This window comes from Leptosomus discolor, chromosome 4, assembly GCF_034619465.1.
Source record: "Leptosomus discolor isolate bLepDis1 chromosome 4, bLepDis1.hap2, whole genome shotgun sequence".
NCBI classification, from domain to species: domain Eukaryota; kingdom Metazoa; phylum Chordata; class Aves; order Leptosomiformes; family Leptosomidae; genus Leptosomus; species Leptosomus discolor.
The window spans coordinates 55,757,356-55,829,444 of record NC_141394.1 but is presented as its reverse complement, the minus strand read 5'-3'; the positions used below and the strand labels follow the sequence as shown (position 1 = coordinate 55,829,444).

The following is a 72,089-nucleotide window of genomic DNA, read 5'->3' as shown; positions in this document are numbered from 1 at the left end:
CCAATATTGTGTTTGTTTGCTTACACCTTGCAACGACAGATCAAAACCAAGATCATATCCTAAAGTTAGAAAATCACCTTAGTCACATATGCTATGGGCTTTATTTCCTAACCCAGAGGAGTTAAATTTGCAACGGTTCACATATTCTATTCAGAATGCCCAAATTATATCTAGTGAAAACTGCTTTACTAAAAATAGATGCTGTTCTGCATAAGTATTAGATTGGTTCCTGCTATGCCACTTCCTCAGTAGGAAAAAAAAAAAAAAAAAAAGATAAAAGAAAAAGCAATTTTGGTATGTATTCTGCTTTGCTAATATCCAAAAATTAATTTGTCCATTTTTTTTAGCACCAGTAATTCATGACTTGGAGCAACACGCTGAACAAACCGGGGGTTATGTAAAACCTGACAGTTACAACATCACAATACCAAAGCATTACCTATTATGTAGTTATGGTGACACATGCTATTCTTGTGATACACACCACAAATTATATAGGATTTTTGAGTGACTCCATTTTGCTCTGTTGAACAAAATGAAACGACTACACAAATTACTGCTTTTTGCCTTTTGTTATATTTTTTGTTAATCCCCTGCAAGATAAGTGTGTGCCTTCATAGGCTTTGCATTAAAAAACAATTGTGAAAGCAACAACAGCAGAGCAGCATTCAATACTCAGATTATACTGGAGGAAAGAATAGATAGCAAAATAAATTTGAATTGAAAAAACACTTATGTTTTGTAAACAAATTTTCTCTCCTTGAACTAGCTTTTAATTGTTTATTTGGTCCTGCCTTAAGCATTGTTTTTTGTATCAGCTTGTCATTTATTTCATGTAATTACTGCAAAGATTAAAAAAATCACTCAAGATATTTAAAATGGCAAATTAATCTAATTATCCACATTAAATGTACTTTCCATCAGTTTCCACTACAAAAGAGTATAAACCAGCTGCTACGTGCTACTGCTGTTGCAACTTCATATGAATAATTATGTATATATGCCATTTTTTATATTTCTGAACCTGACTCTTTTTACCTGGCAGTGAAAGGAGACAGAGTAACTGCAGATGCAAGTAATGTCTTTAAAATAGTTCTGTAAAGAGTTATTGTAACAATGACATTCCTCACATTATATACTGTCTGCAAAATTATCCTACAGTAGATTATCATTTTCCAGACATGGGTTTTGGTGAGAGAGACTGAGTTTTAGTGATTGATTTCAATGTTTGCTTTTATGAAATGAGCCATGTTCAAATATTATCAGCATAAATATGCTTACAAAAAAAAGAACTTAATCTTCTCACTAAGAACCACATCTCAGCAGAGGTGATCATTATTGTTTGGGTTTGTTTTTCTTTAAAATAATATTATTAAATATTATACTTTTATTAAATATTATGCTTGATTTTTTCTCAACTTTTTCCTAAAATAATGAAGTATTTATGAGCTTTTTGTCTACAGAAATAGATGATTATTTAACATGTATTTTCCACTAAAAACCAAGCAAACAAGCTGTTAAATCAAGAAAACAAAGAGACCCAAGCTATTGATCAAATCTTTTGGCAACTTAGAATCAAACCAATCAAAATCATGTAATAAATTTTCCACTGTCAGCCAGATAACATTCCTTAGTTCCTTCCCCCTGCATGGGACAACATCTTCCTTCCCTCTGAGGGAATGCTACGTTGTCCCAGCTGACAAAGAGATGGGGGGTGTTTTTATAGAAAAACCGGTTCAGCAATCCACAGCTATTTGATGTTACAGGCTCTTCGGAATAGGAAGGGGGCATTCATATACTGAAATGCTTTGCTGGAAGGGAGCGCAGAAATGGGAGGGAAACATCTATTCAGCCTTCAGGTCAGATGACCCTGATGTGCCATTGAGATCCCTGATGGTTCGGTCAGGCACCCAGCAGGGCACTTGGCAACTCCCTCCTGGCCGACCCCCGACAGAAATCAAGGTATGCCAATGCAGGGGACATATGCTGAGGTTCCATCCTGATGTGGAATCAGAAAGCCTGGGGTTGTCTCTTACAGTGCAAGGACTGGGCAGGGTTCCCATATGCCACAATGCAGATATAGCCTGAGATATCCACTTGATTCTTCCTTCTTCTGAACCTGCTTCTCTTTGCTAACCAAGGGCTGGATTGTGTTATACTATAAACATGTATGTCCCTTGATAAAAAGTGATGAGAAGCAAAATCATCCCGATGGAAATTAATATGATATTTAGAGTATCACAGTAAGAGGGAGCAAGCTCATTACCCTGTGCCCACCCATTGCAGGAAGAACCAGCATGGAGATGAAGTCTTTGCAGAGGACTGCATCATGACTTACACCTCTCACTGTCTTCTTTTAGTGATGGTGTGGTGCTACAGCTTGATAGAGCTTTTGAGTGCCTGAAAGAACTAAATCATATGTACCAGTGGTTTTATTTACTTTTAATTCAAGTGATTTGATGTGTCAGGGTTAGATGGTTCCTTTATGTTCTTACTACAAGTGACGCAATATATAATGTTGGAATGATCATAAATGCAGGCACTTCAATTCATAACTTATAATCTGTATAACTCTTACTTTTATGCATACACTATTTACTGAACTGTATTTATACAGTTAATTAATATTAAAATACACTGTATGACAATTTCACATAAGCTCTTAGAATAGTGTACATTACATCCATTCTTCCTCTAGTCACTTAGTGGAATCCCTTCCCTTCCCCATTAAACATTATGGTTCAGCAACTAAAGTAATGTCCAGACAGGTCAGCTAATATCTATAGTCATACAGACAATGTTAACAATTGCTGGTTTAAATACCTATTTTAATTATAAATTTTATAACTGATATTTTTACTTATAAATACTGAATATAGAACTTGAAAATCCAAGATTAAAAGATATTGGGGATTTTTATTGTTTTTTGATAATTCAGCAGGTCTCAGGCAGATCGGCTGGTTTCAGGGCCCACAGTTTCTCAAGATGATGCAGATCCTGAGGAATAAATGTAAATCTGCTAGTTTCACCTCAAAACAAGTAGACCTAGTTCATTGGGGCATTTAGGCTCCCTTCCTACTATTGAAGATCTTTAGTCGTAAGTTCATCTTCATAGGAAAGTTCATCTAATTTTATTATTATTATTCATCTTATTTTATTTTTTACAATTTCTTCATCCATTTTGTATCATGTCATCTATAAAAAAATGTCAGATTTTTCTATTGGAGCAAATCAAATACAACAAAAGAGCATTCACAATTTCCGACCCGTCCCTCCCCCTCCCCAACTGGTTTATTCACTTTGGCTACGTCTGTGCTTCAATTTTTATCCATAAAAGTAGTTGTCCTTCAAGAGCACATGAAATGGGCATGTAGACATAATGAGAGGCACTGCAGACTTGTAATTTACTGGAACAGTACTATTCATTCATCTGCTCATTCAGTTATTCATGGTGTTGTGATTTTTACACTCATCATGAATAATGTAGTCACAGAAAACTGCAGTTCAGTGAAAGTATGTCAACATTTAAGCATATGAGTTGTCACTTTCAAGTCACATATATTAGAGGTCAGAGTGAACAATTTGGAAGCTCGGTCATGAGCCTAAGAAAACCTAATAAATTTTTCACGTAACATATTTGCAGCAGATTCATCAACAAATGTTACTTAATAGCAACACATATCTTAGCATACTCAATATACTGTACAAAGAATGGAAAACCAGAATTTCTAGTCTTACAAAAAAGAATGTATCCAAATATTTTATGTACCTTCTCCATGACAAAATTACACAAGAGAGTGGACAAGTAAATGACAAACACTCAGTTTCCTGCTGTGGTTCAGCTAGTTGAACACACCGCTGCTCATTCTGCTAATCAGATGTTAAAACCCTTAAATTATGTTCTATAAAAACACTTCTAAGACATAATTTGTCTAATTATCTACTGCTTTTCTACAGGGGAAGAGAGACAGCTCAAACCACAAGGTAGTACAAGCTGTCTCCGGGAGGACTTTAACACTGGTAGGGCTTGCTTGAAATGTCTTGGCAGATCTTTCAGTCAACCTGTTTGTGACAGGACAGTAAAAAGCTGATGTGACATGTTTGATATAATTTCTTTTGACAAATAATAGAAACTCTTTGAACATGAATTGATTTCCATTGTCATGTACAATCTGTTCAGAAGCTCTCTGTCCTTGAAGACAAGAGTCTTAAGAATTCACCATCTGGGCTGAATTAGCTGAATTCATATCGAATAATGCAAGCCATTTACATTAGTCATCTGCTACAGAAAAATATGTGTGTATGTATATGTATGATAGATATATATATATATTCTACCAGTGATCCATGTAATTTAAGTGGAGTCCTCATCATGGAGCTAGGCATCAGGAATGACTTCTGAAGGACATTCCAACATTCAAGGAAGATGTTTTAGGGTGACAGAGACCAAGGCTTGAATGAATGTAAACATGCAGTCAATTAAGAGAAGTCAAAGCCAGCAACATTTTCCAAACAGAGACAGTTCAGTAAGGACAGTGACAGCTACTAATCTTTTTATATTATTATTAAAATTATTAAAAAAAAAAAACAACAAGAAACATTATTTGCAGCCAAATACAGGTCTCAGTTAATTTTTTTAACTCCCCAGGCTAATCTAAGAGCTTTTTTGTCAACCTGGGCAAATCTGGAAGAGATTTAGAAGCAAAGACAATGGGTCTTTGAATACGATCTTCTGCCATTTATTGATTATTACTCTGTATCCATATGGACAATCAGCTTAAAGTAACTTTAACTTCATTTCAATGTATCACGGCAGCCTGGGATTCCTTTCTCCATCAGAAATTTTCTGAAGGTGTGTGCACCAACATCTCATGTCTAAAAAATAGTATGAAGGAGGTAATATTCCTTATGTGCTAACCAACAAGAGACAGTAACTGAGCGCTCCCAGAGTACTGCTCATGCAATAGGGATCAATCTTCCACTGCAGTAAGGAATGTACGTAAGATGAACTACATTCACAACCAGACACACCTAGCACTCTTGCTCGGTTGGCCAGCCCTGGCATGCAGCTAAACTAACAAAATAACATGAGAATTTATAAGACATTACAAAGAGGAAAAAGGGGGTTACATATATGCAGGCATCTAATCCTTACTTGTGGCTACGCTAACAAGATAGCGACATAAGAAGCAGTAGAAATGAGAACTATTATTGATAACAAAAAGGTTCACTAACTTAAAGGAATTGCTGATGGAGGTAGAAATTACCAGTGCATCCATATCACAGATACTGAAGAGTCATAAAGTACACAATTAGGGACAACAAGAAAGAGTAAGTAGGGACAGACTGTTCATCTGAGAGTGGGTGAGGGTGGTAAGGGGAAGAACTTGGGAAGAAAAGGGAGAAAAAGGGAATATAAGCAGAATTGTATCATTTAACTAGCTGTTCAGGGGTACATGTTGGGCAATCTTCTGTTGATCCTGCTTGGAGAAGAAAATAAATCCATTATTGCTCTGATAATATGTGTCTCACTTTTTTCTATTGTAAGTGGGTATACATGAGGTGTTTTCCCTAAAACTGGTGAGGGAATACATGAAGGGGGTGGACTAATCCTGAAAACTGTGGTATTTCACTTTTAGCAGAATCCATATTCAGACTTAGGCATCTAAGCTTGCAATAAATAGGCTCATGAAGGCCAGCAAGATAAACAAGGCATTCGTAAATGCTGAGAAACATTCAGTCCCTTACACTAAGCTGAATTCAGTATCCAGTGTGGTCGTTAGCTGTCAGAACTGCTTGTCACTTAGCCATGCTCAGAGTATTAGCATGGGAGTAGTAATGCCACTTTTTTACTCATTCCTGTAATGGTTATATGGGAGGGGGAAACTCAGGGGAAGTTCTGTTCTTTACCTGAATTAGACCCACATCTCCCACAGCATAAGAAATTATATCACGTGGAAGGCTTTTGATCTCTTCCAACAAATTTTGTTCAAAATACTTCTATATTTACTGGATCAGAATTAATGTTTCTCTTTCTGAATAGAGTCACTTAGATAGCCTCACCAGGGTTATATGGAAATTTGGGGTATATAAGTTTTGAAATGTGCAAGCTTCATTGTCAAAAAAGTTACAAAAGTTACTACAAATAAGTGCCTAGTTTTTGTATGTTTTAAAGTTCCAGTTCAAATGTGAATGACCCCAGATGCCTTGTCTTGAGCATAGGTAACTTTTGGGTTGGTTTCATAATTTTTTGGAAACTACATGATTTTTATACCTTGCTGATTACAGCTGAACTTCTTACAGCCGTTTTGTGAAACAGAAGAGACTCACACTTTGTTGCACAATACAGAAGCTTAGCATATGCTGTTTACAGTTTTATGTTACCTTCAGTACGATAAGGCCCCAGCGAGTGATATGTGCTTCAGAAATGCTGAGTTTTTCCACAACGTCATGGTTTTAAGTGGTCTCTGATTGTCCTGCTGTGAAATTACAGAAACAGCATACTTTGTAGCAAGCTCCGTTTTAAGTTTTCCTCCTTCAACTTGTAAAGGGAACCAAATAACACTTCATTTATTGTCTGCTAAATTAAACAGTTGTAGAATTGCTATAATGTTCCCAGTGGCTTCCACATTGCTATCTACAAGCTGATAAAAATGATCTTCTCATAATGTCCTCCTGGGATAGCGGCTTGCTTCTTGTCTTGATCTAACCCTTTTCTACATCTGCCATAGTTTCCTTCTCGCTTTTTGTTCAAACAACAATCTTTCATGTTGTCCATCCACTTCCCATAATAAAAGCGGACAATCTAATTTTAAGTGTTCACCAAAATGTGGTAAGGCTAGATTCATTAAATTACACCTCTCTGGATATTTCAGTACACTGTACAGGCCCTGACATTAAACTTGTATGGCTCTTCTCAAATGTTTACTGTAGTCAAGTTATTGGCAGTTTTGGTAATAACAAAATGTTCTTAACAAAATGTTGAGAATTACCTTGCTAGAAGACAGAAGATGTATTCACAAGCTTACAGCCCATGTCCCATGAAAAGAGGTGAAGGCAGCATGGCTGTTTAGTCTGATGAAGAGAAAGTTAAGGAGCAACTTAATAGCAGCCTACAGCTTTCTGAAGATAACAAAAATGCAGAGCCAAACTCTCTGGAGCTGTGAACATGAATCGTGGGTTGGGATGTTCAGGTTGGACATCAGGAAAAGCTTCACCAGGAGCGTGGTGCAGCACTGGAACAGGTTGCCCATGCACGATTTGGACACACTTGGAAGTTTTCAAGACCTGGCTAGACGAATCCATGGCTGACATAAACCAGTGCTGGGGATAGTAACATTTTGAGGCGGAGGCTGGGGAACACGCTCTGCTGGTGTCCCTTCCAAACATTTCTATGACTCTGTAGTATGATTCTGTCATTCTCCCTTCTTAAGTCAGTGGAAATGCTTGTGGCAAACTGTTTTTTTTTCTAAAAATGGAATATTTTGCTCATTGTCAAAATAGTTTAAGAGAACTCTTTTTTTTTCCACAAAAAATGAGCACATATATGAAGAGCAACAAGGACTTTGATTGTACAGTAAAGCTCCGATCCATTCTTCCATTTTGCATGTGAAAAACATGGTGATGATGGAAAGGCAGAGACTGTGAATTAGCTTAGGTCCTAAAGGGTATACAGACTGAAACCCTAAGAGTCTTGGATGTATATGAGGGATGTTTTATTCTTTATTCAAAATCCTGTTTTGCCTCTTACCCTGACATTATTCAAGAAGCGTGACTTACTTATTAGTCAATGATCATATTTCCTTTCTTAACTAAAACTGAAATATTTATGCCCTCTATTAAAGGGTAGAGACAGAAAATATCAGTAAAGGAGCATTCAATGAAATCCTTTCATCCACATTCACACCTAATACAAACTATTGCAGCAGACAAACAGAATACTGCAATGAAAATGTGTTCTCAGTCTCCTTCCTTTCTTTCATCTACTTCCTCCAATTATATAATGTAATATTTTATTGTTTCCATAGAGGAGCTACCTGCAACTACGCAGCCAAGGGTAGCCAGCACATAATGGCCAGTCTCTGAGCCCACACTGCTGGGAGCAGTGTGTGTTTGCTGCCGTATGCACAGCAGTGCAGAGAAGGTGCACATATGGTGCATTATTGTTAAATTTCATGTGAAGAAGAAAATAAAACCTACAGGAAGAAATCGAGGCTGGCATTCACCGAGACAGCACAAATCATCATGTTAAATAATTAATTTTTCCTTGGAATAAACATACGTACTTTGTATATTAAACTTTGCTTAGGGAAGGGATTTTACAGGCATGATTTATGGGATCAGTAAGCAGACTTTACCTGCTATGCTAGTAAATCATTGCATTGCATTGATAGTTTACAAAAATAACTTTAAAAGTAAATAAGGGCACACTTCATGATTCCCTGAAGGATACATATGGACTTCTATGCAGAGACCTTTCAGAGCTTTAGCAAGCAAAAGCTTTTGGATCCAAGTAGAGTTCTTTGGTGGATAAAAATATAGCTGCTGAACTAAACATGCATCTCATGAAAAGAAAGTTGGGTACTGAATAATGAATTCTGCCCAAGCCTCAAGCTCTGTTGGACTATTCCCTATAAATTTCTGATGAATTGGTAGTACTGCACTAAAGAAATAGATTAGGAACTAACCGATCCCCTTCACAATAGTGACCTCAATTTTGTAGATGCTGAGAATCACAAACCAACCAAACAATCTCCCTCTTTTCATTAGAGACAAGCATTTTATTTTACTTCTGATTTGTATTTATTTCTTCCCCAGGACCTCTTTAGATTCTAATGCCAAAAAAGAACATTTTCCCTGAGGTATATTGTGATTTCTCTGATCATGAAGAGAAAAAGGTGTAGAGGAGACTACAGCATCAGTTAATTTATTTACAAGTACCTGCTTCTACTGATTAATGTTTGTCTGAACCAGAAGGAATCTGCTTTCAAGTTTTTTCATTAAAAATGTGAAAGCAATTTTGCTAACACAAACTATTATTTGTCAGGTATGTGACAGCTATTTTACACTCCACAGAAAGTTGAAAACTGGCCTTTTTTCTATCCTTAAACCTAAACCCTGCTGTTGCCCAGCAATGTGATGTTGGCCAGACATGTCAGGTCTTGGTATTGCAAAGATCCACCCACTGATATTTAATAACCCTACTCCAAATTTGCTGCACTGTAACTCAGAGTAAAATCTGATCTTCTTTGCACTAGCTTCTCACCCTGAGCAGTAGAAAAGGTGTTTAGTATAATTCTTGGACTTGGAGGGAAAAGTAATTCCCCTTACTGCAGGAGCCTGCAGATGGAATTGTACATTCTGCACCAGCTTGGAGGTCAGCCTACATCATCAGTGCTCCCTGTTACTTTAAAATGATGAGCCAGTTGACACACAGTGTAGATGGTGTGGCTTCACCAGAGTTACCACAATACACTGATTGACATATAATGAGAACGCAGCTGTAAGAGTGTATGGTGAGAGAGGCATTGCTACCACAGTAGTATTTCTGTTGTAAATGCATATGGTGCTGAACAATATCAAATGAGCTGGTATCTGGGGACACAGCCTAGCCATGCATGGTACCGCCAGACTCCCTGTACTTCTGTCTCTGTTTCGACTTCTGTCCACCTTATCCTTTTCACCAGAGCTGGGATGGTGCTGCCTAAATATCTACCCGGTGCCACCCAGCAGTGGTGTGGAGAAGAGATAGGAGGTGGCCAGCATGCTTTCTTCCTTCTCTGTCTGCTGGCACATCTTTCCCCAGTGTAATGCAGAACCCTGCTAAGAACTTCTTTCTGGTTGGAAGCTGAGGGGAAGGGAACCAGTGGGCCTAGGGAGGACAGTGGATAACGGCAGTGTATTGACAGAGTGGGGGGATAAAGGGCTGCAGAAGGAGAGGGAAAAGAAGAACGATGAAAAAATGGTCAAATTTCCTTTGCATCCAGCAGTATCTTGTGGTTTCAACTCCAGCATACCCATCTCCATAGCAGTTCATCTGAATGGCCCAGTGCTCAGCTCTGACCTTCCAAGCTGCAAAACTGGCTCAGACAGACGAGGAAATTCACTGTTGCAAGAAAGCTGTGAGGAAGTCTACGACAGAGTCATAAGGATGAACACAGAAGGACATAAATTCCTAAAGGGAAACACAAGGAGCTGGAGGACAGCGACTGGAGACTGAGAAAAACTCTGGCCAGCAGAGACTCTTCGAGTGTCTTCTTGGGGTAGTGAGCGTGCATAGCTCAGCAGCTCACTGAATCACCTAGAGATCTCTTAGATCTATTAGACAACAAATGATTGCTTTATAAGTTGAAACCAGATGTATCCTGATCACAACATCTCTTTGTGCATGCTTAGTGGTGCCTGAACCAAATGATCCAGTACAGCAGGGTTACAAGAGTATCACCAGCATAAAAATCCTAAGACTGGCCCATTTCAGCTGTTCGTAAACTGGGGTACAGTTTATGAACAGCTGAAATGGTGTCCACTGTCACTACCAGGAATGTATATATTCTCAGTTTACATAACAAACAATAAAAGCTCTACCGTAATGCCAGTGAAAGGATTTCTATCGACTTGGATGGGCGATGGATAGAGTTTTAAATGAGATAGAAAATTATTTTCTCTGCTTGCTGTTTATCAGAAATTGATCTAAAGAACAGCTGACTTAAAAAGAATATAATGAAAATAATTTATTCAGTCTAATTGCTCTGATGTTATAGAAATATTTGTCTAGGATCAGATTAATTGGTATGAAAGAAACATTTTGGACTGACAAACAATCTTAACTTTCCTTTTCCTTGTTATTTGATTTCAGTTCAAATTACTTAATAACTGAATGCAACTTTATAAAATGCCCACTGTATGAGAAAAGGGATAAGCAAAATATTACAAGCACTCCTGTGATTAAGGCATTGACCCAGTTCTTTGTGTTTGTATTCAAAAATATAAAGAATAGCACAATTTCCTCTTCTCTTTACTTCTAAGTACACAAAGCTGTGCAATGCTTTTTCAGTAATCCAAGTCAACAGAAATCTGAGACACAGAAGCTTAAGTCAGCTTTGTATTTCTGAAATTGAAAACCGACCAGGCTAGTCATTTTGTTCTTTCTGGTCATCTTATGGACTTGTGCTATGCCTACACTAAAACTGCTGTCCAGCAGTGGGGGTTTTTTTTGGTTGTTTTTTTTTTTTTTTGTAAATAGGATCCAGTTAAGCACATTCTAGGACATACTGAGGTAAAACAGGAAAGATTTTCCAGTTCTTCAAAAGTTTTTATGATAGTGGAAAGCCTAATTCTCCCTCAAACTTCCAGCACTTAGATTGTATTGCTGTTTGTTCAGATGGAATGGGGATTTGTATCTCTGCTTTGAACAAATAGGCAGACTTGACAGAAAAAATTATATCAGCTGAAAACTTTCCACCATGTCTACCAAAAAAATCACACATGCACCTATTTGCTAAAATGGAGCATGCCCTATCAAGCACAAAGAAGTTACTATAAGTAGTCAGTAATAAATAGAATATGAACAGCGTATGATAGATTAACCATTGTGAAGAGTTATTGCTGACCATGCACAATGTCTTGGCACACTGGACTGCAGAATAAAAAGTAATAGTGGGTTTTACCAGAAAAATATTTCTGGAACTCATTGAACTAATTACTACCTGCAGAAAGAGACTGAGTTACAGATATTTGATTATTAAAAAAATCACAGTCTATTTATAAAATAAAGCCCTTCATTGGGTTAGCTTATAACTACTGAAATACCTTGTTGAGGTCACTTGAGCAATTGACTAGGCTCCATCTAACAGGGAGCAGTGTGCAGGATCCAGCTCTGCCAGCCAGGCTGATGCGGCATAGCTGGGACCCAGGGCTGCGGGCAGCGATTGTGAACCAAAAAGTCAGAAGATCTGCAGGACATACTGAATTTCCGACAAGAAACCAGGACCCATCACATGTTGGGGATGCTGAATGTCTGGGTAGCCCAGACTTGAAGTCTGGATTTCAGCAGTATTGAGTTTTGGTAGAGTCCATTTCCTAACACTTAGTTGTTGTATGACAGACAGATGTCTTCCTGCGATTCACCTACCTGCCATTACACTGGACAATGTACACAGGTGTGAGTGCTGGGTTTAGATCTGGCATAAACACTCCTAGTGCTCTCAGCTGCCCCATATAGGATGCATCCTTCATGTCAAAAAATTGTGTAACCCTGTCCCAGTGCTGCTGTGGTTTACGTCCCCCGTAGTTTAAAATCAAGGTCCCTAAGCAAGGAATGCGAGGTGTCACATTTGTTCGTAACCATCTTGACCTCGGGCCATCTATGTTTTCCACTCCTCAGGTTTCTCCCTGGAGGTTTTAATGAGAAACATTAAAGGCAGAGAGAGAGGGGCTCCATCTCTGAGGTCTTTTTTTTGTCTTCCCTGCACTAGGGAGATATGGCCACTGGGAAGAAGTGAGGTGTTGTACAGTGACAGGGAAAAGGCAGAGGAGAAGAAGAACACGGCAAGGCAGGACAGCATCTTGCTGGCTGGAGGCTGCCCATCTGTCTCCACCAGGTTAGAATGGAAATATTTAATTTGTGATTAGGGACATCCCGTCTGATATGCAGTTCATTTGGTTTAAAAGTTGGTGGCCATGCGTGAGGTGAACTTGCGTCTCAGTGAAAAGATAACTTGCTAATCTGGGAAGTGGCACTTCTCTTGACTATTTTGTGAGAGTTGATTTTAAGCTCCATTTCTCAAGTGCCTGGTAATCTTTAAGGAGCAAAGCTATCCTCATTAGCATGTTTGTGAAATGTGAAAGTATCGTTATCCTTGCTGATGAGCCATGGGGCTAGATCCTAAGAGAAGCCTCTCTCTCAAGGAAATCAGTGGGATACATCACTAAATGCCTTTGGCATTCAAGGCCCAAATCACTGGCCAGGGTCCTATAAAAAAACACAGCAAAGTGCCTGAGTTGAACCCATGTGGACCAAGTCTCAATTCAGTGTGTTAACCACAATCTCTTTTTTCTTATAGACAAAACCTTCTTCCCTTAACTCCTTGAGCCATTTAAAAAATGTTGGTAAACATGTGTATACAGAATTTATGTATAAACTGATGCCTGTAGCTTCACATTGTCCAGTTCATTCACATCTGAATGCATGACATTGTGTGCATTGGGATTTGTAGGCATGCAGGATATTATTATTGTTGCCATGCGTTCTGTTTGCATTATGACCTTCCTTAAATGTGTATCATTGTTTTGTTAAGCAATCAGAATGCAAATACCACTGGCACAGCTAGAAAACATTGAAGTATCCCAAGTACACAAAGTATGCAAACTGTGCAGTAAAGCACACAAAGCCTAACAAGCTCATTAGTACCATCCTGCAGTGATTACAAAGCAAAATGCCTTCTGTGGTGCACCAGTCAAGCTATACAGAGGGAAAGCTTTGCAATGTTTTAATGCAATGTTGACATCAATTGTGTACTGCTACAGCAGTCGTATTTTATTGGCATAAGCTGTTCTGGAAAAGAGGTGCTGTTCTCTGCTTGTACCTTGCCTAGGTATCATTCTTGATTGGCCTTTAGGCACTACATAATAATCGTGAGAATGAGGATAATAATTATAAACCTATGAATTATGGTCTTTGATCAGATCAAAGCCCCATCTAGCTCAGTATCCTTTTTCTGACAGTGGCCATAAGTGTATTTTTAAGCAAAAAACATGAGAAACTGGGCATATATAAAATGACTTTTTCTGATGCAGCCTATACAGCCTTTGAGTTTCCAGCAATCAGCATTATGTATGTGAAATCTGAAACCCTGTAGGTGTCCTCTAGCAGTTTGATTTGCATCGTCATCTCTGAAACCAGACAACCAACAGCCTATTGTTAGTGTACCTTTAACATCCCTGCCAGTACATACATATATATATATATGTATATATATATATATACACAAAACAACCATACACTGTGCAGTCTATGCCACCTACCACTAAAAGAAAGGCACGGATCTTCAGTATAGTCATTTGAAAGGTCTACTGACAAAATTGTCTACTGATAAAAATTTAAAGTTTTAAAGGAAAGTAACCCCGTCATATCATGGTGTCAGAAATCATGTCAATCCTTCTTTGAGGATTGGACTAGATGGCCTCTCAGCATTCTTTCCTACACTGATTTTTTTAGGAATCTATGATTATTCAGCTCCTATAACAGTTAGAAAGTTCAGTTTTAATTAGCCTGAAATAGGAAAATGTCTTTCATTCTGCTTGATTGTGTAACACACATGTAATATTTCAGCTGGTGGAACCAGACGAAGGACTTGTAAGGGCTGTAGTTACGTGGGCACCATAGCCCTTTGGCAAGCCATAGCCATAGCACAGGAGCTGAACTGCTGTACATACATATATCTTCTGGCCAAGAGCAGCAGAGAGAAAGACATGAGCAACATAGGTTTGATCTATCTTAGCAAAAACTTCTCTACATTATTCACCGAACACAGGTTGTGGCTCTGGTGGACACTTATGAGGAGACTTGCTGCACTTCAGGGTATTCTTGGCAACTGACTTCAGCAACTGATCTGAGCCTCCTCCTTTGCAGCAGGACCCAATCAATAATCAGAGTGGTGTTCTGGAAAGAGAGAATAAAAGTATATAGGCAGCAATGGTGGTGAAGCAAACTGCAAAGTGGTCCATTAAACACATCGCCTCAATGTCTGCCCTCAGAAATTCATGTCTCCAGGGTGGATTTCTCTTTTGAGAAGTGGTCCTTTTTACAAGGCAGGAAGCATTAGGTATGCTCGTATCTCAGGCGAAGGGTTTCCTATGCAGTGCCAACAGTTATTCAGCAGTACTCATTATGCAGGTGAGATATATCGCAGTGCTGCTACTCTGCAACACTCTGCAGATCTCTATGCGCCATGTGCACAATGTCTGAAATATAAGCAAATTTATGCTGCACTCATCCTTTTTGTGGTTATTAGTGTCATTTAATATCATCTTCCTCCAGCAAATTGACTCACCAAGCAAAATGCACAAGTGCATTTTAAAGTGGATCACATTATCACGCCTACTTCTTCTGAAGAGCAAAGTGCCATTACTACTTTTCACAAGGAATAACTGCGTAAACTATTTCACATTCTGCAATGCATCAACAGTGTACTTCCTCCCTTCAGTTAGCAATTCAGAAGAGTGATTGAACAGTAATGCATGACTATCATATGGTTCTACAATGGAGAGATAAAATCTAGTGCATCACTTTATGCCTCTTTAAATGTTAGGGTATTTTTTTCCAGAGATTTTCACTGAGATATGCAGTTGTGTCAGTCCTAAGGCCCTGATCCTATTTGGGGTTTCAACAAGGTGTTCGCATTAAAAATACTACTTTTACTCGTAAAACTTATTAGAGGTTTCTCTTTCAACACTACTGTTCGGATGGCATATAATCCTAACTGCATGTTAATTTCACAGTCAGCTGTAGACCAAAAGGACTAATGATAGACAAGTGCTCATATTATTTTATTTCAGATATATTTTCATATTGTTCACTAGCATTCCTTTTTCCTCTGTGTGCTTTATTTTCTAAAAAGTAGGTAAAGTATCGAAGAAATACAACAAGGATGCAGACTGTTAAATGATTAAGATTATAACTAAAACTACAAACTTGGAACCAGAAACCAGCAAACCAAAAATAAGAAACAAGAAGAAATTTTGGCTAAGAAGCATAATCAGGAGAGGGGTTAAGGGTCGGAACCAAGAGCAGCCAACAATCTATCAAGCTGACGAGAAAAGCCAGAGCCCAGCTAAACTCCAGTATCATACATTTAGAGCTGAGATAAGAAGCAGCTAGTGCTTGAGTTAGATAAGTTGTGGTCAGTCAGCATCCAGGGATGAGGGTTAAATAAACTGTAAAAAACCAAAGGATAATGTTGTAGCCAGGAACCACATTTTGCAACCACACATTGGGATAGCTTCTTATGCTTGATTGCTACAGTTGTCTCTGCCCAGAATTGTATGTGGGTCATCAGTCTCCTGGGAAACTGTCTGTGGTAGCCTGGTGGCTCATTGCACTTTGATTGCTCAGGAGTGCTTGTCAAAAGGCTGTCAGGAAAATCACCAAAGTACACACTTGAGCTCAGATCTCAGTGACTTTTGATAGGACTGACCTTTGTGCGTTTGAAAGTCTACCCCTTGTTCTCCGCAAAGCAGTGGCTTCCCATGTGGTCTTTATGTTTACAGCTATGAGTGTTTGGTGTTTCTGTGACCTCTTTTCACTCATTACCACTACGCTCAATATCATGGCAAAAGAAGGGTAATGATTCTTTTTTTTTTTTGCAATTCTAACTAAAATGCTACCATAGCAGAGGGTGTGTGTTGGCCAAGGTCTTTATTATGCAACTGTATGCAGATCACTGTGAATTGCATTGTTCATCTAGTTCAGTGATGCAGCACCAAGGTCACTGGGCATTTTTAAGCTAATGATGAGACCATAAGTCTAATAAATGTGCTTGGTAAATCACAGCAAACATATTGTCATTGTCACAGATGTCATTCTTTCAAAATCACTTGGCAAACACAACTAAAACACAGTCCTTGTTCATGCTTTGACCTGTCCTAAGAATGCACCATCAGGAACATTGAGGAGCCAAGATTTTTTAAGCAGAAAAGTTATGGCCTACAGCTACAAAATCTGTACTTCTAACGGTGCTGTTGCAGTTTACTTAGACTAAACATGCAAGGGGCTAAATGAACATGGAATCAGTGAAGGGCAAACTTTGATGGAGAGCAGATTTTGAAAAGGAACATATCCATTAGTAATGCCAACACAGGCAGAGATCAATTTCATATTACAATGATCTAGGCAGGTTGACATCAATTATCCAGTTTATTTGTGTAGCCATTATGCTGCAGTAACCCATTAGTTGCTGATCCAGCAGCCTTTTATTATCTGTCAGAAAATAATAAACCACCAAACGCATCATGTCACTGTGAGCTTTGCAGTGGTTCTCCACAAGGCTGGGTCACCACATTGCTAATGTTATGCCCTCAAAAAGTGGCGATGTAGTGTCCATAACTTGTTGCAGCTTCAGTGTCTTGCGACCTATTGTATATTTGTATATTTTTATTTTTACATATGTATATCATATATATGTATATTTTTGGCTACCAGGCATGAAACAAACCACAACACCCTGACCACTAAATATGCTTCTGACAATACAGGAGGCAAAGGAAATTTAAAACAGACACAATTTATTAAATTCTTGCTTGACTTATACCAATTATTGATATGAATAAGGGCCAGTAATTCAACATTACTGCAAAAGTCACTTAAGACGTTCAGTGGACAGAAAATGCCAACATGTGAAGGTGGCTGTTTAGCAAGGAGCTGAAATAAGCGTGGTGGCAAGAGAGGCCTAAGACAAGACAGAGCTGAGAGCTGTCATGTCTTATTCTCAAATGACATAAACCAATGCAGGATTGAAACCAGTTTCATTGTATATAAGCTTTCTGTGGCTTCCATGCTAAAAAAAGGAAAAATATTACCCTTTGCTAATGGATCTATTTCACCGGGAAGCACAGCATGCATCCCATTCAACGTGTCAGCAGCTTTCAATCCTCAATTCAGTTTACCAACAGTTAAACTATTCAAGGCCTGTATAACAACCTTTTAAAGATGTGACAAGAAGATTTTTGATAAATAGTAGAACCTTGGTACTACAAAAGTGGCCCTTGGCTGGCTAAGGAGAGCAGGTCTCTGGATGCAACCTGACGTTTTGTCAGCAGCTGCTGTTCAGATAACCATTTTATTGTCACTGTGTACTCTGACCCACACTATAGTCTCCTTTCACTCAGAATATGTTTACTTTCATACTATCCTGCATTTTTGTTGCAACAGAACAGCAAAATGTTTAGCCTACAGAAGAATGCTGCAAGCTGGTTTCCAAGGGTGACCTTGAGTACGGCTGGCACACAAGAAGCGCAGTGGAAAGCACGTAGTCTCCTATACCACTCCTATACTGCCTGTGTCCAACACTGGTGTTACCTTCTGAAATAACACAAAGGAACTAAATAAGTACCCATTTTTGTGTGTGAACGCACATTCAGAATTGCACTTTCATGTGCATGCTATGAAAATCAAGAAAACAGATTAGAACTTTCACCCTTCAAAACCGTAATTTTTTCCCTGCCCTTTTGCTCTGAAGCTTATGTTTAAGTCTTGTGATTTTTTTAACTCTTTGGGGTGGGAAACATAAATTAAAAAACAGTCTGTGACCCATTACTATTTTATAACCTGCTCTTTAGCAAATTGAAAGTAATAGCTTGCCAGGCTTGTATTTAAACTTTCATGGAATGATGTGAGGGAGTGAAATACAATGACTCAGACAAGAGAAAAGACAGGAAAGCTAGGTGGTGTTGGGAAGTCCTGTCCAGAGAGGTAGAACGAGTATATTACCAAATATTCATGCTTTGAACCAATCCCAGACCAAAATAACTTTTTTTTTTTTTTTTTTTTTTTTTTTTTAGGTAGTGACTGCTTATAATGGTGAACATAATATTTTTAGATTCAGGAAGCATACAGGAATAACAGGGACGAAAGCACCATGGCCGTGCCAACCTACAGAAATGAAAGCTATGTAAAAATGCAGAAATTTGTTTAAAAGAAGTTGAAGAAGGATGGCTAAGAGCTTTAAATCCTCACAGGCAGCACAGAGACCCCGGAAGGGCACCACAGCGGGAGCACAACATCAGTGCATACCGCTTGCTGGAAATCCCTTGGGAACAGGTAAAAGGAAATCAGCGTGGCTAAACAGTAAAGCAAGGGAAGTTATTGAAATTAAGAAGTTAGCATTCAAAATGATGAAGCTGCATCTCAGTGAAGAAAAGTTGTAAATTCAGAGAGAATAAACATAAAACTATAATTAGACTAGCATTTGCTTTGTATATGTTGCGGCAAAATTTCAAGGTGTTAATTTTATCCGTAAGTAATTTGACTCATCTATGACATCAAAAGAGAAATTGATGGCTTGATTCACTGGTTTCCCTGCCATTCATATCATGCAGATCAGGATGAAAATGAATATAAAGTGCTGCGGAATGGAGCCATTTTATATTTGTTTTAGTCAGTATGAATGATAATAGGAAGTATAGGCCAAAAATGGATCTAAGTGTTTTTAAACCTTCTTTTCTGAACTTCAGAAGTGCAACCATATGAATCTTCCCCCATTCATACATGAGAATGCCATTAATACATGGTAAATCAAACTGCCCAATTTTATAACCACACCCTGGAGTCACTTGACAGGTTTATCTGTGCCTCATTAGTGGAAAATTTACTCTCTGATACAGCACGGCCAAATCTGTCATGCTCACAAATGCTGATCTTACAAATGCACATGCTTCCCACTTATGTGCAACGAGATCCTGCCTAGCTGTATCCTCAATTTGCTCCAGGGTCATACCTCCCACTTTCCCCTCTTGTTCCTGTGTCCATAGGCTTGCAACAAAGAAATGAATAAACGCAGCAAGTTTTCTTCCATAAATGAGTTGTGTTTTTTTAAGGAATTGGCGAAGTACATATTACCTTTTGTTTACTTCTCAGGACCCCCTGTCTGAACTAGTTCTACTGGAGTTCAGTAAAATGAATTCCAGAATGGTTTGCACAAGAGTTCTTAAAAAACCAAATATGCCAGCAATGGAAAATATTTTTGCCAAAGGCTCTTTCAATTCAGATACAGAATCACTAGCTTGAGGACAAACTGATTATCTAATTTATCTCTGATCTGAAAAGGATTAGAGCACAATTCATTTTATATATTCTTGAGCAGTTTTGCCATACTAAGCTTCTGCATAACTGCTTACAGTATCAGGACCCTCTCTCACAGAACCATTGGTTCTGTCTAGAGACAGAAATATTTTCTAGGCATTTCACCAAAGAGTTCAAAATAATGAAAATATTGGTGGATAATCAAGATCATAAAAATACTCATCAAGAAGAAAGACAGTTTAAAACACTGATGAAATAATCTGCTGCCATTTATTTCCTTCACATTTCCCTTTATTTCATCTATTTCTTTCCTTAGCCCTTTCTACAGCTACGTTCATTTTCTCTACCACTACTTACTGGATTTTGCTCTTGTTATGACTGCACACACATTTCCATTCCCTCTTGATGGCTTAATACTACTAATATTATATTTTGAAACATCATCTTGTGCATTCTGTGCTTCATTGTTATTACAAAAATGTTAGGTTCCTGTAAAACTAAAAGCAGCAAATAGATTTTTTGGGGGCAGATAAAATTGTGGAGATTTGTATTTTGCTTGTTCAAATACAGTTCTGCCTTTCAAGAGACGTTTTTAGTAGTTGCCTTTGCTTTGTGTGGTGCTTTTCTGCAGTGACAGCAGGCAGTGGTTTAGTGGCAATTTTAAAATATAACATTACCGTACATTACAAACAGTACAATAGTGTTTTGGACAGCAACGCCTCTTAAAAAAAGCAAAACCGAGATGACTTTCCTCGTTTCCTCTCTCAGCTGTAGAAACCTGTTCTTGGACAATTCTTCAACATCACAAACTTATTCTTCTGTTAAAAAAAACCCAAACCCACACACATAAATTCTGGATATTAATTAGTAATCATATAAGATGGCAAGCTGGGTTTTTTTTTGTAACAAATAAATCTGTATTTTCACTTGATTTACTAGATCTATTAAATATTTACATTATTGCTTTCCAGTTACTCTCTAGTATATATATTATATATCAAACACTCAGAACAGGATTTTTTTAAAATTATCGTTTATTTCATATTTTTTCATTTTTACCTCCTTCTGAACACAAATGTTTTTCTTTATTACATTATTACAGTCATCTACCTGTTAGCTTGAATTTTTATTTCATTATCAGCCATTAGGCAAATAAAAGGTAAGTCATATAATCTAATTTTGTTAATGGAACTTAATGCAGCTCAGCAATCTAAAAATAAGTCAATAACTCCTTGCGCATCAAGCAACCACAACCAGACTGTAATAAGGCTACCAGAAAATACATCTCAGAAAACTGTTAGGAGTGCAAAAAGTCCATAAAGTAGAGCACACGGATACGCAATAAGAAGCTGCTGTCCTTCCATAGCCAACGCAGAGGTAAAAATTTTGGAGGCTGACAAACTGCACCACCCGATAATAAACAGAGCTAACAAAGTTCCCAGGATCCCCCTACGAGAAAAAAAAAATAAAAGAAACATGACAGAGTCCACTTGTTAGTAAATGTAACATCAAATCTCATCAAACTCGAGCTTGTGTCTAGCAGCTTGTTATTGATAAGGTAACAGCCACTGGAAGAACCAACGACTGACTAACAATGAAAGTCAAGCCTGAGAAACAAATTAAAATAGTTATGGGATACAAAAAGGTAATTTCTTCAGCATGGATAAAAGCAGCAGCTTCATCAAAAGTACTGCTAAAAAGGACAATGCACTTCCAAATAAATCTGTGCCTCCAGCAGATGCAGCAGCTAAAGTTTAATTTTAAAGTCAGCAAAGGTCCTATTGCAGCCAAGATCACCTTGTAGAAGTTGTTAGGATCTAAAATGACACTACAGACTTACTCTTCCATCAGGCAGCCTGACAACCTGGAGGGGCTGCATTTTTTGGTGACATATGGCACAGGTTTTAAGTGTGCCTCTGACCCTGAGGAGAGGCAATGAGGCTCTTAAAGAATCACACCTCAGCTGACCAGGCAGAAAGGTGGTGACTGCCTCCCAGGAGAAAGCTCAACCGGTCCTTTAAAAAAGGGTCACACTGAGTAGAAAGTAAGGGATGGGAAAAGAACTGCTGAGGAAAAATATTTTGCTCATCCTGGCATCCTTCTCTGCACACTGAAAGGACAGCAGCTTTCCACACTGCCCCTTGGTGACAGCTTGGCCCTTCTGAAATCACATTCTGCCACCTCTCAAGCACAGCGTGGCCTGTAGAACTGATGATTATGGGACTACAGTCAAAAGCCCATTGAAATATTCCTACAGATTACAGAGAGCTAACTATTAAACCCTGTAGGAACAAAATCTTGCCAATAAATAATGTTTCATATGTGCTTTATTTGCACTCTGTATTTGCAGCCTGCTTCTGTAAAATGCATGAGATCACACGCGTAATATGCTGCTGAAGTACATAATGAGATCGGCTGCCTTACACACTTTTGCTGTGTCAGTCTCAAGGACTTTGAGAATGAATGAACCTCTGCCACCTGCTAAAGGACTTCCTGGTGCCCCACTCTTCCCAAGTGTCAGCAAAACACAACCAGAAGTGAGAATAGACTACGTATACTTACCTAGGTCCATTTATTAGAAATAATCTCCACTAACAATATTTTTGCAATTAAACCATGGTGAGTAAAGCTCTCCGTATTTAACTGACTTAGTTTACTTAATGCAATCCTATCACATAAAAGAGTTAATTTCTTGGCAATCCAGTCTCCAGGCCAATAAGGTATGTGGTGTGATCAGCTCTCTGGACTTTGGGAGAGGAAGGAGAGTATTGATTTTATGATGACTCAGCACCTCATTGCAACTTCAACCCGTTAAAAATGTAACATTAAAGACCATGTGATTTAACATCCTCAGTTCAAGTGTTCTTTAAACCTATACAGGGAATGCACTGGGCTCCGTGAACCAAGTTCCTGGCTGCTGTGCCAAGTGGTGATGATAAGATGCTCACCTAAACAGTCAGCCAGAAATTCAGAACTGGTGTGGATGGCAATTTGAGCTGATACCCATGCTGGCACAGGGATAGGATGCAACAGGAACATACTGTGTGATGACAATTTTCAGCTAGTCTAATGACTCTTTCGGGGGCTACTACAAGGTAGTACAATTTGGAGCTGTGACTGCTCTGCCTTGCACTGAAGTCCAATGGCCTCTCATGGTTTTTTCCAGGACTGCTAGTGAGCAGGATGGAATGGTGACATAAAATCATACTGGAGCCAAGAGATACCTCTGTGCACTTATAAATTCAGTCCTCGATCTAACAGCATGTTACTGCCAAATGGAATGGTTTGGCTTTAGCAGAGAGCTTGTATCTGGCATGTCCACGAGGGCCAAATCCTCAAGCATGAGAGAAGCGCAAAAGGCAGATATCATGCTCACAGTTACCAAGAGGACTCAGGGTGTGCTGGCATGAGATTGAGTTGAGGGGACAGACATGAGTGGACTGTCTCCACACCTCTCTCTCACAACCTGCAGATGCCAATAGGGTCCTTTGCATCGACTGGGTCTAAGAATCTCTTCCTCCACTCTTACACTAATTTCCTTCACCATTTAGTTAATTCCTGTTCAGGACCTTGATATTAAAGAATTGTTGTCGCATTTTCCAAGAAAAAAGTCTGCTGATTCTTCTTCCAGAAAGATGGCCTAATAAACTTGGACTCAGACATGATATCAGCATAGATGGGCACAAACAAATCTGTTTCCATGCAAGTTTGCATAAAATAACTGGTTTTCTCTTCAGTACTATTCAGCACTCAAAATGTTCCATATTTTGCTTTATTCAGTTGCAGTGAAATAGCTAATCATGAAAATTGTTGGATTAGTATGTATCTTTGCAATAGATGTATGCATTATCTCACCTGTATTTTCTGTGAAAACAAACATTGAAGTTATTTCTGTCTATTTCAAAGTGTAAAGAGCTAACATTTTTACAGATATTTTACAAAAATCATGAATGTATTGCTGTCTTTTCTTTGCCTTTTTAAATTAAAAATAATAAAATGTATGTTGGATTCAAAAGTTGCCACTTAGTTTTAATAGTATGTTCATAGTAGTTAACCTTGGTACTTGCTGCATTCAAGCAGTTTCACATAGCAGATAAGAAAGGACTGCAGAATCCTGTAGACAGGCACTGAACATTATCTATTAATTTCAGAAATAATGGTTTAATTTTGTAAAGGCTATTGCAGTATAGTATTTATAGATTTTCAAAATTTCTGTAAATTCACAGCATTTTACAAATGTGCGGTGTATGCTTGGGGATTCCTTGTACAGACAACAGTACCCCGTGCAGTTTTAACAGCTGGTCTGGAGATCACCTCGTCTGTCCTACAATTATGTATCTGCACCTCTTATTAGGGTGGATTATTAAACAGGTTAATCAAGAAAATAAGGGAAGAGTAGGAGAACAGAGAATAAACGGCTTCCTCAGTGTCACTACTGTTCATCTCATCAAGGACAGCTCAGAAACACTTTAATACATGGAATATGGTCAGGTTAACCCATCATAGCTCCACAGAAACACATAACAAGGATTGTGCCAAAATCTTCATCCCACTATATAATTTCCTTAAAAAATAATACATATATACATAAAATTGCTGCTTTTCCAAAGAAAACAAAGAGGGGCACTGTCTTATTCATCAGCTGCCAAGTCCCATAAGTAACAGATTGGAGAGTTAAAAATGTGAGTGAACAACAAAGACTAAGGAGGGGAACCCTTATTAATAACGTGTTAACGACAGATAAAAGTACTGCTCAAGGCCTTCAGGAAAGACCTAGAGCTTCCTTGTACTTTTCTTTAGGTGAACAGAGAGGTAAACACAGTTTGTATCTCAAAAGGCTTACCGAATGAGGGGGAAAGAGAGGCTTGCACATAAATTTCCTGTTCATAGGCTTATTGCTGAACACCCACACACACATGCACAGATACATACGCCACCACAGATTTGGTTTTCCAAAGTTTTCAGTTATTCTCAGGTTTGCAATTACACCACAACTATACCTCAGAGTATATGACTCTACCACATCTTAAACACTTGTTCTAATAATCCATATCATTAAGGGTTTCTTGGTTATTTCATTCTGTCACACAGAAGCTGATCTACAAAAAGAAAGGAAGAGTAAGGATGGGAGCCTGATACTATGAACAAAAAAGGAACAGGAGTGCCAGCTATATAAAACCAAAGTCTAGCAGTCACTTTTAAAATTGACACCTGAGTTTGGCCACTGTTGACTCTGCAAAAGAAAAATCACACCCAAGGCTGCTGCAAAAATCAAAGGCACTCTCAGTCCAAGCAGGAAATAGTGGAGTTAAGGACTCAAATTAAGATGAATATGTATCACCTCACTCAAACACAGTCAAGTTTTGTCCATTTCCACCTATATGCACAAACAAAATGGTGGTTTTCCTCACAGTTTCAGAAGCCAAAATTCACTGCTAACCATTTACAAAACGTTCTGCATAACACCAGCGTTCTGACTTACTGTCCTCCATATGATTTCTGTTGCCATAGACAGCTACTTACTGTAGCGAGAAGATGACTGCAGAAGAGGACAGGATCACCATGGGCAGCAGGCAATAGCCCAAGACACTTGCAACACAGCCATGTGAGACTCCTGGGACACTCATCAAGTTCAGCAGGGTATGCATAGCAAGGCACCCAATGGCGCTCATGCCATACACGTAGCCAAAATGAACTTTTCCTGCCTGGAATAAACACGAGTAAGCATGAAGCATTAGTAGTGAGCAAGTGATAGCAAAGTGGTGGGAGAAGACAGAAGGCAAGCACTAAGTTTGTTACTTTTTCTTGTTGACACTCTCTCTCTGCTTCGCCTACATCAGTTCAATTGTAAACCACAGTCAATAATTTTGGGTGATTTTTGCATCAAAAAATTCCAAGGTACAATTGTGAGAATATGCTTGTCACTGACTTAAAGTTATAAATAAGGCTGATTCTCAGTCTTGGGCTCTGAACAGGACAGGAATTGGTTGGGGAGACTTGGGAAGGTCTAACTGGTAACCAACTGCAAAGAAATTATGGAAAGCACATTTCAGTGTATATATTTATAGGTGTATATGGGGCTGTGGAAAAGTGTCCTAAGCAAAATGGTGAACTGACTTGCTTGATTTTACATCATCATTTGTATGAAATCAGACTTCCCCATCCAAACCTCCAGCTTTAAGCAGGCCTGCAAAAAAACTAGTAAAACTTTGCTGAAAGTATGCTGGTTTTCAGGATGAATGTGTTCACTCTTCCTCTTGACTACCATGAGAAAGACACATCTCTGTGGTTAGATCAATACAACATGTTTATTTCAATATAAACCTGAGCACTGTCAGCTCGTGTTCTCTTTTGTTCCAATGAATGAAAAAAAAACCCCAGGTGTTGGATTTTTCCTAGGTTTTACTCCTTTGTGTGAGCTTAGTGTCTGCAAAAAGTACCAGTCTGACAGCCTGGAGCCTGATGTTTTCTAATTTACACACGAAGCTAGTACAACAGGCAACAGTGGCCACATCACCACCAATTTCTTCATCTCCTGCCATCTTTTTGAATTATCACCTCCAGGCATGAGGGTGTTGTTCACTCCCCAAAATGAACACTCACAAAAGACTGTTAAATATTTTTCCTCTCTCTTCAAGCTTCTAACAAATGAAATACTTAATGTCAGCTCTGCAATACTGTCATTTTCACATCTGTACATCAGAAATAAACATTCATACATCAGAAATAAACAGTGATTGGGATGAAGATGGTTTTGCCTACTTTGTCTTGGTACTTTGTATCCTAATGATAACATGCATTTGTGAAGGAGAAAGCTCAAACCTGGGACTCAATTCTTAACTCAGGACCATGAAATAAACTTCTGAAATGAAGGGCCACAATGCATCACCTTCCTAACATATAACAATATGTATATACATATTTAATACACAGGTGTGTTTGTGCATACACACACACATTATATATTGCATATGATAAAACACATGAGAATCAAAACTAACTAGGTCTCAGTCTTCTAATAATTTTGTAGTTTATGTTTGGACTCTTTTGTGATGGATAAGACAGAAACATCATTGAAGCATTTTTCATGGTTTGCAATATTTACAAGTATCTCTTCCATGATAGTTAAGGAGGATTGAGAAGCCCTCCCACTTTACTTACCCATATGTTTTAATAAAACCTGGGGTAAACCAACTTTGAGGACCTTCCTTCTCTGCCCCTTCTTCCTGTATGCATTTGAGTGGAAACAGATCACTGGATGCCAGCAGTATTTGAGCTGGACAGGTATCAAGCAACACAGTGGAGAGAGCCTAACCTGGTACAGCCAGGTTGCTATATATCCTCGCAATGTCCAAAGTGTTGGCCTTTTCCCTGCCACTGCGCTCCACCATAAAGGAATAATCTGTTCCTGAAATCTTCCTATTTAGGTACAGAGTCCTTTGCTGGCATTTGCATACTACTGGTATAAAATAGTCATGAAAAATTGCTTCACCAAATAAAATTAATGATAGCTAGACATTATGTGGGACAGCAATACTAGCTTATTATCAATTATAATTTCAGCCATCAAAGATTTGTAGTGAGTTTAACAACTGCAAAGGTTTGGGGCAGCCTTTACTGCAGACCAACTAAGAAAAACTCTGTTTAAACAGATGTAACAACAACTACAGGCTCATATTTTAGACTGTTTCAGTGTATTTAATTATTCTACACAGCACTATTTAGCAGATTAGTTTAAGACTAAGAAATTATGTAGACAGAGATGAAGGGAGCTCTAGCATTAGCAGCTTACTGAAATCTCCACTTGGTGAAATGCTTGATTTGTGGTGCAGGGGAACAAGAGAGAAAAAAAAAAAAAAAAGCAGCTGAATATGTTGGTTCCAATTCGTCTTTCTTAACATATGTAAATATATTGACTCACACATGCGGGAATACTCCCAGTTCACAGTGATGTAAGCAAAACCAGAATCAGGCTTGATTAGTCTGGCAGGCTTTGATGAATGGAAAGAGCTAAATTTGTCCTGCGGAAGGAACAAGGTTAGAAGAAAGTCAGACTTTGTGCGCTTGTTTGCATCTGCCTAGGGTGGGTACTACTATCCTTAGTTTAAGTGGATGGGGAAGTCTGATTTCATACAAATGATTATGTAAAATGCAAAGCAGCTGAGAGTCGGGCTTCTGCTAACTTTCGCACTGCTGTTGTTTCTCTATCTGCAATGGAGCTGTCCTGTTTTACGCCAGCATGAAGAAGATAAGTCCTGATGCCAGGCTAACAACCCTTTCCTCTTTTTCTCCATGCTCTGAAAGAACTGCTACCTTTTGAAGAATATCTTTGCATATTTTTCCATAGTTAAAAAGCTGAAACGAAATAAAATTTATAAATTATTTTTGGAAACAAGTTCTCAACCAAATTATGTTCCTGGTTCTATTAGAAGAGAATTATTCAAGTACAGAAGGATATCATAGCTTACACAGCTGAAGAGCCACTTTAGTATTCAAATGCATCTGAGATAAAATGAGCAGCCTGAATTTATAAGATGGCCCGTGGAAATCCCATAGACTTATTGCTGTGAAGTTGTGGCACAAAAACACTAGGTTGCATCAAAGGAGTTCCACTGGCCTAAAACTGAAGCATTGAAAATAGTTGGTTTTCTAATGACACTTAAAACTCTTAATATCCCAGAATAAATATGGTAATTAAAGTACTTTATTTCAATAATACTGGTTTAATATTATTTATAATTGTTGGCTATGCAGGGAGCAACATCAACAGCAAATTTTTTTTTTCCCATGCTTGCTTTCTTTTAGGTTTCCTTCTATTTTTCTGATTATAATAAATTCAACACTTTCTTCTTTTATTCCCCTCATAATTTTATTTCTCTAGGTGGAAAACAGCCTGTCTTCTCTAGCTTCCCACCTTCTTTTGCTTTTATTCCCTTTCCTCCTGCCTTTTCTACCCTTTTAGAAGATTTTTACTTTTATAAGGACATAAATAATAATACTTGCTATTTCTATTGCAGTTTGCAGATTTAAGGTACTGCACTGACACCACAAATTGAATAAAAACTTGCAAGAGTCTTCTGATTCAGCACTATTTATCACAGAGGAAATAGAGAATTAGAGCCCCATTTCTCTCACCTCAGTCACAGAGCAGTAAAGCCCTTCCCAGAACGCTCCCACCTTATCCCTGTCTGACAAATTGCTGCCAACAATCAGAGGTGTACTTCAGCAGCACTGGAGAGCCCCTGTTGTCAGTGATAAATAGATGAATTTGGAGAACTGTACAATCCCTGTTCAACTTTCTTCCTGTAGGAAAGCTATATTCATAATAAGGAAAGAGGTTAAACACAGGCTAGCATATTTTGTTTAGCAGATGATGTAGAAAAAGAATATAAACTAAGAAAGGACTAGCAAAATTTATAGAAAGGCATTGCAAATTTGAGGTGGGAAGGAAAAGGCTGTTTCCATTTCCTTTTTCAAATTATTCTAGTTACATAATTTTTTTTTTTTTTTTAATATCTTTGCACTCCCCAAAATAACATTAAGACAAGATAATTTCCAAACAGTTGCAAGAGTGTTAGAAAAACCTGAGCTGGTCTGCTATGCCTTTTTATTGCCTCCTTTAAAACCTCCTTGTTAGGTCCTTACCTAGTGCACACTGCTATGCTTTGGGTGTTCAGAGCCTCTCCAGAATATACACTGCACAGATCTGTACTTTGTTCATATTAAATCCCACCCCAAAAAATGGTGTGGTCTTTTCTTTCTGCTGGAAGTAATACATCACTTCACATGTATTACAATTACATTATATTTAAACTTTATGCTGGTACTTTCAAAGCAAGGAGAATTTTTAATATATAATCTCAGAATAAACAGCAGGAAATGACTCATTTCATGCCAGTACTACATCTTATGTAACTTCACATGCATTATCACCTAGGTATTAGCTTGTTAGGAAAGAAATCCCATAAGATTTCTACCACAGCCTACCAGCAGCAATGTTGCTCCAAGGGCCAAACAGAAAATCATAGGTCCGGTGAGGTCTGTCTCATTCATAATGCTGCCATCTGCAGGCTTCATTGGATTTAGAACCGTTAATGTTTTTTGCCATATATGCTCAAAATTGATCCCAAGTTCTACAACGAGAAATTCCAGGATTGTTAACTGCTCACAAGAAAACAACACTTTTCCAGAAACCCACTGGATACCACAAGACTTCAAAAAATAAAACAGATTAATTGCTTTCATGAAGGTAATATTGTAGGATGATGTATTCTGTACTAGGAACGTGATATCCCTGCCATATCTAAGAGTCAGCTCTGACTCTAAATGGGAATATTAATTTATTAACTCCAATTTTAGGCAGCGAACTAAAAAAATGCCCTCAGCATTTTTGAGTTAATATTTGTTTTTTCTGTATTTAAAACACATATATCTAATGCCGCAGTAACTCAGATTTTGAAAAATGTGTTAATTAATAGCAACCACAGAATTCAAGATACTCTAGAATACCGAGGACAGAGATATATGCTTCAATTCTGGCAAATCTGACAAGAGATGTGTCTTAAGTCTGAACTGCCAGAGGCACTTAAAAATGACATTCTTCCCTTCAAGGCAAGTTAGTAATACTGTACAGTGCTTTATAAGTTTGTTTTTTTTTTTCATTTAAAAAGTAATTACTGAGGACTCCTAGAAACAGAACAAAATTCTTCCCCATTAAAGTCGATGGGAATTCTGCCGTTAACTTTGCTGGGGCAAAGTTTTCTTTTGTAACTTCTGCAGAAGCACTTCAGCATGCAAGAGCAACCCTCTTCCCCAAGATGCTCCAGTAAGGGAAAAGTTACATTCAGAACTGAGTGCCAGAATTACTGATTGTCAACGTTAGATCTGTTTGGAAAGCAAAGTCTTTACCTTATTCCACCAATCCATCACCTCAAGCTGAGCTAAAACATTATATAAACAAAGTTATTCTTTATTAAAATGTGTGTCTTTGGTCAGATTTATGTGGCACACAGACAGGAGTATCTCTGAAGGAGTTGTATTTCAACATCATTTTCACAGGGTGAGCTGCATGTGGAGTTAAATGCTTGGAGGTCTGAGAGATAGAGATCTATAAGTTATCTATATCAGAGTGATCTTGCTGTTTTTAAGGTGGTAGTAGTATCTTTTAAGTAGTAAAAACTCCTCTTGCCTTCTAGCATGTAAAAGCAGGCTGAATATACCCTTTTTACATTAGGCTGAAATAACCACAAACAAATACTCTGATTTTTTTTAATGTAGCACAAGTATTTTGTAAACTGCAAAATCAGCCACTAGTGTTAGGACGGTTCAATCACCATAAACAATAATATTGTTCGTGTAGTCAAATGATGAACCAGTCAAAGCTGAAAGCAGCTTTCTCAATTTCCTTCCTGCTAACAACCTATTTAGCATCTTCAACTATTAAATTTATTACAAGATATGTAAAAAGGATTATTATCAGTATTTATTAATTATAGATGTTCCAATCTCTATGCAGGATAAACACAGAGTGGAAAAAAATATTTGGAAATGTGAACGCAAAACTTATTGTTATGCTGTCATCTAGTGGTAATAAAATATGTGCTATACATGCCATAAGGCTGAATGAATCCATGGTGAATTCGTGTAAGAAAATGTAGGTTTGGGGGCCAGGGGCTGTTGGGTAAAGCTCACACAGCCAGGCTTGGCAGCTCTGCCACAGTTTCTCTAGTGACTGCCACTAGCGGGCAAAGAAAAGTATAGGCAACTCCAGGAACTACATATATTGACCCTGGTTTTATTTTTACCTTCTAGTAAAGGAGGTTCCTCATCAAATCCATCAGCATAACTAAGATGAGAGAGAGCGTCAGGACTGTATGTTGGCTGCAAAATCTGACCCATGTAACTCTGAGAGGACAGAAGCATTTCTGAAGGGGCAAAAGCACTGGCTGGAGGTTGCTCTCCTGTCAGGCTCCTAGGACAAGAAGCAAATCACAGCAAAACAAGTAACTGCAATGAGCAACTCCACAACAGCTTATAGGTGCTCACCATCTATCACGGTTTAAATTTTCACCTATTTTCAATTTGGGGAACCTGGAAATTTTCTGGGCACAGCATCCACTGTGTGTAGTGAATGCTGAGCTGCTGACCATGGCTTTGCTTCCCTTCACTGAAAACCCCTCTGAAACCAGGCAGGGCTCCTTGCGCACCTGCCAGCATGTTACAGCCCATCACACCCATTTCTGCCCCCATTCAGCTCAGCCTATGGCAGAGCCCAGGCCCCTAGGCTGGGGGTGAGGGGAAAGCGAATTTAGCATCTCTGAGGGCACACACAAATTTAGGCACTCCTAACTTTTCCACCAAAGGGCCTGGTGACATTCCTCAGATAAGTCCATACTGCTAGAAAGAGACATATATTTAGATTTTTTTTTTTTTTTTCTTGAATCTGGGAAGGAGCTTAAAGCATTTCCAGCAATATGTGCTCTAAAAGCCACATTAATAACATGATACTCAGTCACTCCAATTAGGTAAACAACTTGTAACATCTGTATGTATAAGAGTAGCACAAAAGCAAATCCTTTATAAAGAAAGGTTCAATTTTAAGTAATTCTGCCTTGGAAAAAGTCTAGATGAACTCCTGAAGCTCTTTCCTGGTCCTGCAAGCCCCGAAACCAGACGGATTCATCAGCTGCTCAATAGCGAAGCTGCAGCAACACCCAGCTTCCTATTGCAGTTGCGTCGAAATCTCAAGCAGGAAACTCTCAGAACTTCTTTCCCTCAGTGTCCCTCTTCCATCATCAGAAGTCACCAATAAGTTTAAAAAATAAGAAAAAAAAAACAATAGGATTTTTCCTATCTTTATACTGCTGTGGCTTGTATTTCTCCACTAAAACTTCCACTGTATTGATTATGCAGTCCTTTTTTGGCAATTGCATGCTGGTTTTTGTCATTAATTTCATTTGAGCTTTGAGATATATCACCTTTTCTCTCTTTGTTTTGTTTTGGGTTTTTTTTTTTTTTTTTTTTTGGTAGCATACTTACTTTCTACTTCCACAGAGGTTTTCGTTAGATCCATAACTGTTGTAACCTTCTTCCTGGTCATCTATGGTATAATTGGAGTGGTAAAAGTCAAAGTGAAACTGCTCGAAATTTGACATTCTGGTTGGAAAAATGATTGTAAATATCAATAAAATAGCCTTTGCAACAAGCCAATATCTGTTTTGAATTGTCCTAACCTTAAATTAAAATAGCAAACTTTAAACGCACAAACTCGGGAGTGTCTTTCTGTAGAAACTCATAGAAATTTAGAAGTAACAAAAAAGGACTCTTTACTTTCTTTTGCTGTAATTAATCTTCTTTCACTGTTAATTACTGTATATCAATTTATAAGTGGTATACAAGATTTCCTGTCTTGTTACTGTTACCAAAAATAACCTAGAGTAATTTTCAAAGAAGACATATATCAAGTAAACTATTGTTTTAAACAGTTCATTTCCCTATTTAAAAAAAAAAAAAAAAAAAAAAAAAAAATTGTGGCCACATCTGAATGCTTAGAAATTAATGTTTTTAAAGAGGTATTTTGCTGGGAGGACAGAGGGCTCAGGGGGATCCCATCAATGAATATAACCATTTGATGAGAGGGAGTAAAGATGACAAAGCCAGAGTTTTCAAACCATGACTGGACAAGCCCCTGAGCAGCCTGCTGTCAGGCTCTTTTCAGCTATTCATGTTTTGCAATATTATATATGACTATCATAAAACAACAGAAAAATACAAATATATTATCAGAATTTGTGATTTCTGATTAAGGACACTGTAGTTGGTATATTAGGAGTACCAGAGAAACATTCTCACTGGTTAGCTGCATGCCTTTGAAAAGGACAGCTCACTGAATTACCAAATAGTAAAGAAAACGCGTTAAAATGTGTCTTTCATTCCTGTTGACCCATAGTTCAGCTCTGTAGCTATGGACTGATTAGACTAAGAAAGGAACAACTTGTCTGTTTTCCCTTCTACATTGTGACTAACTGTTTTTGTAACTACTTGAAATTTCCACACATTGGGCCCATCTCATGTATCCTGTGCGTAGGCAGGACGGGTTGTCTGGATCATATATAAGCAACATAAGAAATGAAGTGCTGTAACACATCATGTACCTTTTGGCATTATAGACTGTTTCAAAATGCAAAGATATTTTATTAATTCTTAGACGTGGTCTGGGTGCTTCTTATGTTATTAGCATGGCTGACTATAAGTCCACAAAACAGCTTCAAAATTGGCAGGTCTATCTTCCATGCTTTCAGTAAGGGTACCCACAAGATGAAGGCCTGACCCTACTTCACCTCAGTGTTACCTTTTTACGGAGCCAGAGGCAGCAAAGAGGTGACACCTGCTCAGTACAGTGCATCGGTTCAGGAAGCCCTCAGCGGGTGGAGGCTGGGGGCACCTCTGCGGACTGCCTGATCCAACTCCACAGCAGGCTGCTCAGGGCCATGTCCTGTTAGGTTTTTAAAAGTCTGACTTGGTCATCTTTACTCCCTCCCATCTGGTGGTTACATTGATTGATGGGATCCCCCTGAGCCTTCTCTCCTCCCAGCTAAAGTTCTTCAGTGACTGAGGGAACACTCTGAGCAGGATTTGCCTGTAAATGCACAGATGTGTGCATGTATTTCACCACTTGCCTAGCATTTATGGGGTTAAACTCTTAAAACGCACAGAGAAGTTATATAACCTGATAACCATAACCATATCCAATTTACTTAGATTTTCATGTAAGATATTCATCACTCCTAACATTTGCTGTTTTCTTCACTTTTGCCCTCTTTCCCAACTTTCCAAATACCATTAGCAAAAATATGCTTTTCCTCTCACAGTTACTGCCATAGGTATCTCTGTTTATATCAAGCACACACTGCTTATGGAAAAGATCTTTGAAAATCTCTTTGTAATGTAAAAGTTATAAAGATTAGTATTTCATCAGGGACCTTGAAATGCTGCATATTAAAATTTCTAAATTGTATCCCACAATAAGACTAATCTGTGGGAACCAAATTCCTCCATTTACCTAAAGCATTCAAAGTAGAAGTTATATTATTTTCTTAACTACTGACCAATTGTTCAAGACTTCCAAATTTAGAAGAGAAATAATTTTTACATTGTAAATATGAATTAGTAGAAAGTAACTGTACTAAGCTATTTACTGTGGTTTTATTTGGAATTGCACACCAGCTACGCATTTGTTCAATAAAGATTTTACATGGAATATGTTTTAAAAAACTTTAGTTGGTACCTCTAAGCCAGTAGTTCAATGTTCTTTGCTGTCACTATGAGGAATTAAATAATTACTTAACTAGGTATGCTACAATCTGTATAACAGAGTCCAGAAAAGATAATTACTTTTTTTTTCCAAAAGAATTTGGAGTTAAGGTTACTTACTTTTTAAGATATTTGTTGAAAACTCCAGTCTGTTGAATTTACATGTTGTAGAACACCTAAAATATCCTCTTACTTCAACAGGAATGAGCTCAGTGCTATTTATAGGATTCTAAATTTGATCTTTGAACAGATGTATATGAAGGAAAAACCCCCATGACCTGTCACCCACAATATCACGGCCAGCATTTAACAAGAGCTAACAACAATAAGCAGAAAAGTCACAATTAGAAAAGAAACCCAGCTAAAAATTAAAAACAAAATAAATTAAAAAGTAAGAAAGAAGTTAAAATTGAAACATAGATGTATTTCTCTCCATATATAAAATTAAAATACAATATATCTTATTATACATGAATTATGTATGTATACTACATTAATATCTCCGTGTATATAGGCATATAAATGGACACTTAAAATACAAAAATGGAAAATAATATGTTAGAAATTATGATGCAGACAATTGATTAAAAAAGAAGATTAAGTAGTTTATAGGAAAGTGACCAATAGAAACAAGGACTGTTCAAGTGTATCAGAAGCAGACAGAATCATACCAGCACTGCCATTCTCCTATCAGATGAAAAAAGTATAGGGATCAATAAAACAAAAAGACAGAAACATTTAATTAGAAATGCCCAAATCAATGTTTTAAAATTCTGCATCCAAGTGTTTTAGAAGAACTGGTCAAAAATTTTCTACATTGTTGAGCTGCAAAACAACAGGAAAGTTTGAGAAGATCAAAACCAAGTAAATATGCCATTTTGTAAAAGGCTAAATGAGATGTCCTGAGTAATTATTGGCCCGTCACCATGAGATTAATCCTAGCAAATTATGGGCTCAAATAATAAATAACTGAATCGATGAATCCAATCAACGTGGGCTTTTGGAAACTAGCTCATTTCAACCTAATTTATTTTCTAACAAGATCTGTAGTTGGGAAAGGTAACCACCATTGACCTACATTTATACAAGGCATTTTACTTGATTTTGCTTCAATAAATATAGAACCATCACTGCTTAATGGGACAACCATTGTACTGATTAAATAAGTGCTATGTGATGTGTCTGAAATGTAATTGTAAAAAGAGAGGAGGATTTCTAATGGTGCTTTACAGGACAGAAGCTTTACAAACCTCATCTAGCAGATACTTTGAAGCAAAATCTACCAACCAGAGCCAGTCACAGGGTGGTTTGACCAGAATCTGTTAGGACAAAACAGACTGAATATAATAAAAAGATCCTTGAAGCTATTAGTCAATGGTAAAATAAAACAGAGCAGAAAAGCTTGAAAATTTTCACAGTGACAGCAGCAGTTGACCACAAGAGCGTTTCCCAACAGTACTAACAAGTTTCCTGTAACAGGACATCTGATGATCAAACGAGATATTATATTTTAGTTTAGGTAGGGAATTAACTCCGTAACACCCCATGACCTTTGCTTATCCAGGACTACAAACTAGACAGTTGTATTGGGTCTGACTGAGATGGAGTTAATTTTCCCCATAGCAGCCCTCACCATGCTGTGCTTTGTAGTGACAGCTAGAAAGGTGTTGATAACACATCCATGTTTTGGCTTCTGCTGAGCCGGGCTCATACAGCATCAAGATCATCTCTCCAACATTCCCCCCTCCACCTCACCAGTAGGCTGAGGGTGGGCAGGATAGATCTTGGGAGGGGACACAGCCAGGACAGCTGACTCAAACTGACCAAAGGAATATTCCATACCATACGATGTCTGCTCAGCAATATACGCTAGGGAAAAAGAGGAGGAAGCAGGGGACATTCGTTTTCACGTTTGTCTTCCAGTGCAACCACTACGTGTACTGAAGCCCTCCTTCCCACGAAGTGGCTGGACATCAACTGCTGATGGGAAGTAGAGAATAAAACCTTTTGTTTTCCTTTGCTTCTGCACACAGCCTTTGCTTTTGCTTTATCAAACTGTCTTTACCCTGACCCATGAGTTTTTGCCATCTTGTTTTCTCCCCGCCCTCTCCTGCTGAAGAGGGGAGTGATAGAGCAGCTTGGTGAGCACCTGGCTTCCAGCCAGGGCCAACCCACCACAACAGCGCAGGTCCTTTCTAGTCTTAAAGTCTACGAATAAGAAACCATTTTACTCAGGGGTAGGTTTGAAGAATAAATAAACCATTCTGAGGGGGAAAAAAACTGTAAGACTGAAAAAGGATCAGAGAGGAGCTAGGAAAAATGGATGTGCCCGTGACCACAATAGCTATAGCAAATATTGAACATTGAAGTTTGGTGTGAAAGGAGCACCCAGTCGATTTTTACAGGTACAGGTCAGTAGACTGAGCAAAGGGCCACCAGAGCTGAGCACTTCTTCAGGTACTCGATGTTTAGTCCCTCACTGACACATCACATTAGAGAAGGCTGTCACACACGCGTTAACGTAAGGAAAAAATAAATTGTTGCACCTTGAGGCTTTAGAACAGAATACGAATATAACCTCACTTTCTTTGATTGGCAGGTACAAAGGACGTTAATAATCTAAGGAAAAAATAGATTGGATGAGGTCTAATCATCAAAAATGAGAATGAGAACTGAAGCGTATAAAAAAGATGAACAGAGATGATGAAAAATGTGAGAATTTCTACAAGATATTCAAAACTTTTTTCTAAACTGAACTGCTAGAGTTTTGTTTATGTACTTTTTCAGCTTTCCTGAAAAGGAAAACAGGCATGTGGGGAAAGCTGACATATGATCAGTTTTCATAAGCTTACATTTTCATGTTCAGCTTTTTTGACAAAATGGGTTAATAATTAAAATTTTTAAAATTTCTGGTAATTTTTTTTTTTTTTTAAAATAGATAGCACAAGGTGAAATGGGATAAAATAGAAAAGACTATAGAACTCTGGCTAAAGAATCACCTATGTAATCCCGTATTTATTACTCAAAGTAAACTGATGAGTATAGCAAATCCATTATACTCATTAGTCAATTATTCTATAGTTTTTTTCAAATGTAAAAATTAATCACATTAAGGATTAATTCAGTAAGCCTTAAGCTTAATGACTTGCATTTACAGGCTCCATTAATAATTTTATAACTGGGAAATTATTAAAATATGTTACTAAAGAAGAGGGGAAATTTAATTACAAAGAAATGTACCATTTACTGCTTCTATGAAATAATATTTTTACCAAATTACTTACATCATATAAAGTGTCTACTACATTAATTTTATGCATACAGGCATCAGACACCCTCTACTGTAACACCCTAACTCTTTCCTATGAAAGGTCTTCAGAGATTGGGTAAGATGCAAAAAAAAAAAAAACAAAAAAACCCCCCCAAAAAAACAACAAAAAGAAGAGTGAAATCCAAAGCTATTAGTGTTTTCCTTTATGCCAAACAAGTTTGTTAGACTTGAACAAACAAGTGAGAAGTTATGGATTCCTGCATGAATGGTTTTACTTATCAATACACACTAGCAGCCCAAAACACGATTCTGCTGCTAGAAATTAGGAAAGAAAAAGACAGTAAAAAAGAGAACATCATTATACCACTGTGATTCTCTGACAACTTCAACACTGTGAGCAGTCCTAGCTCCCCTACCTCAAAGTGTTTAGCAGAACGGTGATGTGCCGAGAGAAGGGCAGGGGAGATGTGTATGGAATAGGCTCCACGTGAAGAACTACTAGGTTAGTGAGGAGTCCTTGGGCTGGAAAAGCAATGATTAGTAGTGGTTTACAAAATTGAGTGACGTGGACTAGTGGGTAGGGATAAACTGTTGACTCTTTCTTCAGAAAGAAGAACAAAATCCACAAAGTGTTGGTATTAGATTCAAAACAAAGAAACAAAAGGTTTGTGGGTGACAGACTTTGGATCTCCTCATCAAAGGAAGTTATGCATGTTGAATATTTATATGGATCTGGAACAAGTCCATGAAAGACAAATCCACCAAGAATAACTAAATACATAGGAACAGTATGCAACTCAAGAAGTCCATAAACTAGAAGTAGTAGAAGACTAAGAAAATATTCAGGGTACACATTCATATTCTTCCCCATGCATTCCATCACTGTCATTGCTGAAGTAGACTTCCTGTTTTGACTTATATGGCTACTCATATTCTTTGTGTTTGTGAAGGAGGAAAGCAACCCAAAAGAATATAGATTCAAATCTAAGAAACCATGAGACCATAACATCCTTAATTCTATGTAGGATGGATTTGTTGACTTCTAACAATTACTAAAACTACTGCTTTATATGGCTTCAACTGTATGTCTCCTTCCACACAGCTTTTTACTTCAGATTGGAGACCTTCTTCTCACGTCTCTGTTCTGAGTTAGCTACCTCTCAGCTTCTGACTTATTTCCCCATCGAGCAATTTTTCTGCTGCTTCCAGCAGGAAAAACAGAAAGAAAAAAAAAAAAGTGTGCTTAGATTAATGACTTCCAAAAAAGTGAAAGGAACTTTTCTTGATTTTTCCAGAGTTTCACAACTTATACATTCTCTTTCCTCTAGAACACTTCTATATTGGGATTTCTGGAAAAAACAAAACAAAACAAAACAAAAAAACCAACAAAACTTACATGCTTCCTTGCCTTATGTACAAAATATCTTGAAGAACATTTTCTGCTCCTTGGAGACACTGCCTGGATATGGATATTTCAAAAAAGCATTACAAGTCCGCTTACGTTGTTGATATTTCTTATGACAGGAAAGATAATTCTGAGAGAAACCTTAGTTCTGTGGCATCAGAACTAATAGAGCCTGATTGATGATAGATTAGTATCTTGTGGTTGAATTATTTAATATCTAATACACACCGAGACAGAAAATTCAGTTAAAGCTCTTTTTAATGGCTGAATCACACATAATAGATTCTCAGGTTGATTCTTTGGTGTCTAATAAGCATGAGTTGTGTTTTATTTTTTTTTCTCAATGGAGATACTAGGAAGATTTTTTACCTCCTTGTAGCTGCCTATTCTCATTAAATTTGTAGAAACTTAATTAGCATTAAGAGCTCTGTCTTAATTCAACATATTCAAAATCACCCAAAAATTCAAAAGTTGTTGTGGATACCGATAAAACAGGGAGATAAGCAGCATGGTGAAGCAGTCTTTTATCTATAGGAAATAAAGATTTTTATGTAATAGAAAAAACAGTAACATCTTAATTTTATTTTTTTTTAAATTTTATTTTTTGCTGTATCCTTTCTGTTGTGTCAGTCTAGCGCAGTTTCCTTCAAATCTGCATCCTGCATAATCATAATGATTCTTCTGAAATTGGACTGAGAACAGGAGAGGTGCTAATACCTCAGCAAAAAAGTTTCTTCTGTGTGGAGGTCACAAAGCTCCTAAGGACAAACTGTAATTATTTCTTTAGAATAAGCACACCCAGGCTCTGTAAGCTATAAATGTTTTGAAAGAGCAGCTACAGCATTTTGTGTCAATAATCTATGGATCACAAGTTGCCTAAAGGGAATGTTAACCCCAGTACGTAAGTTTTACTTTTTGGAAAAACACATAGATGAATCTGGCATCCTTAAAGGCCTTCTCAGGCAAAATTTCAGCTTGTGTGCCCAAAGAAACTATGTACAGAGGACTGCAGCCAGGCTTGGAGCCAAGTAAAGAGCAGAAAAAAGGTGTTGGTGATTTGTAAAACATGCAACAGACCTCTGGAGATACATGCTGCTTTGCTTGTATTATTTTATAGGGGTTGCATGGGATAGAAATGTTAAACTAAGAGAAAACCATACAGTAAAAGCCTTTGTTGGTTGTTGTTCTTTTGCTCCCACAAGAGCGGGGGAAAGGGAAGAGGAAATAAACCCAAACCTTGGAAATAAATCTAAACCATCAGAGAAAGCCTTTACTAATAATTAATCTGGGCCTCCTAATGAATTTCTATTTAGCTGAACATATCCTGACCTTGCCAAAAGTCAGCCAGATGCCATACGGATCCTAAAAGCTGCTAATAGGAAGAAAGAGGATAGTGGCCCAGGGTCTGTTCCCTTGAGCAGCAAAATCTGCTGTCGCAGATGAGCCCTTCCTGGGCCCAGCCCAATTTGAATAGGAAAAGATATATGAGCCACACTTGTCTAGAAGCAAATTCCACACACTGACAGAATGTTGGATGTCAAAACAGAACGACAGGGATCTGTGAATTCAGGATTCATCCCAGCTGAGGTCATCCAGGGTGCAGGCTTGTCGTGACACAGAGTGTACACTCAGTCATAATCCAAGCAATGGATTAGTGCTGCAGCCCACACTGTAATTAAAGACCTTATATAAAGACCTTATAAATTTGTAAAATGTTAAGTATTTGGGCTTAGACTCTCTATGCCTTTTACTTTCAAGGTGAAGAAAATTCAGTGGAAAAAATGCCCACTGTTTTCAGAGAATCATTTTAGGAAAAAAAAGGTATGGTTTATAAAAGAAAAAGTATTTGATCAAGTATGAAAATGAATGAGCAGTATTAATTCAAACCATATCTGTAAAGAGAATCTCACTCTTTCAATGCTTTCAAACTTTTCAGACTTCATAGTTAATGTTTCCTTAGCCCAGGTTTTATGTGTTGTTACACTATATCAGAGCAGACATAAGAGATGAACGCAAGATAAAATTTATTGTCTAAAGGCCAACAGCAGAAGGAGCCAAGGTATTTTTTTTCCTCTCAACTTAGAAAAGATCCACAGCAGAATAAATAAATAAAAAGGTGATACTATAACTACAGGTGTATAAGTATCACAGCCAAAATTCTAATGGGTGAATTGCTTTTGGAAGTGCTTATTCAAATGATTACTGTTCACTATAAACTTTATTTTAGCATTAAGCTAAATAAGGAGAAAAAAAAAAAAAAAGACAGTTTTGCTGGGATAACTAAGAATGGAAAAAATTTAATTTTTTTTCTGGCAAGATTTACTACAGTGCTTGCTGTGTACCAGTTTACTCCTTTTAAAACTCCTTTCCGAAAGACAAAAAAGAAAAGCCTGTCACGAATTTACTATTAAGTAACTCCTATTAATTGCTACAGATTGAAGAATTACCCAGAAATATATAATGTAATTTTCAAAAACATTCATTCATCTGGCTGGACAAGGCATACAACATAGATATTGCTAGTTCATAGGAAACTTATATAGACCAAAACATTAAGCGCAATGGTACAGAAGGCATGTATCCTTCTATTGTCATTGAAAATAAAATACAGGGATACAACTGTCACTCACAAGATACCATGTTTTAAAAATCAAATCCTCAAAGTTGTCCTTTTGTAATACTTTATGTTCAATACAAACAATCCTTTCTCTTCTGCTCAGAAACATTTTCTTTACTTGCAACTCTTTTCAGGCAATAACCATCAAAAAGATTTTAATTGTCCCTTCTCTACAGCTGGATGGATCTAACTTTCTAACAAAGACAACTTAATGAGAGAGAAAAGCAATTAAAATTGGGATTAATGACCTCGGCCTGATCTATGTCTGGAGGGAACTGAATAGAAATAGCACGGAACGTGGATTGTGTTCTTCCAGATATGGTTCATATGCCCTGATGAATACTGTTGTCATCCTCAGGATGGTCCCGTATATTGGGACCTCATGTTTAAACAATGAAGTGCTAAATCATCTTTTCTGCTTCCAGAAAATAAGAGATTAAGAAGAGATGGTGAGCCAACAGAGTTAAAGAGGATATAACAAACAACAAGAAAAATGATGAAAGGGACAGGGGCTGGGATTCTGCATGCTAGAGAGAAGGCAAAGGAGGGCATAATTCAGGGCAAGGGGAATGCACTGGAGGCCTTGGCCAAGCTTGCATGCTCTCAGTAAATTGCACCTCCTGCTACTACTGCTGAAGGAAAAATACTGGTCAGTGCAAACCATTCATTTCACCCAATGAGGTGTTTCTTATGTTCTTACTGCTTTCAGCTATAGCTGTAAGTTATCTTAAAGTATACATTTAATCAATGGAAAGATAGGGGTGAGTTAGGTCTATCGAGTTATGTAAGGTTTTGTTCTAATAGACATACATGGAAATTAAAGTGAGGCCATTTTTTTGTGAATAATGAAGTTAGCCATATTAAGCTGTATATATCCTCTTTGATTTTCTTGACTTTAAGAAATGCTGTTCCCACCAATTTCCAGTTTCCTGCTAGTAGTGTATATTGTATTACAAAGTATGAATTGGGCTGCAAGACGTGCCTGATGCTTTTTTGAGAGAAAAACCTAGCAGCTCCTGGTTCACTGAAGTGCTGAGAGGTGTCATATGGTGACATATGTGTCATATGACACATACGTGACAGAGGCAATGATGAAACTTAGATTTGCACTACACAAACCCATCAGACATAGGTTCTGCATAGGCAACTGCATTGCTAAGTGCACAGGCCATGTAATCACAGGCTGGTTAGCTTTCCCTTTTCTAGAAGAATCTAAACCCATTCTTTTAACATTTTGGCAAAGTTATTTTCTAAACCTCTTAGTATTATTGTTCCTGTCCTTTGGAGTTCCTACATTCAGTCAGAAACTTTTTGAAGCTGTGCTGCTTCAAACTGAAACTAGTTTTGAGAAAATGTTATTTCTTTGCTAAGCCTGACATGGGAAAGTACCAAGTTCTTGGGACAGCCATACTGAGGGAAGCAGAACAACTGCAGTATCACATTCCCCCAAACACTCCTAGTTAATACAATTGTGACTCTAACTGGTTTTATAACTACCAAATATGAAGGAATGGTTAGCCTCAGGTAGCAGGTGGGCAGCAGGATGGAATGGATCCAACCACAGAAGATGAAAGACCTTAGGTGGGGAGAAATAGGGACATGACAATATGTCACAGCATGCCACATCTCATGTGGCACAAAGAGATTTTGTTCCTACAGTACACAGTCAAGGAATCCCTGAAACGGGGACAAATAGCAGACCTGTGTCTTGGAAAGAGGCCCAAAGAACTAGCAGCTGCAGCAGACAGTGACTAGCGACACCAAAGGAAATACCTATTTCCCTGTGGAGCTTAGTGACACAGGACTGGCTCAGACTTCAAATGCAAACTGGGCCAAAAGGCTGATGCCTTAGAGAAACTGAAAAGGTACCAAGCGCTCGACAGACTGGAGTAGCTCAGAAATTGTCTTTTGAAGGTTGACATGGACCAGGAGCACTTCACAGGATGGCTGTTGATGTTAACTATAAATACACAGGCTCATGGAAACTGGGGGAGTAAGTTCCCCACCTGCCTTCAAACCTGAGCTTGGAATCGCTGACTTTGACAATGTAGCTGTAGCTTCTTATAAAAAGATGGGATTGTCAAAACCCCTCCTAAAATTGAAAATGAGCTGCATCCTTTGATTTTTCCCCCTGTATTCATCAGGCCAAGCAGCTTGTGAAAAGATAGCTATCTGACTTGACATAATTTTCTCCATGAATCCATCCCATCTGTTTTTTCTTGGCTTTTTTATAGATATTATAAATTAAATAGTTAGCACTAATGTTTTTCTGGGTATCATGGTGAGTGATTATCAGATCTTCCTCTTCTCCCAGTTAGGTCTGTCATTCTCTAATGAGACTGAGCTGTCTTCCATGACATCTCAAAGGCAAAAAATAATGCAAATGAACTATCTTCTCTGTAGACTCTCACCCTTCATAACCTTATTCTTTTAGTGTCATGGAAAAGGCACATTAGGAACAAGTAAAATGGATTGATCAATGCATCACTGGGTAGACCTCTGGTGTCCTGAAAATGCATCTCCAGGCCTTACATATTACAGACATGGCATACAGCATAATACCGTTTAGCAGCGATGTTTACCTGCATGAAAGCAGAGGTAATTAAAAACACCACGCGTACAGAAGCACTTACAGTTTATACCAAAGGCAAACTTGGGAAAAAAACCCTAGTTTTAATATGAAATAAGACAAAAACGTGAAATTAATTATCACTTCGATGTTGCAGCTTCTGTATTATTCAAAATGTCTATAACTAGTAGGTACTTATTCTCACGTACTGTTGACAGCTGAAAGGTATTGCTGTTTCAGTGACTTATGCACTCTTTGCCTGACTGAGGTAATATTTTAAAATAAAATGATTTATTTATTTCAACATTTCATACATACAGCATTGTTTTCTTTGGGGTTTTCTAGATGCTCTTTTTTTTTTTTTTTTTGCTGCTTTCTATTAATCATTGAATCACTTGTTTTCCAGGCCGCTATTGGGATGATATAGATGTGAAATAAGATGTTATACTTGCTGGTTTTGCACAAAGAACTGAATTTTGTCCTGAAAGTCAGTTCACACTGACTTATGTTGGTTAAATGCCCCTATGAAAAAGCAGAATCAGAGGCACTAATTTGGAAAAAATCCAGTCAATTTGTAAGTAGTCTAAAAGCGCCATGAACTTTCTCCACCTTGGTGGAAGATAAGGAAAATATATGCAGTATGAAAAAGTTAGAGCAATTTTTTTTATGCTTATGAGGCCCCATCGTCAAAAGAGGTTGTTACTATTTTTAAGCAACATATTTATTAAATGCTTAAAAGAAACAGTTGTGATAGACCAAGGCTTACTTTCATGTTCTACAAGCTAGGTATCCAAGCACAGAAAATCAATCTTCTATAGTAACAAGGCAATCTGTTGCCTTTCCTAACTCTGTTCACTCGTACCTAATTACAGAATGTCTCTTGCAGTATTCCTATTAAACAATAATTCGGATAAATAATCACTGAAGTATAGAAAGAGCACAACATTAGCTGAAACAGACAGATTTAACAAAGGGAAAGAGCCAAAATGGTTTCTGTACTAAACAAGCTAAAATATTTTGGTCCATATCATATAAATGGAAGAAAATACAAGATAAATAATATTCCATTTATTTATTTATTGTTTACCTGGTCAAGGCGTCCTAAAACATAACTATTCTACAATTACTCATCAGCCTGCTGGGCTTTTTAACTAGTTTTCTTTCACCATATCTACAGGCAACGTAACTCACTACAACTATTAATGGCTTTTAAAAAACAAACCAAAGTGTAGAGACACTGCTTTTGTGATGTCTTTTAACAGGTTCTTGAAAAGTACTTTGCTGTTCTTCACCTCTTTACACTAACAGAAGTCAGAACTACAAAATTAATCAAACTATCTTCTTCAGCATTACCTAATTACTAGTAGCTCACATGGTGAATCTGGGCTCGTGAATTCCGTCAGTGCCCCTTCCTTTTCCCTGGAGAAGAAAGGCAATGGCTTTTTGGGACATGAACAGTCTTTTTATACCTTCTTAGAATGGGTGGGGAAGTGAACTAACGCAGGGTAGCATCCTAAAACTAGGTTTCCCTGAAGAATGGTTAAGGCTGGGCTGCTTTCATAGTTTTCATATTTCATTCAAGTTTCATAGACTTGATTTGTTTTTGAAAGCAGACTACTCTTAGCATTTTAAAACAAAGTTACCTGCAGGGAACTATGTCTCTAACACCTCTTAACAATAAAAGAATGTAAGTATGGGCCTAGGATACAGAGCTCCGACTGCAATCAAGAACACTGACAAACAATTTGCTAGCTGCCCAAAAAGCCACAAAGCAGTCAAAGATGGCAGAGGCCCCACTGGTTAAGTGAACCATTAGTCTTAGAAGGGAAGACAGAAGAAAAAAAAATCCAGAAATGAAAGAAAGTGTAAGGTTACCATAATACCATATGGTAATTACCATATATTTTTTTTATTTACCATAATTATTTATATATAATTACCATAAATAAGGAGATGAGAACTACAGATACTTGGTAAGAGTTGTTTAGCTGAGTTAAAGTTGGTTGAGTGCTGACTTTTTAATGTTTTCAGGGAATGAAATCCATTCCTCAGGAGAAAAATACCTCCAATCATATCGATCCATTAGGTGATTCACTTATTAGGTAAAAAAAATAATATTTTTTATACAGAACAGTTAATTTCTGTCAAAATCCAACCCAGCAATATTTATATATGTATGTCACAAAATAATGAGGGCTGAATTCTTTACTTTCTAAGAGCAATACCAGAAAATACTGCAAAGTTAAATTTTAAAACAGCTGTATCCAGATAATTTGCATACAAAACTTTTGAAAGAGCTGCCTGACAAGCTCTGTGCACCATTAATATCGCCTTTCAGCAACTCTTGAAACACTCTGTCAGTTCCAGAACAGTGGTAGGGAGCAAACGTGTTTCAGCTTTTAAAGAGGGCAATTATAGACCTGTCAGCTGGATGTCAATCATACGCAAAATAAAGTAATGGATGCTACAGGACTATAATTAAGAATTAAAGAAGGATAACATAATTAATGCCAATCAATCTGGATATGTGAAAAATATATCCCAAAGTAACTTGATTTCTTATTTAAAATAAGGTTACAAGACAGGTTGACAGAGGTGGTAGATAATAATCTCAATGTAAAATATGTAGATTTCTATACGGTATGTGACTTTGATAACATGCAATATTTGTTTATGAAATGGTAACAAAAAATATTTTACACTGCGCATCAAACAGATCAGCATACTTGTTAGGTCTCAAACGTATGGTGAGAGGAAATCATCATCACGTACTTGTGTTTCTAGTGGAAGTCCAGCAGAGTTTTTCCTTACTTGTATACATATTAACAACTCTGTTTATTATCTCCGGGAAACAAAGTAATTTCTAATAGACTTTAAAATAACACAAAGATTGAGGATTATTTACATAATGACAAGGATAAGTTATGGATGCAAAGCAATCTGAATTGTACTGTAAGGTGAGCATAATCAAACCTGGTATTTATGATGTGGCCAAAGGTAGTTAACCATCTAGGAACAAAGAAAGTGGTCTCTGCTTACACGGTGGCAGCATCAGCTTCAGAGATTTTGTGGCAAAACAATTACCCTCGAACACATAAATAGGTCAAGAAAGGGAAGGCTATGCTAGTAGCCTTTTCTCATTGAAAAATAATTAGGCGAGAACAATGAAAATATGATAGGAATATCGATTAACTGGGAAATAAAGAAAAACAATAAACGAAATGTAATTTCTTCAATCAAAAACTCAGGGAACTTAGCCTGGCTTACAAAGAAGGGAGTAAGGGAGACCTACTGATCAGGTAAGAACTTATACAGGAGAGAAACCTTCATAATGGTCTTTTCAGTCGTGGCAGCTGATAATAGAGTAATTCAGAATAGAAATAAATCCACTTTTTTAAAGATTTAAAACTAGGCAGCTGTTAATCATCCCATGTGGCAAAAGATTCTGCATCACTAACAGTCTTCTAAATCAAGACTCTTTGCTTTTTATTATTAATCATATTCTAGAGCAAAGAAAAATTAAATCCAGAAAGTCTTAGAAACTTTATCATGTACCAGTGAAACATAAAGGACATCTTCATTTTTTTTTTTGGCTTCTTTATTCAGATACATATGATACTTTTCCAGTATTTCGAAATGTCTAGACTGAACTTTAGTTCACTTCGTTAAATATATGCTTTACCTATTCAGCATCCTATAATACACTGCTTACAAAGTATCCTCTAAGATTTAGAGCATACCTGTAAAACAAATTGGAAAATAAAAGGGTGAAAACACAGTTAAAATGTCACATTTCCACATGGAAGATATTTCACTGAAAATAAAACTTGTCTAATCAGTAATCTTTACTCTTCAAGCATTTTTCTCAATATGCAGTTTGTTAAAATGATGGAACCTATTAAACACATTTGAACTATTTTGTAAACACAAATCAAGCTAATAGGAATCCATCTAATATTCATTAAGCCTTCTCAAGAAAATCTTAAAATAGGCAATTTTACATTAGACTGGTAAACTCATGCAAAGCTGCTAATCACAGTCTATCTCCTAAGAACTTAATACAGGGGAGAGGAAGGAGAAGAAATATTCTTGATCACTGCTCATTAAAATACATTGGAATTATGAACCCAGGGAAGTAAACAGTATATAATTCTAAAATATTTTCTTTCTAGTAAATAGAATATAGAAGATGAATGTATTAAATGACAGAGGTTTCCAATATAAAGAAAAATAACAATTACTCTGTAAAGTTACATATTTCACAATATAGTCTTTTTCCTCTGTAGACTATGGCCTAGAAGCATGTAATTTGGCATCACTTACAGAAAAAAAAGGAAACATTACATCTTTTTCTTTTTATTAGACAGACTATAACTACCTCAGGTGTTTTCTTTCATGGGCTAAATCACTGCTGTTTCACACAGTTTCTGCTGTGAGTTTTGAAGATCAGACAGGAAGATGCTAACTACCTTCTCTGCTTTATTTTAAGGCAAGAAATACATCATGTCTTCTACTGTTGTTAGCTTGGCTACAACAGCAATGTTTGGCCACCATCACCATAAAGTGCCAAGAAACAGATGTGCATTTTCAAGCACAATTGGAGAACTTGATATGTTGTGGTAATGTGATAAATGAACGTCCAGGAAAGGCCCGAAATCAGAAATTCACTGTCAGCCTGAAGAGGCATAATACTAATTCCAGCCACTGCTGTCCCTTTGCACTGTTGGCCCTCATAACTTTGGTTAAGAAAGGTCTAGAGCAGATACAATGGCAAGTGTGGACATCGAAGGTGACTTTTTTTTTTTTTTTTGAGGGAGGAACAAGACGAGTGGGAAGGGGGGAATCGGGGGGAAAAGGAAAAATGATTTGCTATTTTTTGTCCTCCCAAGAACAATAAGGGCCTGTCAAATTGAAACAGATAACCTGAGGAAAACTGGGTGACTCATCTTCCAGTTAAGAAACTGGCAGACCATGTCAGTTAATTCAGACTTCTGTTCAGGCACCTTGCTCTGACACGCAGACACAGATTTAGAAGATAAGAGTCGGTGACCTGTCCTATAAAGGCATTTAGTTTAGGGATTCCAAGGCTGAAATTCATTAACCTTGGTTTTGTTTGCTTGTTTGTCCAGTGGTTTTTTTCAGGGTAAACTTTGTCCTTTTAATTCCATTCCTTACCCTGCAATGTAAAGCCTGTGCATTTGGCTTAGGACAATAATTTTACTGAAAGGGGAAATTTCTGCTAATGCTATTTTTAAGGACGTCATTCCCTTTTAGCATCTGCTGGCAGCAGCGCTTCCCAGTGACAGGAAAGGCTTTTGTCACGGCTATTCCATTTGCACAGTAACTACTTGCCGAGAATACAAATCTGTGGTTTCATTTATCCAGCTTGTTACAGAAATCACCACAAATGAGATAAAGAAATGCTCCCTCCACTTTTTTTTTTTTTTTTTTTAAATTCACTACCACCATGGAACCTTGCCCTGTGTTTTTTACTACATTTTCACACAGTGCTACCAACGATTGCTTCCAACTGAGGTGCATTGCCGGTGAATAGCAAGAGGTACACTCTGTGCTGTGTTTCATAGATATCACTGATTAGCAATCTGCTTGGCCTTGTGCACACACATATATACATATTACACTAAGAAATCTCAGGTGCATTTTATCAGCTCATGTTTTACTATCAGGGAAATGCTTCTCTACCTTTTATATTCTTCCCTGCATTATGGTATGCTGTTCCCTTCTGTGCAGCTCTCACACAGAAGTCTAGCAGATGACTCAGATCACTGACAGGGCAAATGCCTACTTTTGCCATTGTGTCAGTTTATGAGAAAAGACATAACTCCTGTTAAAACCCAGGCTACGACACCACGTCAATTAGGGAACACAGTTGTTTCTATTGAGCACAACTGTCAGGAAATAAACACCTAACACAGACTGATTTGCAATTACGTTGTCTTTAACCGAAAAAATTATGGATAGGACATGCAGTGCTGCATTCATACTTGGGAATCAGACAAGAAATTCACGCTTACATTTTGTTTTCACATTTTCAGCCATGAATCTGTAAATATTTGAATTTTCCATTTTATGTGGTTCGCTTCAATGTTACTCAATACAACTAATGACAGGTACATTTGATTTATCCTCATTATAACTAATGGCTTTTGAAGTACAGGAAATGTTAATTGTGTACATACATCCATCACATTTTGACACATAAATGGATCACTTGAAAAGTCACATTTATGCTACCGATTTGCTGTCTCATAAATACTTTAACATTTATTATTCTGCTGAACTGCACATCTTTCCTTAATTGCTCTAGTAACTGTGCTCCATTGCATATGGAGCTCAAAGCAAATTGATCAAAAGTCTTAATATTTGCTTCATGTATTAATCCAAGCTGACAAGTGAAGGTAAAGATCAATGATTTTGTCTGTCATTTTTACTGTTCTCCTTTCTGGCTTACTGATGGACCACTGATCTGAACTTACAGTTAGTACACTGCGTTCATGTAACCCGGAGTCATATTTGAAACAAAGTTCCATTCCTGCTTTTCTTCATTCTGTCTACATTTAGCCCATATCCAGGCTGTATCACCCAACAGCCCCTCACCAGCCAGGAAGGGGAATGAGGAAAAAGAGAGGATACCCATGGGTTGAAGTGAAAACAGATTTCATGAAACAGCACTAATACCAACAAAGGTGTACACAGTTATACCCCGCCAAGCAAATGTACAACTCTCACAATGAAGAGGAGAGTGGTCCTCAGGAGCAGGGAGAGGTCAGCGGAGGAGCAGGAGGAACCCCAGCAGAAACCCCACAGGAGCTCCCTCTCCTCAGCAAACCTGCCCCTTTATAATGACCATGACATTATGGGATGGGCTACCCCTGTAGCTAACTCAGGTCAGCTGCCCTGGCTGGCTTGAAACTGCTGATGGCCTGCCCAGCATGGCTGGGCTGTGATTCTGTCCCAGCTAAACCAGGACAATTAATTTCAGAATTCTAAAACACATGAACTCACCAATAGCTTAATGTTAAGGATTGCTGCCTGCCTGCACGGACCAGCACTCACTCCATAGGTGTTCACTCCACGCTAACAGGATGAGTTCCAGCATGAAGAAGCAGCACTTAAGCTCATTCAGGAACCGCTCCACACCTCCTTGAATCCTGGCTGCACCCAGCCAGCTTGGTGTGCAGCTGGGGCAACCGCAAGCCTTGGCTCTCTAAGGAGCAGATCTGGAGTGCAAGCGCAACCTTTAGTCACACTATTTGGTTTGTAATAACTTTTGCCTTTGCAGGTATTTTTGTGACTGTGCAATTTTGTGCACATCATTACAGACAATGACCGATGTGTGTTGCTAGTGCGAACGTGCGATTTGGCTACCTCTGCAGCTGCTTTTTTGGAATTGCTCGAATGTGATGCCTATATACATCGCTCAGTGGTGGGGATAGCTGAAGACCATCTTTAAAGCATGTTAGTCTAACTCCTGCTAATAGAGCACCGCCTTAGATTTGTTGGTATTCATGTCTCTTGAGACGGTGAAGACAATATCCATTTAGGAATTACAGAACTGCCGTGTATTTGTGTTCTCTGTTATTGCACACGGGTAAGCCAATACCTATAGCACATCAAACTTATTCTCTGTGTAGCAGGAACAATGTTTACTTCCCAATATGGCTGTTATACTTGTATGTATGCTCTGGATCATGACTTTGGATTCATGGCTCATGTCATGTTCATTCTCCATTCAAGGACATGCTCCTCTTTCCCTGTATATTTTCACAAATTTGCTGAAGGACTCTCTTTGCCCTTTACTACCTAAATTCGATGTGATCAGTGCAGCACAGTGAATTATGCTAGCAAATTCACTACCACCTGCTCCCAAGCCGGTATATGCAGAACTCTTGTGCCCTCTGCACTACTTACCAGATACTTTTATGCAGCCTTTTAAGACCAAATCATTGTCACTTAAAAAGGAGTATGAAATTTACATTGATACCTTGAAATTAAACCTCCTTTAAATGGTTTTACCCTCAAAATAAATACTCCACCATGCTTTATTTGGCACACCTGTAGATTGTGAGCCTGACAAAAGTATTTGCAGTTTTCTTAGCTAAGTGGACTGCTGGCATTTCTGAAATATTTTATGTAGCTAGTTGAAATCATGATTAGATTGAGCAAATGAGAAAGATAAAGCCAATACATGTAAACTGAGAAATGACCCCAGGCCTGCACGTTTTCCCAGGTCTGTGAAACCTTAATGCAAAATTTCCAAGTAAGAAAAAAAACCAGAGGAATACACAGGCAGTAATAAAAGCTAAACTAGGAAAAATATAAGCTAGAAAAATACCTTGAAAAGACAACGTCAGCGTACAAAGACTTTGATAAAGAGTAACACAAGAAAAACATATCTGAGAATACGATGACATTCTTCTTCTTCAATTATTATAAAGCACAACCGCGAAGGCCAGAACAGCCAGACATACACGGCAACAGAACCCTCTGTAAGTATTTCAAGACAACAATGTTCTGTGCCTTGCAGCCGCACTGAGACTTTGCAATCACAAACCACAATGTTCTTGTGAGCCATTTCATACCAAAAAAAACCCCAAAACCCCACCAAACCCCAGGAAAATAAAGTTCTTATAAAACTACAATTTGTGCACACCATAAATAATAGCGCTTAAGAAAAAACATACAGGCAACATGACCCAGACACCCTTGTTGCTAGGACACCATGTAACAGCAAGTTACAGAACTGCTGTGTTCGTTTCCTTTAGAGAGAGAAGGGGAAAGCCCTGCGGAGGTTCTCCTCCCAAGTTTCTGCACTTCGGCAGCAGCACTCCGGGGCTGATGGCGGAGCCTCCGCAGGCACAGCTCGGACACAGACAACAGCCCCGCCCGGCTGGGTCCCCAGCCAGGCCCGCTGCCCCCGCGGGGAGCCCACACCGGAGCTGCAGACAGCAGCCACGCACCCACAGGCCAAGGCACGGCCCGGCGGGCCGCAGGCTCCCCACACCCAGCAGTCTATTGAGGAGAAGCTGAAACCGGCTCCCGCGGCACCCCGGCGGCAGCCGCCGCCTGAGCCATCGGCCGGAAGCGGGAGAAAGCCGGGCCGGGCCGGGCCGGACCGGGCCGGGCTGCGCCGCGCCGCGGGAAAAGGAGGGAGGCGCTGGCAGCGGCGCTCTGACCACTTCCGCTGCCGCCGCGGAGTGCTTCCGGCGCGGGGGCGCTGCGTTCAGCAGGGAGTGCTTCCGCGCGCGGGGCGGGAAGGGAGGGGGGGTAGAGAGGGGGGGGCATTGGGGAGCCGCTATTGGGGATAGGCGGGCGCGGCGGTGCGGGTGGCGGAGCGAAGGCGAACTGCGATGGGGGCTGAGGGTGCCGAGCGCCCCTCCGCGCTGTGAGGGCGTGAGCCCAGCCCCGAGCGCGATGGCTGCGGCCGGCAGGACGGCGATGTGGTGGGCCCGGCTGCGGAGCCCCTGCCCCGCGGCCGCCCCGCTCTGCCTTCCGCCCTGGCTGCCCGCGGGGCCCGTGGCGTGCGAGCGGCCGTACAGTTCCCGCGGCAAGGTGAGTCCGCAGGGCTGCCCGGCAGGGACAGGGTGCGGGGAGTCGTTTGGCCTGCTCAAGGTGACCTGCAGCGAGTCCCCAAAAGCGGCGACCCCGCGTGCAGGAGGCGGCCTTTCCAGGACAGGCGATGTCATCCTGGAGCGGCCGTTCCCCGCTGCAGGGGCGTTTGCGTCCCCTCGGCGGTAGGAGGGCTTGGCGTTCCAAGGCCAGGCGTGCTGCAGGGGACGCGGCCGATAATGCTGCCTCACGCTGTGTGTTGGTGCTAGCGGAGAACTCCGGGCTTCCCGCCTTCTCTGCCTGGCCCGGAGCTGCCGTGCATACCCTGTGTAAGAGACGCGAGCTTTGGGGATCTCTAAAATCGGCGACCAGTTTTTCGGTGAAGTGTTGCCCGTTGCCATGAGGGGTCTCATGGTTCCTGGTGCTGAAAGCTTTGAAAAGCAAAGACGACACTTTTCTTCAAAGTGTTGTATTACCTGAAATGAGCAGGAATAACAAAGAATAGGTTTTTAGTGTTGGACCTTTCTGTGTGTGAACCAAGGAAGTGAGGCTAGTTTTCTGCATATTTTTTTTTCTTAATTTAGACAAGATAACTTTTACCTGTAGCCTCCTTATGATAAGGTCACTGCTGCCTGAACTTCTAGGTAATGTCACTGTATTCTTATCATGCTGGTGAAGAATGGTTTCCTTAATGGTCCCCTGAATCCAGTTTTCTTAATCCGTAAGTTTAGTATTTGAACAAACTTGAAACTGTTTTAATGTTTCCAACTCCCTATGTGCATAAGAACATAGCACATTTCACAACACTTAACAGCATGCTTACTGGTTATTCAGAGTAATAAATAAATATATATGCACGTATGGCTAATGTGAAACGCTAGCATTTTAAACACTGATGACAAGTTTAAGTTTTTGTATTTATGTTCAATTTATGCCTCTTCTAGGGAAGGCTGATAATTCTTTTTTTTAAAGGCCATGCTGTATTGTATATGGAGACTAACCATAGCTTATGAAAATAAATTTCTGCTTTTCAGGAAAAATTAGATATGTCAACGTATCCTGTTGAAAGCATTAGAAACTTCAGTATTATAGCTCACGTAGATCATGGCAAAAGTACGCTAGCAGATAGATTGTTGGAAATTACAGGTAAGTGTTCTCATTTTATACTACCTTTACTTGACCTGTAAGATGACGTGTTAAGTTTCTATAGCTTTGATTACTACCAAAATTTCTAATATCTTTGCTCTTTTGGGACCAGGTTGCTTGTGCTTTTATGCTGCCAGTTGTGTAGTGTTACAGATGTGAATATGATGTACTTTTTTCCTGGTTGAGATCTGCCTACAAGTAGGGATAAGGAAGTGTGTTTTTTTCACTCAGGGAAGTATGTGTTTTGGAAAGAGACTGAAAAGGAGCATACTTCATTGTTAAAAATGATAATCCTGTAATTGCTGACCTCTTGTCCATTGGATAAGTACACAGCAAGTTTATGATGTTTACTGATGGTGTTTGGGGTACACGGAAGTGAGGACTGTCATGACCTAGGAATTCTGGACAGAGGCATTTTCAAAAGTGTTATTGAAACAAGGAGGAACTTCAGCTGCTTGTACTTAGGTGAAAGAAATGGTGTGTCCTCTTGTGAGCAGACCACAAACAACTGCCTTTCATGGTGATGAAACTCACTGGTAGTGAAGCTGATGTGCTGTATAGTAAGTTTTAGAAGTGTACAGGCCTATGTTGACTTAGATTCAGCATGTAGAATAACTACTAGTAATTAAGTGTAAATTCCATGGATTCTCAGCTGCTATATAGACTTGCTTTTTCCTTCATTCGAAGTATTGGTGAAGTTGTGTTACTTTCATCTTCAGAGGTATTTATTTTGTCCTCATGGGAGTGCTTCTCGGGCTTAAGTGTTTTTATTTCTGTGTTATTGTTGAGGATAAGGAAAACTAGCCCCCTTTAAAGTAAGTGAAAGTGAGAAACAGAAGTGGCAAAGGATCTTCGCAACTATAAATTACTCTGAAATTAGGCTTTCCTTGGAAGATAGAGACAGAGGTTGCCTTAGAGGGCGCTCTAAGGAAAGCAGTGAAGCAATTGCTGTATCTCCCAAGAGGAGGCTAATTTCAGGGCAGAGCTTAAGTTAACTATTCAGAAGAACCCTTTCGAAGAGTCTTGCTTTTCTCATTTAAGGGGTGAGCAAAACAAAACCTGAGAGAGAAGCTTTTGATCAATGTAATTCTTTATGATTACCTCCTGTATGTCACAGTGGGTAATTAGACCTAATTCTTGCTGTAGAATGGAGTTTTTGAATTCAGGTCTGTCAAGCTCTGTGATAAAGCTGTTTTCACACTTGAGTTTGCACTGGTTGGAGCTGTGGGCCATGGAGCTGCTCTCCAGTGACAGGAGGTGAAGGTTGGTTAAACATCAAAATTATTTAGCACTGGATGGAATCTTTGCTACTCCTTAATCTGTGATTAAGACTACATGATGTTTTGTATCCTGCTTATTCAGTAAAATATTTTATGTAACTTCATATAAAAAAATTTATTTGACAAATGTGAAGAGTTGAAGCATAGTTTTACTTTTAAATGAAAATCTAAGTTTAGCTTAATCAGATGGAAGAGCTTCATTTGCAGCTGCAAGTCCCATGTTCTCCTGGTTAATGGCATTTTCAAGAATTATTTCTTTTGAGAGCTAATGTACTAAATGAGGTAATAAAGCTGTTTGGTTTTTTATAATCATAGGAACAATTGCTAAAACTGACCATAATAAGCAAGTGCTGGATAAACTGCAAGTGGAACGTGAAAGAGGAATTACAGTTAAAGCACAATCTGCATCTCTCTTTTACAACCATGAAGGAGTAAACTACCTCTTAAATCTTATTGACACGCCAGTAAGTTAAGTATAAACAATGTTTAAATCAGACAAAGCTAAATGTCTTTATATTTAAAAGTAGGAGATTTCTGGCTTCTTGTGTTTATATTCAGTTCATGTTTTTTGTAGGAATTGTGAGCGTATATACAAATGAAAACATCATAATATATAAATCTTTGCAAAAGACTCTAGAAGTACCTGAAATTGTAAACATTTATTTTTCCACAGGGCCATGTAGATTTCAGCTATGAAGTGTCACGATCACTATCTGCCTGTCAAGGTGTCATACTTGTAGTGGATGCAAATGAGGTGGGAGTTCTTAATTCTGATTTTCTACTTAGAATTTCAGCAATTTCTTTAAGCAAGGTAGAGAGAAGATTAAGGGTTGTTTTTTTTTAAAAAAAAAAATTTCCATCAGCGTTTTTGCCCCTGGTCTATCTCCACAAAAGAATTACACTTCAGAAGAAGAGTAATGGGAGTTTTAAAAAAATTCTAAAGACAAATACTTGTGTGTTGATAGATACTGCAGTTCCATGGCATAGCAATAAAAGCACAGGAGTAATGAAGAATCGGATCCTTTTTTTTTACAGAGTATGAACTTTGCAAATGGCAGTCTGGGGATCCCATTTCAGTACCTTCAGTTTCTTGTTGGAAAGCTTGACGATTGATCCAACCAACCACACTGTTATAACTAATTGCTGTTGTGGTTTTGATCATCTATAATACACACCGATACTGGTGGCATTAATGCTAAAGGACACTGTAAGCCAAATCTGTTCTGGAAAGTTGAGAAGTTTTATGTGCACTAGATTAATGAGTTCTTGACTGATCTTTCAGGAGAAGCAGGAGAGTGAGGGAGTGAAATGTTTATAGTGATACACTCAGAAATTTACAGATAAAATCTGTAGGAGGGAAGTGAAATTAGAGATCTTAGTTGTACTTTTATTTATACAGTGCTAGAAACATTTTAAAGAAGCAGTTAGCAGACTGGAATATGAGGATTATGGGATCACGATTTTAAATAGGGACGCAGTCTCACAAAGTATTTTGATGATAGTTTTCTCTGGAATATTAATGATTGGACTGTACAGAGGTCAAATGAATGCTACTTTTTTCCTTGTTATATGAAAAAAAAAAACAACAACCTGACTAGTGATGGTTATGAACACTTGCTCCTTCCTAGCTTGGTGGGCAAGCAGTGTTCTTAAGTAAGCTTCAGTAATAAATATGTTTTCTAAATGTGCTGATGCTTTTATATTGAATGTGTATATGTTGTTTTTATGTCATATTTAGATATTATATGATTATTTGGTATTCTGTATTCACCATTCAGTCAGAATGCTTACGAACTCAACTTTTTCGTAATAATTGCTAATGTTTCTCCTGCCAGCCTGAATTCTGGAGGTAATTTTCAAGATTTAGGTCTTGCTTTTTTCTTCAATTTTTTAATAAATGTTCTTTGCTTCTTTACATTGCCTCAAATGTTAGGCCCATATATCCATAGTGAATATCCCCATATAAGTAGTTTTCCACTTGATCTGTTGTAAGCAAAGGGGAAGACAACAAGTAGCTTCTTTTTTTCCTTTCTCCTCCCCCTCATCCCCTGTTCTGCCCTCTCTGGCCCAATTGTGATACTAGGCTTTATACTGTCATTCATTAACATCTCTCTCTCTGTTTTCCCTTGTCTGGTACTTGGATCTGGTAGGTAATTTTGTTTTTTTTTTCTAATCAGAGCTGTTCTTTTTGCCATCCTTTTGAAAGAAATGTGAGGTACAAACCTTATAGTTTGTTTTCTTTTTTGAAAATAACTGTAAGGTAAGTTGAAGGTATGTTTCTGCCTCTGGAGTAATACAGGTTTTTTACCGTGATAAACATCCCATTTTCTTTGTCTTAGTCCATTTGTGAATAGTTTGTTGTCGAATCTGTTTTTTGAGGTACCTGTTGTGATCTTGGCTATTCAGAAATAAATAACACACAAAAATATGTAGTTGATGCATAATGTATGCATAATACTGAGTTATCTATAAATGCTTCTGTGCAAGTGATCACACATACAGCATTATTAGTTTGTCTACTTGTATTCAGATTGTGAGAAATGACAACTAGGAATGTTGTTTTCTTTCTCAGCAATGTGTATAATCAATAATCTTTACTTATTTTCCATCCCCCAAATGAAGGATTGGATAAAATAGTGAAATAACCTTATATTGCATACTATGACTAAAAAACCCCAAACCACCAAACCTTAGGAAAATTCCATGTTAAACTTTTTTAATGCTTATTTTCTAGGGTATTCAGGCTCAGACAGTGGCAAACTTCTATCTTGCTTTTGAAGCACAGCTTGCAATAATTCCTGTCATAAATAAGGTAATAAAGGTTTTAGAGTTTCATATTAAATACTTGGGTGGTTTAAGATTGGCAAGAAATGTATCCTCAAATAGAAGTATATAATGAAAAAAATAACTAGAATGTAGTAAGATCTTTGTGTATTTGCTGTCTGTTTAATGGTTTACAGTAATTGTTGGGAACTTCAGTTTTTATTCCTTAAAACACATGTAGAAGCCTTTTGCAAGCAGCACTGAAAAATTATTATTGGAGCTTGTATGGTAAATCAAGGTCAGAAGCGTTGTGTAAATTGTATCTTGATAAGAAAATCTGAACTAGTTGTAGTTTGCAAACAAGCTTGAAGCAAACAAGGGCTATGATATGCAAAACCACTGACCACTTCGGTAATACTCAGTACTGTGTATTTCATGCCAAGGAGAACAAACTGAAGCTGTGGCATTCCAGGGTTTCCGATTGACCTTGTGTTAAATACAGGTGGGAATGTTTAGCTGGTATGGACAATTAGGCATGAAGGGCCAGAAAGGTGCAGATTAACCTCCATGTGCTCTGCCATGCTCCAAGCAGGCTGGTTGTGATGCAGCTTTTGGACAGCTCCCATAATCCAAAGGGAAATGGTTAGCGACCTGCTACACCACTTAGACACACACGAGTCTATGGGGCTGAATGGGATCCACCCAAGGGTACTGAGGGAGCTGCCAAAAGTGCTCACCAAGCCACTTCCCATCATTTACCAGCAGTCCTGGCTAACCGGGGAGGTCCCAGTTGCCTGGGGGTTAGCAAATGTGATGCCCATCTACAAGAAGGGCCGGAAGGAGGATCTGGAGAACTCCAGGCCTGTCAGCCTGACCTCGGTGCCAGGGAAGGTCATGGAGCAGATCATCTTGAGTGCCATCACACGGCACGTACAGGACAACCTGGTGTTCAGGCTCAGTCAGCATGGGTTTATGAAAGGCATATGCTGCCTGACTAACCTCATCTTCTATGACAAGGTGACCTGCTTAGTGGATTGGGGAAAGGCTGTGGATCTTGTCTAACTAGACTTCAGTAAAGCCTTTGACACTGTTTCACTAGCACAGCGTTCTCCTGGTGAAACTGGCTGCTCATGGCCCGGATGGTCATACTCTTCGCTGGATAAAAAAACTGACTGGATGGCCAGGCCCAAAGAGTTGTGGTGAAAGGAGTTCGGTCCACTGTTGGTGGCTGGTCACAAGTGGTGTTCCCCAGAGCTCAGTACTGGGGCCAGTTCTCTTTAATGTCTTTGTCAGTGATCTGGATGAGGGGATCGAGTGCTTCCTCAGTGAGTTTGCAGATGACACCAAGTTGGGTGGGAGTGTTGATCTGCTCAAGGGTAGGAAGGCTTTTCAGAGGGACCCAGACAGGCTGGATTGATGGGCTGAGGCCAATTGTACAAGGCTGAGCAAGTCCAAGTGCTGGGTGCTGCACTTGGGTCGCAACAACCCCGTGCAGAGGTACAGGCTTGGGGAAGAGTGGCTGGAAAGGTGCCCAATGGAAAAGAACCTGGGGGGGTTGGTTGACATAGGAGCCAGTGTGTGCCCAAGTGGCCAAGAAGGCCAACACTGACCTGGCCTGTATCAGAAATAGTGTGGCCAGCAGGAGTAAGGAGGTGATTGTGACCCCGTACTCAGCACTGGTGAGGCTGCACCTCAAATACTGTGTGCAGTTTTGGGCCCCTCACTACAAGAAAGGCTTTGAGATGCTGGAGCATGTACAGAGAAGGGTGATGAAGCTGGTGAAGGGTCTGGAGAACAGGTCTTATGAGGAGCGGCTGAGGGAACTGGGGTTGTTTAGCCTGGAGAAGAGGAGGCTGAAGGGAGACCTTATCACTCTCTACAACTACCTGAAAGGAGGTTGTAGTGAGGTGGGGGTCAATCTCCTCCCAAGTAGCAAGGGATGGGACGAAAGGAAGCGGTCTCAAGTTGTGCCAGAGGAGGTTTAGATTGGACATTAGGAAAAATTTCTTCACTGAAAGGGTTGTCAAGCATTGCAACAGGCTGCCCAAGGAGGTGCTTGAGTCACTGTCCCTGGAGGCATTTAAAAGTGTGGTACTTAGGGACATGGTTTAGAGGTGGACTTGGCAGTGCTTGGTTAATGGTTGGACTCCATGATCTTAAAGGTCTTTTCCAACCTAAACGATTCTGTGTGATTCTACTAATGCTGCTTTTTGAAATTCCAGATTTCTAACAGCTGTGGTTGGAAATTACAGATGTGGGCGATTTAGAAGGCTGTCAGTGTGAGCTTAGGGCATCTTGTATTTATATGTATACACTTGCCTTAGCGATGTATAGTTTGTATAATTTCTGTGTCACTTCTCAATTGACTCTTTAACTTGACAACACTTAAGACTCCTATTGGTGGATAGGAAGGTCTGCAGAAGGAGGGACTTAGATAATTTGGGATATATGTAGCAATCATGTAGCCCATCATAATTTAAATGCACCAGTTTATGAACATTGGAATTCCTTCCATTTAAAATACTTTTTTCTGGTCAATCTTCACGTGGCTTTTTACAGAGATAACTTTAAAGGTTCTTGCTATGATGATCCATATATTCCTCTGTGTGGTTTAGTGGATTTTTTTTTTCTTTTTGTTAATGATGATACACAGAGGAGATTACATGAATAACAGCTCAGTATTTTAAAAGTGTAGTCTTAGTTTTAAATGAAATCAAACTGTTGGGATTTATACAGTTTTTGTGGGCTGTATGATCAGAATCACAAGATTAGTTATTACTCAGCTTAACTTAATTGCTTTTTTGTAGATGTGTATTGTACTTAGTGTTTGATTCTATAAACAGTATAGGTAGCTCTTACACTTTCAAATTGCATTGTAAAGTGAAGATTCTTATCGGCTCTTAGACAAAGGTGTTTTGCCTAATGACACAAAGAAAAAATAGTCTAGTTACAGAGGGGATCCTCCCTGAAGTCAAGCAAGGAAGACTTTTTCTAAACTGAATCTTGGTAAAGATCTTTTCCTGAAAACGTCAAATATTTACTTGTAAATACATAAAGGTTCCTTGACTTCTATAGTTAGAAGCTACAGCGCTGGATCGTATGGAACATGTGCTTGCCTATATGTTTAGCAGTTTGTTGTTTTTCAGATTGACTTGAAGAATGCAGACCCTGAAAGAGTTGAAAAACAAATTGAGAAGCTGTTTGATATCCCGATAGATGAATGTGTAAGGGTAAGATCTCTTGAAGTTTTATAACGCAGCTAATTGTATAACTGTCTACTTTGTGGCTAATGAAAGACACGTAGATGTAGTAAATCATCAGGGTGTCGTCTGTCAGCCTGTCTTTGACTGGCATACATGAATTTCTGTGTTCAGCTCTGGGGCCCCCAGCACAAGAAAGACACGGACCTGTTGGAGCAGGTCCAGAGGAGGGACACAAAGATGGTCAGGGGGCTGGAGCACCTCCCCTGTGAGGACAGGCTGAGAGAGTTGGGTTTGTTCATCCTGGAGAAGAGAAGGCTCCAGGGAGACCTTCTAGCGGCCTTCCAGTACTTAAAGGGAGCCTACAGGAAAGGTGTCGAGGGACTCTTGATCAGGGAGTATAGCGATAGGATGAGGGATAACGGTTTTAAACTAACAGGGAATATAGCTAGATTGGATATTGGGAAGAAATCCTTTATTGTGAAGGTGGTGAGGCACTGGAACAGGTTGCCCAGAGAAGCTGTGGCTGCCCCCTCCCTGGCAGTGTTCAAGTCAGGCTGGATGGGGCTTTGAGCAACCTGAGCTGGTGGTAGGTGTCCCTGCCCATGGCAGGGGGGTTGGAACTAGATGGTCTTTAAGGTCCCTTCCAACCCAAACCATTCTGTGATTCTTTAAAGATTGTCTCCTGGAAAACAAGAGTGGAGAGCATACTTCATGGTTAAAAATTCTAGTATGTCTTGATGAATGGCATCAAACAGTTTTTTAAATTACTTCTGGATCCATAATTTGTTTTAATTTTCACTGTAAGAATAATTGCCATTCAGGAGAGAGAAACAAAGTTACAGAATAATTTATAATTAAATAAGCATTTTATAGTAATAGCATTCTAAAATGTGCTTCAAAATGCTTTTATGGGTAGTGTTGTCATTGGCCACCAAAACTGTCTGAGTAAATGTGACACTAATAGATACTGAATGAGTGCAGGACACGTGTCTTATAAAATTGTGATTGGACTTCTTTTAGATTTCTGCTAAAAAAGGAACAAATGTTGAAAAAGTTCTTCAAAAGGTCATTGAGAAGATTCCACCGTAAGTCTGTATTTATTTATGAAACCTTGTAAGGCTAATTAGGAAACCCTGAGTTGCATTTATACAGCATTGACAGTAGTTTCACACCTAATATTCATCTGATATAAAGTCAATACTCTATAAAGAGATGTGAGAGAAATCTAACATCAGAGCTGGTGAAGTCAGTTTCACATTGCAAATTAGTTTTGAAATGCCTTTTAAAAAATTAATGCGTGAATATCAGCAGAGAAGATGTCTTTATTCTTAGAAGTGGGAGAGGAAAATTTATTCAGTCTGAAATGAAAGATGAGAGGTGAGTGACTAAAGATGATACTTCTATGACTTTATATACCTTCCATGAAACTCTGTGTTTAAGGATGTGTGTTGTTACTCCTTTTGAGCATTGCATTGTTAAAATGATAAAGGTAATTGAAATCTGCTGTGTTTAGAGTTTGATACCCTGAACCCAACCTTTAAAATAGGCTTTAGAACTTGATGACAAAGCTGCTAAATTACAGTTGTTTCAATCAGCATATTGCTTTTCATTCTTTTTTTACTTCTGTTAGCTAATAATTGTAGTCCTCATATTAGTTAATAATTATAGTTTTAAAAAAAAAAAACACAATGAAAATCTGAGATTAGGTTTCTGTGAAAGATGGCAAAACCCAAAATATCAGTGGACTTTTTTTTTTTTTTTAAACTCAGCTTTTGGAATGTGACTGAATTTTTGTTGTCCCCCATAATACGATATTTTAAGCATCAGTTTCCCCTGTTGTGCAATGGGTATGATGGATATGTATTTGGTTTTGTTCTATTTGTACTACGATTACACATGGGGGAAATAAAATGTAAAGATTTGCTGCATAGTGAAACACTGAAACAATGTCTGGTCTGTGTTTACTGAAAATTAGTCTGTAGTTTTATCTGTATTAATATGAAAATTTCTGGGGTGGGTGTGCTTGCTCATTCAGTATTGAATGAAAAACACATTGCTTAATGTATTGTTTTAAATTTTTTTGTGACAGACCCCAATGTAATACTGCTGATCCATTGAAAGCCTTAGTGTTTGACTCTACCTTTGACCACTACCGAGGTGTCATAGCTAACATTGCACTCTTCGGTGGGGAGATTGAGAAAGGGCACAAAATTATGTCTGCACACACAAAGAAAAGATACGAAGTTAATGAAGTTGGAATTCTGACTCCAAGTGAACAGCCAACGCATAAGCTGTGAGTAAAAATTTCTTACGGTGGAACAAAGCATAAATTGGTGTAAGGTACAAAATTCTTCGTTTCTATTTGATTTTTTGCTTTGAGCAGTAAAGGCTGAGAAATGTCTGGGCTTTTTGTTCTTTGGTGATGGGTTTTTTGTGGTTGTTATTTGTAGTTTAACACTCAATGTCAGTCTTTCATTTTGGGCATGCTGAGGCAGAAGCTTTTAGGGACTGCTTTTTGGGCACTGCTAGATGGAGGAAGCCATTCTGTCAGCTATAGTACATGGAACATCTGGACAGCTATTTTTTTTAAGACTAGCGTTGGATATTCTTACTCAGCTGTCCAATTTATTTCTAGGACCTACCTTGTTTGAGAGTGGAAGGGAATGGGGCTTCATCTTAGTTATTGCTGCGGCATATTTTGAGGGTGGAAAACTTAAAATCCGTGAATGCAACAGCTTCCAGAAACTGGCTCCTCATGGCAGCAGTGGGAGGAAAATCAGGTACTTAGAATTAGTGGAGAAGCTTTATCAGTTTGCATCCAAGTATGTGTTAATGACTTTCTTGGGAGATTCTCAGTGAGACTGCGTTACTGTGTGTGGTGCATTGAGTCCAGCCAGCAACTAAGCGCCCAGCCAGCAACTTGCTCACTCCCTCAACCCCAGTGGGATGGGGGAGAGAAGAGCAAAAGCGAGGAAAGGCTCATGGGATGAAATAAAGAGAGTTTAATAAATGAAGGAAAAAGAAAAGAAATAAAACCAAATGATGCAGACAATCATTCACCACCTCCCACAGGCAGACCGATGTCTACAAGTAACAGCCACCTTGGAAAGACTACACTCCTTGTTTTTTATTGCCAAGTGTGATGTTATAGGGCATGGAATATCCCCTTTGGTCAGTTTGCGTCCTCTGTCCTGGCTTTGTCACTTCCCAGCCTCTTGCCCACCTCTAGCCTATTTGCTGGGGGAGGCAGAGTGAGAAACAGAGAAAGCATTCATGTTGTGCAAGCACTGTGTGGCAATAGCTAAAGCACTGGAGTGTTATCAGCACTTTTAGTCACAACTGTAAAATGCAGCACCATATGAGGCTGCTGTGAAGAAAGTTAACTCCTTTCCAGTACACTGTTTTACTGTTTATCGACCATGGGTTCCTCTCCTAACAGCATTATGTGCTGATGGAAGGCATTTGTCTTTCGTTATTCTGCCACATAGTATATGAAGTTTGCTGTGCTGGCAGCTGGGAATTGTTCTGGTTCTTCTGTCTTAGATCCCTGAGAACTTCCCTCTACCTCCAGCTTTCAAACTGGGAGTAGCACAGAATTCGAAATCCAGAACTATAAATGTACTGTTGAACTGTAACTGAAATAGAGCTATTTGAGTCAACAGATAGTTTGTCCCTTGAGACAAAGTTCACAACTCAGAGGAAAAGCAACTTAAATTTGGCTTATGAGCTTTTAGCGGGGATGATTTATTTGAATTTCCGACTGAGCAAAGTCAAGGGGAAAAATGGTGGAAATACTGATAACGCTGAGAAGCATGTCCATATAATGCCAATTTTATTTAGATATGCTGGACAGGTGGGCTACCTGATTGCTGGAATGAAAGAAGTAACAGAAGCCCAAATAGGAGACACACTGTTTTTGTATAAACAGCCAGTGGAGCCTTTGCCAGGCTTTAAGTCAGCGAAGCCAATGGTTTTTGCAGGTGAGGAGTAAATTGATGTAAAGTGGAATTACTTCTTTGCAGTAACAAGAATAGGAGAGCTATTGGAGCTTTCACAAGAAATGTACGTGTATATTGAGTTGTGAGGATTAGAATTTTAGCGAAGTTAAGCTAAAGAGGTATGTCATAGAGCTTTGTCTAATTTTTCCCTGTGACTTAGCAGGCAGGATTAATAATAGTTGCAGAGTGGTTTTATACGAATACAAGTCTAACGTATTTTTAGCCATGATTATTGTTTCTAATGCTGGTAAACTCTTGATAGCTGGAAAAGAAGGGTTGAGGTTTTAAAAACAAAAGTCCATTTTTGGCAATTCTTCATCTAGATAATCAAGTTTTCATATTTATTGTGATTTTTTTTTTTTTTTTTTTTTTTTACTTTTAAAAACCAGTAGCTGTTTCTTTTTCATTAAACACGGTAAACTGCCAAAGCTAATATTCAGAATGATTCTGTAAAATATTTGACTGTTTAAGCTTATGTAGTTCTGTTGAGCAGCTTCCACCAGCTTCAATAACTACTACAAATACTATGGAAGGTGGCTTTAGAAAGAAATAAATTCTGGAAATTGCTTTCTAGACTTGTTGTAAGGGAATGTGTAAAACCCTCTTGAACAGTCTCATGGAGATTAAGTGGTCAGTAAATGTAGAAAAGTGTAATCCTCTAATGTTTTTTGTATACACATGTTGCTTCTTGGTGTAGAGCAATCAACGTTTTCTGAACACCTGGTGATATGAAAAGTGATACAGTAGAATTTATTTCAGGTAGTAATTATAGAGAGAGCTGCTTTTATTTTTTAATTTAAAAAAACACAGGAACATTTGTGACTGCTAGATGTGGCACTTTTCTTTTGCCATTCACTCTTACCTTTGAAGGAACATCTCAGTGAAATTTGTCTGCAGATTGAGTTATGCTTAAGCTATATGTTTACACTGCAGCCCTGCAAAACAGTGGTTGTGCTCAATTGTGCATCTTCCACAACTATGAAGGATTAGATAAGTACAGTATCTCTACCATTATGGTTTCAGTGTTAATTCCTCTGTTTATGAGGTAATCTAAAACTTTGTCATATTTTAACTGGGGGGGGAAGAAACATTCCTTATATTGTTTTTCACATTTTAAAGTTGGAACAGAAAGTAAGCTATTTCTGACTTTATTACTCTGTTCACTTAAGGTGCATGTTTGAAGGCTAAGTGTACACTAGATAAAGCTCTCTATCACATGAATTGTATCTAATATGTTTTGACAGGAATGTATCCTGTAGATCAAACAGAGTATAATAATCTCAAAAGTGCTTTGGAAAGGCTGACATTGAATGACTCCAGTGTAACTATTCATCGTGACAGTAGCCTTGCCTTAGGAGCTGGATGGAGGTGAGGCTTTTACACTGCTTTCGTTTTTGGGATGGTTCGTAAGATAAGAATGCAAGTTTAAGTCAACTGAAGGTTGAATTAAAATGAATTCAGGATTAGGAGCTTTACTGCAGATTAAAGATAGTTAAAGATCAAAAGCATTTGATTTTTCTCACGATCTGTATGTTCAGAGTATACAATTTGTTGTGATTGATAGTTTTTGTTCTCACGGGCTCATACTGTTCAACTGTAGGATCATATAGAGATTGTTCATTGTGCCTGATACTGCCCAGCTAGCCATGTAAACATGCTGGAAGGGGGGGGAACCCCCCCCCTGTGAAATTCTGGGGGTTATACACATACTTTCACCAACAGGATAATTTTTTACAGGTTGGGTTTCCTTGGTCTTTTACATATGGAAGTTTTTAATCAACGTTTGGAGCAAGAATATAACATGTCTGTTATTTTGACTGCACCTACGGTTCCGTATAAAGCTATTCTTTCCTCATCAAAGTTGATAAAGGTGTGTTAAATTTATTACAGCTTCATGTAAATAGCAGCTTAAAAGCCTCCTATAATAAATATCTACACTGTTTTTTTTAGTGTAGACTAGTACTTTATTTTATGGTAAACATTAGAAACACCAATATTTAACTTAAATTTTTTTAATGAATTTTTTTTAAGGAAAGTTAACATTCCTTCCCCTTTCCACTTCAAGCACTGTCTTTTTACATCTTATACCTGTCCTTGAAAATGGGATTAAAGGACACATTTCTTGCTGTATTCTTTTAAGTGCGTGCTGAATGGACTAATACAAAGCAGGTGAAATAATCTCCCAGGTTTTATCTGTCAGAAAACATTAATGTTTTTAAGAGTAGCTTGCATTGCTGCTGTAGACTGGCAGGGGCTAGTGAAGACAAGTGAATTTTTGCACATGCCTATTTCACTGTGATAAAACTTAACTGAATTGGGTGCAAAAATTTACTGTGCTTGAGCTGGAGAGAGAGGTGGACTTACAAGCACCTGTTGAAAGGAGGCTGCAAATAGGCCGGCTAATTATTATTCAACATGTACCTCTAAACACTACAGAAAATCTGTAAATTCCAAACAGCTCAATAAGAAACGTTGCTGTACTTGCAGGGTGTAAGGCATAGACCCTTTTTCTCTCCAGTTGTTTTGGTTTCTTCCTTAGGCAGCGTAGCAGCTATGAATGAAGCAGGTGACAGCTTTGGTGCATAAGTGATTCTGGATTGCTGATGTGGGACACTGTTTTCAAACAGTGCTGGAAGTTGGGTCCTTGTTCAGGAACACTGCTTTGTCAGTGGAGGTGATGTAATCACTTGCTTTGGTGTGTGTGGGAGGTTGTATGTACATGATAAGCAGCACGACCTTCACTCTAGCCCCTATTGGGATGTTGGACTACAGGTGATAGGTGATGAAAGCACTTGCACAGGAATCAAACACTTCCATTTCTAAGCCTGTGAGGGAGCCTGAACCCAAAGTTCTATTTAGAGAGGAATGTCCCCATCACCAAACTGCAGAATACTTGGATCAGGTCTTTTGCTGAAGCTATGCCTTACACCTTAGAGGATCAGGATGGAGTAAGAAGGAAGATCCCTGCTCTACAGGCAAGAGAGAGATGGAAAGATGGACAGAAAGGCTTTTTTATTTCTATGGATAACCCTAGGTTGTAGACCTAGTTCTAAGCACTTCTTCTGTGTAAAATTCACTGGATAAAATGTTTTAAAAAACCTGTTTTCCTAGTGAAAGTAATGCCTATAATCTTTCTAGATATTAATATTTAAAGATATGATGATCAAGGACTTGTGTGTGTTTTTAAAAGAAAACTTAAATTGTGCTTGGTATAAATTTGGGTTGTGTGATTCGCAAGTATTTCTAAAAAATTGAAACTTTTAAAGCATTTTTTCAACAGTGTTTTTGTCTCCTTTGCTATTCAGTCTACTTATTTGTAAAATTATCTGTTTTACTTGTTTGTTCTCAGGAGTATGGTAAAGCTGAGATTACTATTATCAACCCTGCTCAGTTTCCTGATAAACTTTCAGTATCTGAATATTTAGAGCCAACCGTTCTTGGTACTATTGTAACACCTCATGAATATATTGGGAAAATAATCACTCTGTGTCAGGTGGGTATATAGTTTTTGTTTTGTCGTGTGCATTTTTAAGCTCTTCATACTGTACTTAAAGTGAAGATACTAGATAGTAAGATACTAGATAGTAATACTTAAATAGTATCTTTGACAGTAATTATTAAAATATTTTTTCTTTCTTTATGTGTAAAATTACTTCTGAACTACAAAATCCTTGTAGTGACAGTTAGTGATGAAGCTCAGTGACAATAAAGTACTTAGTCAAGCATCCTGCACTAAACAAATTCATAGCTACTTCTGTTTCCCTGAAAGAATCGAATCTGCAGCAGGGGAGTAAGTTCTGTTGGTTTTTAGCACTATATTAATGGAAATACGACTTCTGTCAACAGATTACTGAGGCTTCATGTGTTTTTTCAGAACTTCACTGGAGTACATTTACGATAGTGATGGCAAATCACATTTCCCCAAGCGTATGTGGAGTACTTTTAACTAAAAATATTTTAACTGCCATGCATACCGTCTTTATATAATTTCTTACGAAATTTTTCTTAGCTTTTAACATTTCAAAATACATAATGCAAAAGAGGACAGTACTTCTATGTAAGTACAGCAAAGTATAAGATCTATTAAAAAGAATTCCTAAAATAACTCTTAAAAACACCCTCCTGGCAGGAAACAAGATGAGCCTGCGAGTCCTACAGTGTTTAATACTCCAATGTATGTGAGATTGTATGGACAAATAATTATACATTTAAAAGGCAGCAGTAAGCAGAAGCGGTTAAGGATTTCGGAAATTCAGCTTTTAGCGAGGATCGTCTTAAATCATTTCTCCAGTTAAGTTACAACCGTTTCATTTATGATGGTGCTCCAATTTCTTCTGGGGTTTAGCAAACTACCAATAAGAAAGTTACTTTGGGGCTTGAAGTACAGGAGTTCTCTTGTGTAACGGGATAGCTGTTTATTTTAATTTGCTTTGTATTCCTTTTTAGAAAACTTCTGTCAAGGGGAACTGAAACAATTTTTGTTTCTCTAGGATCGTAGGGCAGTCCAGAAGGATATGTTGTACATTGATGAATGCAGGGTTATGCTAAAATACCTCTTTCCACTGAATGAAATTGTGGTGGATTTTTATGATGCTCTTAAGTCTCTGTCATCTGGTTATGCAAGGTAAAGACCTCCTTTGTACCGCTTTATTAAGAAACATGTCTAAAACTTAAAATTTATGGATCAAAGAATCAGAATATAATGTGTACAAAATCATCACTAACTTTTAAACGACTTTTGTTTAGTTTTGATTATGAAGATGCAGGATACCAGGCAGCAGACCTTATCAAAATGGATATTCTTCTAAATGGAAATCCAGTTGAAGAATTAGCAACAATTGTACACAGGTAGGTTGACTGGGTTCTCTATTCTAAAGAAATAAGACTTCCTATTGATATATAATGAAAACATACGTATGTATCACTAATATATGACAAATATGTGACAAATATATGACAAGTATGAAAAGAGCATTGCCGCTTTTGGAGATGATCTGAAAAAGAGAGGCATTTAAGTGCTAGATTTGTGTGGTAATGTAGGGCAGGAAGGAGAAGGAAATGCAAAATGCCCATCTTTTAAGGAGCTGGAAGGATTTAAAGGAGATGCCAGATGAATCATTTGTGGCACTTGCTACTGAAAAACTGGCAAAAAAAATTGAT

At 38.4% G+C, this 72,089-nt stretch overlaps 2 protein-coding genes across 4 annotated transcripts in view; one reads left to right on the top strand and one right to left on the bottom strand.

The window, feature by feature from the left end:
- Positions 1–21,081: 21,081 nt before the first annotated feature.
- On the bottom strand, positions 21,082–32,949 carry YIPF7 (Yip1 domain family member 7). 2 transcript variants are annotated; one of them, XM_009957653.2, is made up of 5 exons: positions 32,834–32,949; positions 31,600–31,766; positions 29,783–29,928; positions 25,319–25,500; positions 21,082–21,244 (listed from the first exon to the last, which is right to left on the bottom strand). In XM_009957653.2, exons 1-5 carry the CDS (start codon positions 32,947–32,949, stop codon positions 21,082–21,084), a joined length of 774 nt encoding a protein of 257 aa, XP_009955955.2. The 2 variants fall into 2 exon arrangements, with proteins under 2 accessions (XP_009955955.2, XP_086320637.1); XM_086464511.1 differs by having other exon boundaries at positions 31,600–31,755; positions 32,841–32,949.
- Positions 32,950–54,404: 21,455 nt separating this feature from the next.
- Positions 54,405–72,089, top strand: part of GUF1 (GTP binding elongation factor GUF1) — a 21,837-nt gene continuing 4,152 nt past the window's right edge. Inside the window, exons 1-14 of one of the 2 annotated variants that reach the window (XM_086463794.1) lie at positions 54,405–54,542; positions 55,574–55,685; positions 57,281–57,429; positions 57,639–57,719; positions 59,700–59,777; positions 62,875–62,958; positions 63,952–64,016; positions 65,021–65,224; positions 66,772–66,911; positions 68,174–68,297; positions 68,667–68,799; positions 70,279–70,422; positions 71,420–71,553; positions 71,676–71,777. In XM_086463794.1, the coding sequence (XP_086319920.1) occupies positions 54,405–54,542; positions 55,574–55,685; positions 57,281–57,429; positions 57,639–57,719; positions 59,700–59,777; positions 62,875–62,958; positions 63,952–64,016; positions 65,021–65,224; positions 66,772–66,911; positions 68,174–68,297; positions 68,667–68,799; positions 70,279–70,422; positions 71,420–71,553; positions 71,676–71,777 (1,688 nt within the window). Of the gene's footprint in view, positions 54,543–55,573; positions 55,686–57,280; positions 57,430–57,638; positions 57,720–59,699; positions 59,778–62,859; positions 62,959–63,951; positions 64,017–65,020; positions 65,225–66,771; positions 66,912–68,173; positions 68,298–68,666; positions 68,800–70,278; positions 70,423–71,419; positions 71,554–71,675; positions 71,778–72,089 lie in introns of those variants that run through there. The other variant, XM_086463795.1, reaches the window with a different exon arrangement.

Bases quoted from the DNA above. Each gene is read 5' to 3' on its own strand.
- YIPF7 (XM_009957653.2), bottom strand. From the start codon at position 32,949: ATGTCAAATTTCGAGCAGTTTCACTTTGACTTTTACCACTCCAATTAT. The intron at 29,929-31,599 runs GTAAAAATAAAA...TTCTCGTTGTAG, and splicing joins GGAACCTCCTTTACTAGAAG to AACTTGGGATCAATTTTGAG. The intron at 21,245-25,318 runs GTAAGTAGCTGT...TTTTTCTCGTAG, and splicing joins GCAGTCATCTTCTCGCTACA to GGGGATCCTGGGAACTTTGT.